The 71,431-nt window shown below is 46.3% G+C and overlaps 3 protein-coding genes and 1 pseudogene across 4 annotated transcripts; all 4 read right to left on the reverse strand.

Annotated features, from left to right (window-relative positions):
- Window positions 1-1,797: 1,797 nt before the first annotated feature.
- On the reverse strand, window positions 1,798-19,567 carry LOC308655590 (PRAME family member 12-like; the record flags this gene model as incomplete). Its single annotated transcript, XM_081305643.1, has 4 exons — window positions 1,798-2,347; window positions 3,194-3,763; window positions 4,021-4,329; window positions 19,512-19,567. The coding sequence occupies 4 exons, from the start codon at window positions 19,565-19,567 to the stop codon at window positions 1,798-1,800; spliced, it is 1,485 nt and encodes a 494-aa protein (XP_081161769.1).
- Window positions 19,568-19,664: 97 nt separating this feature from the next.
- Window positions 19,665-20,423, reverse strand: LOC308655591 (nanos homolog 1-like; annotated as a pseudogene). Its single transcript has one exon. The product of its transcript is annotated as a nanos homolog 1-like (transcript).
- A 418-nt stretch (window positions 20,424-20,841) lies between these two features.
- LOC308655592 (PRAME family member 12-like) lies at window positions 20,842-26,922 on the reverse strand (the record flags this gene model as incomplete). Its single annotated transcript, XM_081305644.1, has 4 exons — window positions 20,842-20,898; window positions 24,374-24,836; window positions 25,669-26,250; window positions 26,621-26,922. 4 exons carry the CDS (start codon window positions 26,920-26,922, stop codon window positions 20,842-20,844), a joined length of 1,404 nt encoding a protein of 467 aa, XP_081161770.1.
- Window positions 26,923-35,627: 8,705 nt separating this feature from the next.
- On the reverse strand, window positions 35,628-37,748 carry LOC308655593 (PRAME family member 12-like; the record flags this gene model as incomplete). Its single annotated transcript, XM_081305645.1, has 3 exons — window positions 35,628-35,796; window positions 36,503-37,084; window positions 37,462-37,748. 3 exons carry the CDS (start codon window positions 37,746-37,748, stop codon window positions 35,628-35,630), a joined length of 1,038 nt encoding a protein of 345 aa, XP_081161771.1.
- Between the last annotated feature and the right edge of the window lie 33,683 nt (window positions 37,749-71,431).

Raw genomic sequence — 71,431 nt, forward strand, 5'->3', positions numbered from 1 at the left:
GGCAGGAGGATCACAGGTTGCAGGCCAGCCTTAGCAACTTGAGACCCTGTGTCAAAATAAAAAATAAGGACTGGGATGTAGCTCAGTCATAAAACTATGTATTAAGCACCTGCGTGGCTAGACAGGGGGTCAGGTACGGTCCTCATGGATGAAGATGGCAGGTGAGTCCCTGTCTCTGGGGCTGGCCACCTATAAGAAGCAAGAATGTGCAATGTGGCCAACTGTGATCCATTCCCTCTATGGAACAACCATGGTGTGGACAACGGGATGTTCAGGGAGGGCCTCTGAGGTGATGCCAACTGAGACCTGGAGGAGGAGCCAGTCTGGTATTGGGGAATAGGGGACATATGGGGACAGCAGAGAGTCCCCTGCCTGCCCCTTCCACAGCCAGAGCCAGTCACCACAGCGGTTGAACCCCTGCTCCAGCTGCTGCTCCTGCCTGGCAAGTAGCAGATTCTCACCCCAAGAGGGAGAGAGAGCCAGTCTGCTTGAAGGAGAGTGACCTCGGCAACATGCTGTGGCTGCAGAAGGTGACAGCACTTTGATCTTTCTCCACACTCCTCCCAAATGGAGGCCTGGCCACAATTCTGCAGATCTGAGCCCCTTCGGAACACTGGTCCACTCGTTCTGGAAGCTGCTGCAGATGCTTGGAGCAAGGAGAGAGTTATTTGATGGCAAAAAGAACAGTCGAGAAATGGTTTGGTTAAATCCACAGGAAGGGGGTCCAGGAGTGTCCTGCTTTATTGATCACACTGGGCAGATTGTCAGCAAATGACCAAATAAAAAAATCCATTTTGAGCCCCACCAAACAGAAAACAATCCTAGTCTTGAATCCTGTTCCTCAGTTATGCCAGAAGGTAGCCTTGAACCTCCAGTGGTGTCTGAATTAGGCAACTGGAAGTCCTTTTAAATAGCCTGGTCACACAGTGCAGACTAAATAAAATTCTAAAGTACCTGCGGTTTCTGTCCTCTGACCTTGGCTACGGTTGTCTGATATTTACGAGTTAACCTTCCCGTTCACTTCCCTGAACAAATCTGCAGGCAGCACCAGGCTTACAGGACTGCTGGTCTGTCTTGGTAGCTCAGACTTGCTTCTTGGCCCTGAGCAGAGGCACAGAAAAAAAAGCAGGGCTTCAAATCCAGCAAGGCAGGTATGGCAGTTATGTCCCATGCTTCCAAAGGATTTCAAATTAGCAGCCGGGTGTGGTAGCACACACCTGTGGTCCCAGCAGCTTGGGAGACTGAGGCAGGGGGATCAAGTTCAAGGCCAGTCTCAGCAACTTAACTGTCCTATGCAACTTGGAACCTGTCTTAAAAAGGGTTGGGGATGTGGCCTAATTGTTGAGTACCCTTTGGTTCAATACCCCCCCCCCCCACACACACACACAAAAATCATATTAGGGAAAATTTAGTACATTTTTATTATGGAATAATAGAGCCAAAAACCAAGTAGCATAATAAAATGAAGGCCCTTATACCTATCTTCCTGAAGGCCAACCCTAACCCATTTTTCAGGGGTACTGGGGATTGAAGCCAGGGCATTTGACCAGAGCTACATCCTCAGCCCTTATTTTGAGACGGTCTTCCTGAGTTTTCAAGACTGGACTCAAACTTGAAGACATATGCACACATGAACCCCATCAGAAATTTATCAGAAGCATTTCTTGAGGTTCTGGAGATCAAACTCACGGCCTCATGCCTGTAGGGCGCACTCTACCTGAGCCTCACCCCCAGCCCAAGAAAGCTAATGTGTTGTGCATGTCAACAATCCCCTGCCTACCGAATTGCCACTGGGTTTTAGGCAATAAAATCTGTACGTTTGAAGTGAAGAATACAATTGCAAGAACAAATCTGGATGTCGTGGACAGGCCTAATGTCCTTCACCAGCTGCATCAGTTCCTCCCGAACCTGGTCAAATTTCATGGGGTTGATCTCAGTCCAAATATCCCCCAGGATTTCGTCAAAGATCTCCAGAGGAGCAGGGTACTTCGCTTGTTCCAGCAGCAGGCTAGCGGTGTGGCTCAGCAGGTTCTTAAGAGCAGTCAGGGGGATTTGGTTCCCATAGAAACTTAAGGTTTTGAGCTGGGAACAGTGACCCAGGGCTGGTGAGATGGCATTTAGCTGGGTCTCTGTTATCTCACAAAACTCTAAGACCAGGGTCTCAAGAGTGTGTGCCACCTTCTCCAGCAGGATCCGGAGGGGCTCAGGACTCATACGTTTCATGCAAAAAGAGCTGAGATCCAGATACTTCAGTTGATCAGTGCTCGGACACATGGAAAGATGCTGTAAATCCTTCTCCTTGAGCGGACAACCTCTCAGCGAGAGTGTTTTCAAGGGGGTCTGACTCCTGGAGAGAAAGCAAAGAGTTACTTCCGGAGAATGAAGGCACCAAGTGGATATAGTGGGAAATAGTAGGTGAGAACTGTCTAATCCCAAACCCAAGGTGGCCCTGACCTTCTGATGATGGTGGACCCCCCAGGACACTGCGGGTTGCAAAATCTGCTCGTACACATCACCCATTTCAGGGTGAGCCTTTCACCACCACTTGAGTGACCAGGTGGGTCCATCATCTCTAAGGCTCCTCCACTCACTGCCAAGCCCAAGGCCACAGCTCTGTCCACAGGAGGTCAGGGGGAGTCATGTACAAAGGACAAACCCAGGCAAGATGAAGGAAACCCACCGGGGTTGTCCACCTGTGGGGCTCACACCTTGTACCCTCCATCCCTGCTCCTTACCCTCAAGTCCAGAATCACCACCTGAGGCTCAGAACAGCCTTCTCCAGGGGGGCATTGGGGACGGCTTCTCTGCTCCCCGCAGGAGAGCACAGAGCTTCCCTGTTGCAAGGTCAGGTGTGGGGGCTTCCCTCCTGCAGCGCCCTCTCCTCTACCCGTCTCCCACCTCCTTGGCTGGACAGGCCTCCCAGGGAAGGAACCTCACCTACCTCACTAGCTCCTGTCCCTGCCAGCTGGCTTCCCAGCATGTGGCACTTCCCAGACCATGCACCCTGGTTCAGCCCTCTGCTTCTGTGTGGGTGGTGATGCGACCATCCTTCAGGACTGAGCAGGGACCAGAACCTGAGGTCACTCGGTCACTCCTCAGCATCTCCTTACCTGACATGGCCCGTGGCACAAGCCCTGTAACTGCTCGGTAAGCAAAAATGGCTTTTGCGGCAATGCGCACCCTTCATACTTACAGGAGGATTTTGGGCAGCATTCCGCAGAGGAAGAAGACGTTGTTCACGTAGAGCTCACGCACGCTCTTCACCTTCCGCAGTTGAAAGCTGTATCTATGGGAATACCACCTGTTTTTGGAGCGGTTGGTGAAGTCGTGCGGGCTCATGTTGGAGAAATGGAGGACGCGAAGGTTCCTCATCTTGCTCAGGAGAAAACAAAAACGGAACATCATTTCCAAACTCCAGAGGTTAGCATTCACCTCCAGTTCCCGCACGTAGTAAAAGGACACAGTCCTCCGGATTTCATACTCTGCGTAGTAAGAATCGAGCTGGAGCTTCTTGCAGTATATACGGAACACCCTCCTTGCTTCCCCCACCCACTCAGTGAGGATGAAAAGTAATCTTCGGAAGAGTGGGTCCGGATAGAATTCGATGAAGATCTTCAAGCGTGGCTTCGCTGCTCTTTGGCTGCATTTCTCTTTTTCCTTTGGAGATGTGGCCTCTTGTGAGCAGGCGCCCAGTGGGGCTCTGGACCACTGATTGGGGCAGTCCTGATTCATTCGAAAATCGATTGCTTTCAGTTTCCATGTCCTATGGAGAAAATGGGAAGGAGGCTCGAAAAACAGACAAAGACCCGCGGACTTCCAACTTGTGCTTTAGACCCCAGTGAACCCCTTGTTCTGGGCGGCTGCTCCTCTGCTCTCCTATTTTTCTCCTTGTCCTTTCTCCTTGAATCCAGCCAGGACCCTTCCTGTGGAGGGGGCAGGGCAGCCTCCTCCCTGGCACCACCTGGTCCACCCTTCACCCTGCCCTGCCCCCCCCCATGTCTCTTCCTGGGTCCCCCTCACCTGGGGTGAACCTTGTTGAAAATCAGCGAGAATAGCCCATACAGTAGAGTTCTTAAGGGGGTCAGATCTTCTGTCTTCACCAGGTAGTCCACATGCAGACAGGCCAAGGGGCAGGACAGCACCATCTTCTGTAGCAACTCCTTGTGACCCCCCATTATAGCCTCCTTGTACAACTTCAGGATGAGCACCCTGGGCAGGTACTCCAGATTGGGGATGGGCAAGTCAGGTTTGCAGAGTACGTTCTGTATCACCAGGTCCTGGAGTGTGGGTACGGTCTCGGTCTCAGTCTCGAAGTTCATCCTGTTGAATCTGCAGGGAACAGAGGCACCCTTTCAGGCCAAGCCTGAAAAACCCCTTCTCATCCAGCCGAGGTCCAAATCCTGGTAAGCCACAGCTCTGTGGTGGTGGGGATCAAATCCCCAGTATCCAGGTCCACCTCTGGTCCTCCCAACTCTCATCCCACTGGTTATCAAGGAGTCTGAAGGCTCACCAGTCCCCCTATGGACAGGTGACTCATCCTCACTTTTGAGATCCTGGGGAGTGAACCAAGGGCTGAATGCATGCCAGGCAAGTGCCTTACCACTGATCCACATCCCAAACCTAAACCTCACTTAGGACCCCCTTAAAGAGAACCGAAGCGTCACAGGGCCAATGCCCAGCCTGGTGGCACAAGCTTGTAATTCTAGCAACTTGGGACACTGAGGCAGTAGGACTACAAGTTCAAGTCTAGCCTCAGCAACTTAACAAGACCCAAGGCCCTTGTGAGAGATCCAATCCGAATAAAAAATTCAAAGGGCTGGAATGTGGCTAAGTGGTAAAGCACCCTGAGTTCAATCCCCATTACCAAAAAATGATTTAAAAAAAAATGAGAACCTCAAGTTCAAGGGCAGACTGGGAAACTGAGCAAGACCTTATCCAAGGCTCAAGATGTGGTTCAGTGGTAGCGAGCTTGCCGAGCATGTGAGGCCCTGGGTTCAATTCCCTATACCACACATGCACACACAAAACTATATACATATGTGCACTTGCACAGATGTAAATCTAGATATAGCTATAGCTTAGGAGCTGTGCTGAGGGTGGTAGCTCAGTGATATAGGAGGTTACTGAGCCCACATATAGCCTTGGGTGAGATCCCCATTGGACCCCAAAAATGAAAATCAGAACTTTTGATTGCTGAACTTAGAGGAAGTTTACTTGGGGTTCCTGGTTTCAGAGGTTCATTCCACAGACAGCCAGCTCCATTGCTCAAGAGGCAGAAGAACATGACCAAACAGAGCCTCAGAAAAGCTGATCAGTACAGGGCAGCCTGGAGGTGGTGGGCACGGTGCCAAGAAACTTTAACAGGGGTTCACGGGATGCTTTCACTATATCCCTTGTGGCTTTGAAACTTACATGTTTTCCCCACCCCCGCATCTGATCTCTCCTTCCTAATCCCATTTTCTTGAATCACCTCTATAAAAGCCCCCTGTTTCTGAGGATAGGCAGAAGCACAGGCTTTGGGACACTAGTCGCTGTGTTTCCTCTTTGCTAGCAAAACAATAAACCTTTTCCTTTTTCTCAATATCTTGTCATTGCTATTGGATCAGCATGGAGGATGGGGACCAAGCCTTTGGTTGCAAAAATATAAACCCGAAGACACACCCACAGGGACCTATTTCCTCCAGCCATACCTCACCTGCCTAGAGTTTATCACTCAGTATGTAGTCCTATCAAATCCGTTAAATACATGAATGTACTGACTATGGATCTTATAACCCAATCGTCTCACCCCTTTCATTAGCACTTGAACCTTTGGGAGAATACATCCTATCCAAACCGTGACACCAAAATCCAGTAATAAAACATTGATATAAAATATATACATCACATATATTCGCACATATTCCTTTGTTTTGCAGTGATGGGGTTTGAACCCAGGTCCTCATACTAGGCAACTCTTCTAACACTGAGCAACACCCTCACCCTGTTTTAAGCTCTAAATATAAAATAATTTGTAAAACCACAATACCACAAATTCCATGAACTGTCATATAAAGGAATATAGACTACATATGAAAATTGTCAAGACAATTCAAAATCAAATAGATAGCTCTCGCTTGAAAATTTTGCACTGGGTCAGGCGCAGTGGCACACACCTGTAATGCCAGCAGCTGGGGAGGCTAAGACAGGAAGATCTTGAAAGCCAGCCTCAGCAATGGTGAGGCGCTAAGGAACTCAGTGAGACCCTGTCCAAGCAATTCAGTGAGACCCTGTCTCTAAGTAAAATATAAAAATAGGGCTGGTGATGTGGCTCAAATGGTCAAGTGCCCTTGAGTTCAATCCTCGGTGCCCAAAAAAGAAAAAAAAAATCATTGGGTTCAGTGGTACATGCTGGTAATCCCAGCAATTTAGGAGGCTGAGGCAGGAACATCAAAAGTTTAAGGCCAGCCTTAGCAATTAGGAAGATTCTAGGCCTTGTGCCACCAAAAAAAAAAAAAAAAAAGTAAAAGGTGCTGGAGATGTGGCTCATTTGTTAAGCAGCCCAGAGTTCAATCCCGAGTCCAGAAAAAGTCAAGTTGCAGGTCAGCCATAGCACCTCAGCAAGACGTTGAACAACTTAGGTAGACCCTGATTCAAAATAAAACACAGGTCTGTGGAGATGAGGCTCAGTGGTAAAGCATCCTTGGGTTCAATCCCTAAGAATCATCATCAGCAGTGATGGCAAACTGGGTTGCAGTCACCAGGGCAGACTGGCTGTGGTAGACAGGGTGGCGCATCCTTGGGGGGGGGGTGTTGTCCCTTACCCTCTCTGCACGTCTGGATGGAACAGTCTGGCTCTCCAAGTGTCAACAGATCCAGGCAGTGACTCTTGGTCCAGGATTCTCTGGAACCTTCTCTGGCTGCTCTGAAGCTTTTATTCCTCCTCTCCAAACCCCTCCCTTCCAATCAGAAGCTCATATCTGACTAGATTATTGAATCTCATCCAATTAATCCTGGTTGGATTTTCAGCTTATTGATTGGTTTTAGCAGATCTCGAGGCAGGAAGGGGAAGGGATTCTGGGTGGGGTGGAGATCCTCTCAGGGATTTCTTTCACAGAGTTTCATTCACAGGGTCACCCTCAGTTCTGAGCATGAGACACCAAAGGACTTAATCTGATTTTGGACACAGAGAAACCCCTGAAAGCTCATTGTTCAGAGGTCCATGGCCACACTGATATTGTGAACATGTTCTAGAGTTAAAACCTCTTAGGTGTGATGGCTCACTTCTTTGATCCCATCTATGCCAGCAGCCCCAGAGGCTGAAGGAGGGCAATCCCTAAAGCAAGGAGCTCCAGGCTAGCCTGGTCAGCAGGGTGAGAACCCATCTCAAAAACAAAAAACAAAAATGCTTTATGAAGCCAGGCGTGGCAGCACACACCTCTAATCCCAGTAGCTCCAGAGGCTGAGGCAGGAGGATTGCAAGTTCAAGGATGGCCTCAGCAATTTAGTGAGGCCCTGAGCAACTCAATAAGACCCTGTCTTAAATATATATATATATATATATACACACACACACACACAAAGTGGCTCAGTAGAAAAGAAATTGGAAAAGAGTTGCTACAGACACTAAAACCCAGCCTCTACCTCAGAGCAAAGCCTGTCCAAGGAAGAGACATGACCTTTGTCCTTGGAAAGACCCACAGAGCACTCCTAGGCACATTCCCACCCTGCTAAGTTGTTTATCTACAAATAACAGGACAGATATGCTGTGCCAGGTGTCCCTGACTCTGTCAGGCTAGGTGGGGACCCATAGCAACCCCCTAGCAGCCACCAATCAGCATGAGACATGGAAATACCTGGGATGCCAGATGATCCTCCCAGTAGTTTATGGTGGTTGATAACTTGTTGAGAAACCATGTAGTTCAGCACATACACCCCTCTTGGCTTAAACCAATCAGTTCAAATGAATACCCCTTTTGTCCTGATCAATCACCCCTACCCAACTTGTTCCCACCAGTGAATGTGCTAATCATGTGTTAGAGTTGTTATTTGATTTTCCAGTGGTGTGTGATGATTTGCTAAGAGATGCTATGATGTATGTGGGGATCTCTGCCTTCTCGAAAGAATGCATAAAACTGCTGCAAACCCTGGGCTGGGGCCTCTCAGCATCACCAGTTGCTGTGTGCACGCGGAGGACCAAGCTATCTCGCAATAAACACCTCTTTGCTGCTTACATCAATCTTGGGTATCTGGTGGTCTTTGGGGGTCCCAGATTCGAGCATAACAGAAGCAGGGCAAACAGGAGGCATGCTCAGGTACATTGGATATGAAACATTTCAGCAAAAAGAAAGAAAGAAAGGAAAAAACCCTCCCAACCAGGGGTACTGGCTCTAAGTACTAAATCAGTGAGAAAGGTCTATGATAATTGCTCCCGACAGTCTCAAGCCTTCTCTCACATATTCACTTCTGTTTGAGCTTTTAAAAACAACTTCATAAAATACAATATAAGAACAAATTGGTTTCATCTTGGTTTGGTTCTGATTGGTTGTTTGCACTACTGGGGACTGAACCCCAGGGTGTTCTAACACGAGTCAATCCCCACCTCTTCTCAGTTTTTATTTTGAGACAAGATCTAACTCACTGAGTTGCCCAAACTGGCCTGTTTTTTTTGTTTTTTTTTTTGCAGGGGTGGGGCTACTGAGGATTAAACTCAGGGACACTCAGCCACTGAGCCCCCATCCCCAGCCCTATTTTGTATTTTATTTAGAGACAGGATCTCACTGAGTTACTTAGTGTCTAACTTTTGTTGAGACTGGCTTTGAACTCGAGATCCTCCTGCCCTAGCCTCTGTAGTTGGGATTATAGGCATTCACAGCCAAGATCCACACAAACCATTGTTTATTTATTTATTTATTTTTGGTACTGGAGTTTGAACCCAGGGCCGCTTTACCACTGTGCTACATCCCTAGCCCTTTTTATTTTTTGAGACAGGATCTCGCTAAGTTGCTGGGAGCCTTGATAAATTACGGAGGCTGGCATTGAACTTGTGATCCTCCTGCCTCAGCCTCCCAAATTGTTGGGATTATAGCATAAGACACAGCACCTGGCAAAAGCTGTTTTTAACATATATTATATGATAGTAACTACTTTTTAAAACCCTATGATAACTAGATTCATTTATTTACTTACTTATGGTACTGGCATTTGAAACCAGGGTGTTTTAGTTTGGCTCTGTCTCCCCAGACCCCACACTTTTATTTTATTTATTTTTTTGTCATTGTCTTATTAAAAATAAATGACAGCAGAATGCATTACAATTCTTATTACACATATAGAGCACACTTTTTCATATCTCTGGTTGTATATAAATTATGTTCATGCCAATTTACTTTGGATAATGATGTCCATCACATTCCACCATCCTTGCTAATCCCCTGCCCCCTCCCTTCCCCTCCCACCCCTCTGCCCTATCTACAGTTCATCTATTCCTCCCAAACTACCCATCCCTATCCCACTATGAGTCCCTCACCTTATATCTCAGAAAACATTAGAATGGCATTTGGTTTTGGGGGATTGGCTGACTTCACTCAGCATTATCTTCTCCAATGCCGTCCATTTACCTGCAAATGCCATGATTTTATTCTCTTTTATTGCTGAGTAAAATTTCATTGTGTATATAGGCCACTTTTTTTTGTATTCAGTCCTGCTCCAATGCTGAGGCCTGGAGCCCTGTGCGCGGTCACAGTGCTGGTGGTTTCTGTGGAAAGTAGCTGTTTAGAGTCCTCGAATGCTCTCTGTGATGCAGTATTCCAACTAGGTGAGATCTGGACCACAGACCAACAAAGAATGCTGCCTCCCTCTGGCCTGCCATCCTCGTTCTCCCCACCCTTTTTATTTTTTTTTTTTTAGAGAGAGAGAGAGAGAGAGAGAGAGAGAGAGAGAATATTTTTTAATATTTATTTTTTAGTTTTCCGTGGACAACATCTTTGTTTGTGGTGCTGAGGATCAAACCCCGGGCCACATGCATGCCAGGGAAGCGCACCACCACTTGAGCCACATCCCCAGCCCCTCCCCACCCTTTTTAAATGCTGGTGATGGAACCCTGTGATGCTTTACCACTTAACTACCTCCCCAGTCCTTTCATTTATTTTGGGACAAGTTCTGGCCAAATTGCTAAGGGCCATGATAAATTGGTGAGGTCAGCCTTGAATTTGCAGTCCTCCTTCCTCAGCCTCCCATGTGGCCAGTGTTATGGGTATCTGCCACCACACTTGGCTCTGGCACTGTTTTTTTCCCCTAAGCCGCAGAGAGAGGTTTATCTGGTAAAGTAGATACAAATTCTAGGGAGAATGGTGCAATCTCAAGGAAAATGTCTTTGGGGTAAAGCAAGGAATACTCACTCAAGGTGAAAAACCAGCCTCTACCTCAGAGCAAAGCCTGTCCAAGGAAGGGACATCACCTTTGTCCTTGGAAAGACCCACAGAGCACTCCTAGTTGTTTATCTACAAATAACAGGACAGATATGCTGAGCCAGGTGTCCCTGACTCAGTCAGGCTAGGTGGGGACCCATAGCAACCCTCTAGCAGCCACCAATCGGCATGAGAAAGGGAAATACCTGGGATGCCAGATGACCCTCCCAGTAGTTTATGGTGTTGGAAAACCATGTAATTCAGCATGAACACCCCTCTAGGCTTAAACCAATCAGTTCAAATGAATACCCCTTTTGTCCTGACCAGTCACCCCTACCCAACTTGTTCCCACCAGTGAATGTGCTAATCATGTTTTAGAGTTGTTGTTTGATTTTCCCAGGGTGTGTGATGATTTGCTAAGAGATGCTATGATGTATGTGAAGTCCCTGCCTTCTCCAAAGAATGCATAAAACTGCTGCAAACCCTGGGCTGGGGCCTCTCAGCATCACCAGTTGCTGTGTGCACGCGGAGGACCAAGCTATCTCGCAAAAAACACCTCTTTGCTGTTTACATCCATCTTGGTCTCTGGTGGTCTTTTGGGGGTCCCGAATTTGAGCATAACAAAGGCAGAGTGCAGGCTATCTCCAGAGGGAGAGAAAATCTCTGGCACTAGTTTTATTTATCACTGAAGAAGAAAGCTGAGGTTCAAGCATTAAATCTTTCAGTTGTGTTAGTTCTGGGGAAAGTGGTGAGTTAGGGGCTTTACAGATTCCAGAAGTATCTTCAGACTCACATTTGGATTTCTTGCTGGGAGGCTGCCAGCCCTGAGACAAGCCTGAGGGTCCCAGTGCAGGTTTCTGGTATTAACAGAACTTCTTTAGTGAAGTTCAATTTTTTGTTGTTGTTGTTGTTGTTTTTTTTTCTGACTTTGAGGTCCGGGTAAATTTGCCTTCGACAGTCAAGCAAGGTGGCTCACCCCTGTAACCCCAGAAACTCAGAGAAGCTGGCAGGAGATGGCAAGATCCAGGCTAGCCTCAGCAGCTTAGTGAGACCCTGTCTCAGAATAAAACAAGAAAAGATAAAAAGGGCAGAGATGGAGCTTGGTGACAGAGAACTCCAGAATTCAATCCTTCATACAGGGGAAAAGGAAAGAAGGGAGGAAAGGAGGGAGAGAGAGAGGGAGAGAGGGAAGGAAGGAAGAAAGAAAGGCAGGGGGATGCTGCAGTCTGGCTGGGCACAAGATCACGAGCCACTCACAGCTTTGTAGATTCAAACAGCAACTCTTTATTCCCGAACTCACACGTTCTGGGGAAATCCAAGTTCTGCCGCCAAATTCAAGTACTCCACCAGGCTTTTAATCCCAAATACTTTCTGAATTCCAGGAGAACTCAAGGGGAACTCAGGCAGCAGGATACGCCCTATTCCCAGCAGCAATAACCTTAAACCTGGAACTGCCCTAAACCCAGATTGTTCTAAACCAGGAACGCCGTAAACCCAAGGAGCGGGATACTCCCTAAAACCTGATCTGCCCTAATCCAGTAGGATCCTCCTTAAACCCCGATCCACCCTGGTCCTTGAGCAGGGTCACCTTTCTCAAACATACATGCAATGTCACTTCAAATGTCCATTTCCACGAGTCCTTCCTCTAAGCAACATGGGGTACGCTGGCAAGGAAATCTCGATGCGTCATTCCTACTTGGCAATGGCTCTCAGCAGGGGGAGGAAAAGAAAGGAGAAAAAAGGAGAAAAAAAGAAAGAAATGGAAGGTAGGGGAGGAGAAAGGAAGGAAGGAAGGAAGGGCGAGAAAGAAATTGCCTCTGGCAGTATACAGACCAACACCAGGCAAGATTGATTAGGGGTTGAGATGGCAGGAATGCAAGATTGCTTTTTTTAAATAAGTAAACATTTTTTTTTTGAGAGAGATAATTTTAATATTTATTTATTTTTATAATTTTCAATGGACACAACATCTTTGTTTTGTATGTTTGCTGAGGATCGAACCCAGGCCCCACACATGCCAGGCAAGCGCGCGCTACCACTTGAGCCACATCCCCAGCCCCTGCTGTAAAGGTAAAATTTCTAAGCCGATTCTAAGCTGCAAAAGTCTGAGTTAAAATGTAAAAGACCGGGCATTGTAAAGTCTCTAAATGGCGAGGCCTGGGCTAAAAAGTAAAAGACAAGGCATTGTTACAACTCCTCTGCTACCCCCGGAACCTGTAATCTCTGTAGCTGTTAGGACAATACCTGAACTTCCCAGTAAATATTTCTTCTGGTCCCCTGGTTGTTCAATAGCTAAGGGCTCCAAATAGCACGGCATCTAGGCTCCAAAACCAATCAGTTTAAATGTGTACCCCGCTTAGGAATGACCAATCACCCCTGCCCAGACTGTTCCCGCCAATGAATGGACTAATCATGTATCAGAGTTGTTGTTCAATTTTCCTGCGCCTCATGATGATTTGTTCTGATGCATGCAAAGTCCTCCGCCCTCTCCAAAAAGTGTACTTAAGCTCTGCTTGACCTCTGCTCTGGGCTCTGGGCTGCTCTATCTTCCTGAGTGAACCTGGAACCTTCCTGAATCAATAAATCCCCTTTTGCCAATTGCATGGAGCCAGTCTCTTGTGTGGTCTCTTTCTCCGACGCTCCGCCAGACCCTTACACTGCAAGATTGGCTTAACACTTGGAATAAACCTGGAATACAAATCTCGTTTCATATTTGAATAACAATTTCATTGATTAACCATATCAATGGAATAAAGAAAAAAAATAAGAATCATCTCAATTGACACCGGAGAAATATTTGTCTGCCAGGTAAGATGGTGCATTCCTGTTAACCCCAGCTACAGGAGACTGAGACAGGAGGGCCACAGGTTCAAAATTAGCCTCAGCCACTCAGTAAGACCTTGTTTCAAAAATAAAACATAGGGCTGGGGATGTGGCTCAAGTGGTAGCGTGCTTGCCTGGCATGCATGCGGCCTGGGTTCGATCCTCAGCACCACATACCAACAAAGATGTTGTGTCCGCCGAAAACTAAAAAATAAATATTAATATTAAAATTCTCTCTCTCTTTAAAAATAAAAAAACAATAAAGCTATCATTTTAAAAAAAGATACTATTTAAAAAAAATAAAAATAAAACATAAAAAGGGCTGGGGACATGGCTCAGTGGTTAAACGCCCCTGGATTAAATCCCAAGTACCCACCCACCCCACAAAAAATATATGGGAGATTCAGAGAGAGAGAAGGGAAGGCTAAGAAGGTCCCCTAGGCAGGAATGAATAGGTGGCTGGGTGGGGGGGGGGGGTGGAGATCGAGAAAGGTTTTTCTTTGTTTTCATTTTCTTCCTTGTTTTCAATGGAAAATTGTTTCTAAATTGGCAAAAATGATCTATGAGAGAAGATGAAACAAGATTCAAGAGAGATGGAGCTAAAAACAGGGAGAAGGCATTGAGAAGCCAAGAGGTACCCATGCTTGGTACAGGATGAAGGGCAAGGCCAGGGAAGGTGTCTGCATTACTGGACCTTTTACAGGGAGAGTGTGGTTTTGCATTACGTGGGGAAAGAACGTATGAAAACTGAGTTAAGGTTGCCCATGTGGGCCCTTAGAATTGCTGGACTTTCATACACACATGCATGCACACACACACATTCACACACACATACACACACACTCACACACACACTCACACACACACTCACACATGCACTCATGTAGTGACCATAGCCTCAGGTTCCATGCTCAGCTCTAAGGGAGATGGATACACAGCCCCTACCCTTCAAGGGGCAGCTCCATCTATCAGGTGAGATTGTCCAGTAAACAGCTGGAAAACATCCTTAGCCCATGATCTAGCCTGGAGCTCCAGGTATTCACCACATGAGTGAAGCTGCCCCAGGGGTCGGGTGGGGACCTCAGCTGCTCTGTTCAGTGGCACAAGATGTCCTGCAGTTGGGGAATGGAGACACACAAAATGGTCCACACAGCTGTGAAAAGGTGCAGGGGACCTGAAGTGCAGTCACCAGGGAGGGAAGCCAACCGAGGGTGGTGTACTGTAGACATTCCTGAAGACACAAAACCAGGGGCACAAGATAAAGCCCAGTGGTTGCCAGGTTTGGGTGGGAGAGAGGGCTGAACAGCTGGAGCACCCAGGGGCTGTAAGCTGTGAATTATTCTCTGTGACACTATAATGGTGGATACCATGTCGTTGGGCATTTCTAACCCCAGAAGTGTAGACTCTAGAACCGGAGTCAACTCAGGACTTTGCATAACACTGATGTGTCACAGTAGAGGTATAATGCCAGATTCATGGGACCCCAATAGACTTCCAGGAGCCGAATCTGATACAATCACACAAGAGTCTTTATTGCAAGCTCGAGCCTGGACTCACAACCGTTTCTGATGCAGTGGTCCTAGGGAGTGAGTCCTGGTCCGTTGTTCAGTGAGATTTTATAGGTTTTGGGGGATACTCTATGTGTCACAACGTCACACAGCAAATCATCACACACCGCAGGAAAATCAAACAATTCTTAACATTGATTAGCACAATCACTGGTGGGAACAAGTGGATCTTAGTTCAAGAGGGGGATTCCTTTGAACTGATTGGTTTAATCCGTGAGGGGTGTATGTACTAAACTACATGGTTTCCCAACATGTTATCAACCACCAAGACTACTGGGGGGTCATCTGGCATTCCAGGTATTTTCCCTGTTTCATGCTGATTGGTGGTTGCTAGGGGGTTGCTATGGGTCCTCACCTAGCCTAACTGAGTCAGGGACACCTGGTGCTGCAGATCTCTCCTGTTATTAGCAAACAAACAACTCAGCAGGGTGGGAATATGCCTAGGAGTGCTTTGTGGGTTTTTCCAAGGACAAGGGTCACACCCCCTCCCTCTGGACTGGCCTTGAGGTAGAAGCTGTTTTCAAAAATGGAGTCACATCAGTTTCTCAGAGGCATGAATCATAGCATATGTACCACTCTGGTGTGAGATGCTGGTCCTGGGGGAGGCTGGGGAGGCAGAGGGACTTGGGAAGCGTGGAGCTTCTGCTCAGTTTTGCTGTGGTTTTAAAACTACTCTAAACCAAAACAAAACAAAACAAAAAAAAAACAAAATCCAGTCTATGTTAAAAAAAAACCATAAGGGTAGGCTTCCAGGTCTAATGTTGGTTTCTCCTTCTGATAACTGAGGAGTCCTTGCTTCCCCGAATGCCGAAGTATAACTCCAGAGAGGCCCATCGAGGCAAGGGGAGAGGGAACAGGGGAAGGAGATGAGTCCAGTCTAATTCCATTTTAAGATTGGGAGTTGGGCTGGGGATGTGGCTCAAGGGGTAGCGCGCTCGCCTGGCATGTGTGCGGCCCGGGTTCGATCCTCAGCACCACATACAAACAACGATGTTGTGTCTGCCAAAAAATGAAAAATAAATATTAAAATTCTCTCTCTCCTCTCTCTCTAAAAAAAAAAAAATGTGTTCCTTTTCTCTCTTCTCTACTTTCTTCCTTTCTCATTTAAAAAAAAAAAAGATTGGGAGTCATCTTGTCACAAAGACATGAAAAGGTCATTTCTGTTTTACTATAAATTACTGCAATTTCTAAACTTGCTTGGAATGCCTGCCCATGCCTGGAACTCACCCATGTCTGGCTTTCCCTGACCAGATAACAACACTCTCTGAAACCTTAGCGGGACCTAATAAATTCTGGCGTTGGGATCTAAATTTACTCCCTAACTTGAAATGTTGAGCCATGTAGATCATTAACCTACTACCTGCCTTTGTATTATATTTGACAAAATCCTGTAATCTGTAAGTTTCAAGACCCCCCCACCCCTTTGCAACTTTTTGTGCTATAAAACCTTGTTCCTAGAGAGCTGGGGCAGTGTCCTCTAACTCACGGGTATCCAGAGAGAGTCCAGGCCGGCCAGAATTACAAGCTTGCTTTAAGTTGATTTAAAATTGGAGTCGGGGGTCTTCTCTGCATCGTGGTTTAACAGAAGGCTTTATTAAAGGACAGCAGAAATGACTTCCCCCCAGAGGAAGAAGGGGACCCAAAAGGCGGAATCTGTGGAAGGGGTTCTCCCCTTTTTTATAGCTAAGGTCTACTTTTAGTCCTCCCACATCCCTGTCCTTTGTTTCCCTCCATCCTGCAGTGGTGGGGGATGCAGGAGGGAAGGCCAAAACGTGGGAAATAGGTGGAGGGATGGGCCAGGGAGGAGCAAGGGGAAGAGTGATCTGGGCAGGAAGGGCCTGGGGTGGTTGGATTAGCATCTCCCTGTTTGCTGGGAGCTACTTCCTGAACAGGTCTCTGGGATGAGCCCCAGGCCTTAGGGACATTAACATTCAATTTCCCTAGGTGTTGTTCTGGTTTCCGAGGCTCAGATTGGACACCCTCTTCTTCCATTCCCACTATGGTCTCCATTTTCTTTATGGAACTTGATATTTGACCCAATTTACCTAACTACATTAACTACCTGTCCTTAAAATCTGGCTTCGCTTCTCCTTCTCCTCCTTCCTCTACTTCCCCTTCCTCCTGTTCTTTCTTTTCTTCTGGTAATGGGAATTGAACCCTGGGGCACTTTACACTGAGTCACATCCCCAGTCCCCACCTTTTGAGAATTGAATTGGGGCCATTTTACCTTTGAACCACATTCCCAGTCCACCCTCTCTGCCCTGTTTTTGTTGTTGTTTGTTTTAATTTTAACACAGGTTCTCACTAAGTTGTTCAGGGCTTTGCCATATTGGGGAGGTTGACTTTGAACTTGGGATCCCCTGCCTCAGCCTCCGGAGTTGCTGGGATGACAGGCATGAGCCACCATGCCCAGCTAACATTTTACTATACTGAATGATTATTTAAAGAAATAAATCTCACTCATTTAAGTCTAAAATTATTTTTTTAAGTCTTGTTTGCTTTGAGAGAGCAAATCAAGTTAGACATTTATTTTAAATATCCTACTGTAGTATTTGAAAGGACTTCTTATGGTTTGGATCTAGAAATGTTCCCCTGAAAGTTCATGTTTTGAAAAAACAAAAAACCATGATCCCCAGTGCAGCAAGGTCAGAGGTGGGGCTTAGGCAGTGAGGCTGTAACCCCTCAGTGTTTAATCTACTGGAGGAGCTAACAATTTGAGTGGGTTACTGAGCTCTAACTGTAAGGGGGGGGGGCGTGCCTGGAGCAGGTAGATCACTGGGCGGCTGGCCCCTGGGGGGTTGTGTTTTGTTGCAGACCTCTTTCTTGCTTCCTCTGCTTTCTGGTTTCCAGGAGCTGAGCAGCTCTGCTCCACCAGGCCCTTGGGCCATGTTGTTCTGCCTCACTCAGGGGCCAGAACAGTGGAGCTGGCTAACCCTGGCTGAGGCTCTCCAGCTGGGAGCCAAGAGAAATCTTCTGCCTTGTTTTTTTTTTTTCCTGGGACTGAAGATTGAACCCAGGGGTTCCTCTGCCATTGAGCTACTCCACAGTCCATTTTTATTTTATTTTTCAAATTTTGAGACAGGATTTCACTAAGGTTCCAAGCTGGCCTGGAACTTGTGATCCTCCTGCCTCAACCTCCTGGGTTCACAGTGGGCACTTTCATGCCCATTTAATTTTTCTGTTTTTTTTTTTTTTTTTTTTTTTTTTTGGTGTTGGGCTTCCAGGGATTCAACTCAGGGGCACTGAGCCACTGAGTCACATCCACAGCCCTATTTTGTATTTTAGAGACAGGGTCTCACTGAGTTGCTTAGTGCCTCACTTTTACTGAGGCTGGCTTTGAAGTAGTGATCCTCCTATCTTAGCCTCCTGAACTGCTGGGATTACAGGCGTGTGCCACCCTGCCCAGCTCTCTGTTTTAAGTTCTTTATGTCAGGCATTTTGGTTACAATAACAAAAAGCTAACCCAGTACTAAACTTCTTTTACAGTTTTGAAATCAATTAATATGCACATTATTTAAAAAATCACAGCACAAATATTTATACTCAAACATCATTTTACAGTACTGGGTTTTGAAAAATACCACTCAAAAATAGTCAATGGTAGTAATGCTTATAAAAACTCATGCCACGACTTCTGAGCTACCAGCAGGTGGCATGTGAAATCTACTACTTGGAAAAGTTTATCCGGAGATCTCTGCAGGTAAACAGCCTTGTGCTCCCCAAATCTACACTCTTCTGGATGCTGAACGCTAATTTTCCTTAAAACTTTATTTTTTTATTCCTTTTTGGTACTGGGGACTGAACCCAAGGATGGTTAATCACTGAGCCACATCCCTAGCCCTATGTATTTTTATTTTGAGACAAGGTCTTGCTAAATTGCTTAGGGCCTCACTGAGTTGCTGAGGCTGGACCTGAACTTTGACTCCTCCTGCCTCAACTTCCTGAGCTGCCGGATTACAGTCATGTGTCACCATGCCAGTCCATTTATTCATCTTTCATTCATTTTTGTGGTCCAGGGGAATGAACCCAGAGGCTCTCTACTACTGATCTATATCCCCAGCCCTTTAATTTTTACTTTTAAACAATTTAAATTTTTTTTCCTTTAGATTTAACAGCACCATCTCCAAGTGTATACACAATATGATTATGACTTGGCACAGTTTTTAAAGGTGAAAAGGCTAGTTGCTAGTTCAGTAATAAAAGATCTGGTGCATAAAAGGAGCTACCTGCTACAGACTGCATTTTACACCTCCAGTTAGGACCGAAACAAGCCACAAGGAGGGAATACCCACCCAAATTAATACTGAAAATAACTAAATTTTACCTCTCATAATGCTTATAATTGCTTCACCTGGAATTAGAATATAGCTAAGGACAACTAAAATAGTGCATCAAACAATAAAATAGTCATTTTGCTGACATTCCATAAAATCGTCAGTTTTAAGGTCAGTTCAGAGGCTATTCAAAAAAATACTAGACCTAGTAAAGTGCTTCCATTCATAAAACGACACACCCAAGATTAGAGATAATTTCATACCGACTCTAGGTCGACGTATACAGTAAATAAACAGCGTCTCTCGGCTGCCATATTCAATTAGTGAAATACACATCCAGCCTTCTTCGCAGTCCTGGATGTGTGCAAACTAGAAACGCAGTCCCCCTCATCCATCCCCCTCCAAAAAAAAAAAAAAAAAAAATCAGCGTCTAGTCTCAATCTGCTTGACAGAAGTACTCGGCACAGCCGACTTCACGACGTTCCAGGTTGAGCCAGTGCTGACAGCTCCGCATCTCCCCAACAAACAGGGAAAGACCTTTCGCAGAACAAAACGGAGGGCAGGCAGCGAATGCAGCAGCGTCAGGTGCCCGCAGACTGGACGCCGGGCCCTCAGCGCAGCTTCCTGCCTGGCAGGTTGTCCCTAGCGCCGCGCCGACAGTACTTGATGGTGTGCGCATTGTCGCCACTGGCGCCGCACAGGGGGCACGTGTAGCGACGCAGCACCGGGCACCACACTCTGGGGTCGGAGCCCTTCAGGATGTGGGTGGTGTAGAGAGCCACCGCCTCCTTGTTGTTCCAGCCGAACACGCACACCTGCAGCTCGGGTTTGAGCAGCCGGGCGGCGGCCGTCCCCGAGGTAGCTTGCAGCCGGGGCCTGCTCCTCTCCAGGCGTCACCTCGCGGGTGGTGGCGGCGGCGGGCACGCAGCCCAGCAGCACGTGGCTGCGCGACCTGCGAACCGGCTCAGCGCTGTGAAGCGCTCCTCCAGCAGACCATTTTCGGCGGGGCATGCGCATAGCTCCAGCGCGGGTAGCTCCAGCGCGCCCCCCAGGAAGAGGCCCCGGACCCCGGCTCGTCGCTGTCGTCCTGGTCGTAGTCGGCCGGCCCCCCGTGTGGGGGGAGCAACAGGACGAGGACGACGAAGAGGGCGGAGAGCCGCCACCGCTGTCCTCGCCACGGGCGCAGCCAGAAGCGCGGCTCGCCGTCCACCGCCTTGGTGATGAGCGTAGCGAGCCCCAGGTAGTCCTGCCACGAGCTGAATTGCTGCCGGTGCGCCTGACCCTGGGCACTCACATAGCGGGCACTGGGCACGACCGCTACGGGCGCGGCCACGAAGGGGCGAGCAGGGCGCCCAGGGAAAAGCCTCCATGGGCGGGCTGCTGGCTGCAGGTGTCACACCGCCTCCCCGCCGCAGGCGAGGGCTGCACAGAAGGGACATGCCAAGCCTGCCCGCCGGCCAGCCGCTTAAACAAATTTTTGATACTAGGGATGAAACTCAGGGGTGCTCTACCACTGAGCCACATCCCTAGCCCTCAAATTTTTTCATTTTCACACAGGTTCTCACTAAGTTGCTGAGGGCCTGGCTAACTTGCTGAGGCTGTGAATGCAGCTCAGGGGTAGTGTGTTTACCTAGCAGGCAGGAAGGCCGAGTTCTATTCCCACCCCAGGAAGCAGGGCATGCTTCACCTCAGTCTTTTCCCAGCTACTCTGAAGCCAGGGTTCTGTGTCCTCTGAATTTGCAGCCACATGCTAAGTTTCATCTCTAAGTGCCCAAAGGAAAGCTTTTCCTATGCACCTGACTGGGAAGGCACACAGTAGCGGCACAGCTGCTTCCTGACACGGACCTGGGCCATGAAACATCCAGTTGCACCAGGTTAAAGGGTGCCTATCTGCCCAGTAAGCTCAGGAGGGGGCACAGATCCAGAAGTTCAGGGGAGGCCTAATGTCACTCAGTATCCCCATCAGCTTAGCATGAAGCAGGACAAACCACCAACGTGGAGAGTAGGACACTGATTGGTCTCCAGAGGGGCGGGGCACACGCTCTAGGCTTAACTGGCTCAGCCTGGCACAGTGCAGCAGGTGGTTCTCCAGGACTGACCTGGGGAGGCACCATAGAAGCCGAACATGGTGAGCTGGGAGCAGTGGCTCAGGGAAGGTGGGTGGCATGGAGCTGCGAGTCCATGACCTCACAGAACTGCAATTCCAGGGTCTGCAGAGTAGCTACGACTTTCTGTAGCAGAACTTGAAGGGGCATGTGACTTCAACTGGACGTTTTTTGGAGGAAGGGGGACTGGGAATTGAACCCAGGGGTGCTCTAACACAGACCTACATCCCTAGTCTACTTCCATTTTTATTTGAGACAGGGTCTTGCCAAGTTGCTGAGGATCAAAGTCACTGGGGCTGGTTTGGAACTTCTCATCCTCCTGCCTCAGCTTCCTGAGCCACTAGGAGTAGAGGTGTTCGCCACCACACCTGGCTTTAAATTTTGATGCCATCAAGATCCATGTGATTCAGCTGACTGATACCCAGGCACAGGGACAGATGCTTCAACGCTGATTCTAAGTACAGGGAGTTAGTAATTGAGAGGGTCTGGTGGGAAGGGTTGCCTAAGGAGACACCAGGCAGTTAGTTCTGAGGAGCAATGTCAAGGTGGGAGAAGACAAATTGGCCCAAGCCCAAGGTCACCCTGACCCCTGATGATGGTCAACACCCAAGATTCTGCCTGTTGCAGAATCTGCTCATTCACATCACCCATTTCAGGGTAAGCCTTACACCAGGTAGGTCCACCATCTGCAAGGCCTCCATCCCTGCTCCTCACCCTCAACTTTGAATCACCACCTGAGGCTCAGAGCAGCCTTCCCCAGGGGGGCATTGGAGGTGGCTCTCTGCTCCCTGCTGGAGAGCACAGAGCTTCCCTGTTACAAGGTGCAGGTGGGGGCTTCCCTCCTTCAGCACCCTCCCCTCTACCCTGCTTCTCCCCACCTTCGCTGGACAGGCCTCCCAGGGAAGGAACCCCACACCCACTCACTAGCTCCTCTCCCCACCACCTGGCTTCCCAGCAGAGTTCTACAGACCACAGACCCCTGTTTAGCCCTCTGCTTCTGTGTGGGTGGTGATGAGTCCATCCTTCAGGACTAAACAGGGGACCAGACCCTGAGGTCCCTCGGTCACTCTCCAGCATCTCCTTCTCTGATATCACCAGTGCCCAGGTGTAGCGAGTGCAATTTATTTGTTCACTGATGGTGCTGGGGATGGAACCCAGGGGTGCACTTCCACTGAGTCACTTCCCAGCCCTTTTTATTTTTTGAGGCAGGGTCTCCCTAAATTGTTGCAACTGGCCTTGAACTTATGATCCTCTTGCCTCAGCCTCCTGAGCTGCTGGGCTTTTAGTTCTGTGCCATTGTGTCCAGCAGCTCAGGCAACTGACCCTACCTCAAAATAAAATTGTTAAAAGGACTGAGGTTGTATTTCAGTTTTAGAGAGCCTCAGGGTTCCATCCCAAGTACTGAAAAAAAACTTTTAGAGAGAAATTATAAAAGCTGGGTTACAATATCATAGAGGATTTGAATCTTAGAGATGGAAGGGAAACCTCTTAATTATCTAGGTTCTGGGTTTAGGGAGACCTGGGATGTCTTTTCTTCTTCAGGTAAGAGGGAAATTTCCTGCATAATCAGAGCATAACCTAAGTAATAGACTTTTTCTTTATTTCTTTGTGTTTTTGGGGGGTGGTGTACTTGGATTTCACTCAGGGGTACTGGACCACTGAGCCACATCCCCAGCCTTATTTTGTATTTTATTTAGAGACAGGGTCTCACTGAGTTGCTTAGTGCCTCACTTTTTGCTGAGACTGGCTTTGAACCTGCAATCCCTCTGCCTCAGCCTCAGGAGCTGCTGGGATTACAGGCATGTGCCACTGCTCCAGGCATGATGGATTTCTTCTGCAGAGAACTCAAGTTTATCCAAGGAGGTCTTATGGCTCTCATTTGCCACCTACTGTTAAAGGTGAAGAAAAACTATTTTAGAATCCTGTGCGGTAGGAGACCATAAAACAAATCATTTGAAAATTGAGTGAGAGGCATTTCTAGGAGATTGTATGGATGAGAGTTCTTGGCGTGATGCCTGAGAGGGGTGATGTGGGGTTTCAGGACACACTTGTAGATTCCCAGTCTGGGTTTATTGCTGATTTTTCAGAAGGCAACAGTGTTGGCTCTGCTTATCACCTGGGTACCAGAGACAGCAGAGTGAAGGTGTCTGCTGCAAACGATTTGGAGTCTGCAGGCCCATTAGATGACAGGTGCTAGGGTTTGGAATTGCAGGAAATCTTGCATTTATAATTTTATCTATTGCACCTAACTCTTGGGTACATGTCCAACCTCCCTTTAGGTTTCTTGACTGATGGGTTGTTAAATTGTACAAGGATTTATAAGTTGTATTCTAGGAAGCTATCTACAGTAGTAGGGCACCCTTGGGTTCAATCCCCAACACATACACAGACACACACACACACACACACACACACACACACAAAGATTCAGACTATTTTTCCCTGAACCTCAGCCCTTGTGTATAAAGCTGTGGTCTGTGGTCCACTGTGTCCTGAATAACTCAGATGGAAGTCTCCTACTATCCTCAGATAAACTCCTTTGGAGAGCAGGTTAGTGTTCTCAGTTCCATGGGCAACCACAGGCGCATTACCCCATCGAACAGCCACATGCATTGGAAGGAATGGCACCCAGAGAGAAGTAAAGAATGGAGGGTATACTCAGAATGGCCCTGCACTATTGTGATGCCATGAGGTCCTCGGCTCCAGTGTCACTGGTCAGCCACTGGGTTAGCTTCCTGACCTTTAAGCTGAAAACCATGGAGGACAGCAGAGGCTGTGCTGCAAGTTCCCCAAGTGGCTCATTTGCAAGTCGCTCATTTGCAACCATCCATGCAGGGGTCATGCCCTGTGTACCTCTCAGCACAAATGTACTTCCAGAAATTCAGATTCCTGTTTCTGACTCCTAAGACACATGTCCCCATCGGTTCCAAGTCTCCCGACGGGAACCAAGCCTCTGTGACCCAGGCCTCCTGCATCAGCTTTTCTGTACCCACTCATGTTAAGCAGTGCCCTGGCATCCTGTTTCTAGTTCCCCTTGGAGAGTCACTCGTGTCTTACCTTTATTTTCAAGTGCACAGGAGAACATTTCTCATATATGCATCCCACTAGGCAGGTAGCCAACAGCGACACGGACTGGAGGGCAGGTTATAGATAAACCAGTTGCCACATCTATGGCAGGGTTTAGTATAGAAAAGGACGTTCTTTGGCTCTCTCACATCCCTCAGTATCTCCATCAGCTCATCGATGAGTTGGAAAAGTCTCCCTGGGTGGATGGCACCCTGGGCATCATAGCTCTCCAGAGGGGCAGGGTACTTCTCTAGGCTCAACCGGGTCAGCCTAGAAGTGTGAAGCAGCAGGTTGCTGAGGATGGACATGGAGATGTCATTCCCGTTGAAGCTCAAGACCCTGAGCTGGGAGCAGCAGCTCAGGACAGGTAGGATGGCCTGGAGCTGGGAGTTGGTGATCCCACAGTCCTGCAAGTTTAGGGTCTCAAGGGTGGCTGCAGCATTCTCTAGCAGAATTACGAGGGGCTCAGGACTGAAACTCGTCAATTTGCTGCCCCACAGCGTCAGGTGTATTAGCTGGTCGAGGTTTGGAGACTCCGACAGATCATTCCAGTCTGGATCTGAGAGCTGGCAGTTGGTTATTGAGAGGGTCTCCAGGGGGGTCTTCAGGAGCCTAAGCAAAGATCAAGCAGTTAGTTCTGAGGAGTGAGGTCAAGGTGGGAGAAGACAAATTGGCCCAAGCCCAAGGTCACCCTGACCTTCTGATGATGGTCTCTACCCAGGACTCTGCCTGTTGCAGAATCTTCTTGTTAGCATCACCCTGTCTCATGCTGAGCCTTTCACCCCCACTTGAATGACCAGGTGGGTCCTTCATCTATAAGGCACCCCTCCTTGCTGCCAAGCAGAAAGCCATAGCTGTAGCAGAGGGGGTCAGTGTGCCACATGCACAAATAACAAACCAGTTTGGAGCCGCACAAACTGGGGTTGCCCTCCTGCGGGGCTCACACCTGTACCCTCCACCCCTGCTCCTCACCCTCCAGTCCAGAATCACCACCCAGAGCTCAGAGCAGCCTTCCCCAGGGGGGCATTGGCGGCAGCTCCTCTGCTCCCCGCTGGAGAGCACAGAGCTTCTCTGTTGAAAGGTGCAGGTGTGGGGGCTTCCCTCCTCCAGCATCCTCCCCTCTACCATGCTTCTCCCCACCTTTGCTGGACAGGCCTCCCAGGGAAGGAACCTCACACCCACTCACTAGTTCCTCTCCCCCCACCGGGCTCCCCAGCAGAGTTCTGCTCCCCAGACCACGGACCCCTGTTTAGGACTCTGCTTCTGTGTGGGGGTTTAGGTGAGACCTGGCTTCAGGACAGAGTGAAACAAACACTTCATTGACTTTCTAACATCTCCATCAATGTTAAGTCACCATGGCTGGCAGACAGCAGGTGCCAGCTGAAGTTTCATGTGACAACGAGTTTGCTCTGATGTCCTAGGACAGATCCCTCTGCTTCCTCACCTGAGCACCTGGCACAGACGGCCTTCTAGGAGGAAGACACCATCCAGGTACAGCCTCCGGAGGCTGTCCATCTTGGCAAACTGTGAGGTAATGTCATCCATCAACTGATCTCTCTCCTCCTGGGAAGCATAGGCAGACACATAGACGTGGGAGAAGAAGAGCTTCCTCAGGTTGCTCATCTGGCCCCAATAGGTGGCAAAAGTAGCCAAGGTGGACAGTCTCCAGAAACACTGCACGTCCAACTGCTGGATAAAGTCCAGATCCAACCTCTCCAAGATCTTCTCGATGGTACGGATGGGCAAAGCGCACATCTGCAGCTTCTTGCAGCACAGCTGTATCAGACCCTTCCTCTCATCCACCCAGGGAAAGAGGAAGGAGAGGAATGCATTCAGGGGTCTTTGCTGGAAGCACAGGTTTACTAACACCTTCAAAGGCAGAGTGGGCCCTGGGTCTGGAGAGGCCTTCACTGTTTGCCTCTCCTTCATGACTCCTGGTGAGCAGGCATCGACCACGGCTCCAGACCACGTCCTCCAGAAGTTCCCATGAACCTTCCGCAAATCCAGCACCTGCAGTTTCCACCTCCTGCGGGGACCACAGCAGAGTCTCAGCCCCGAGGCTCCTTCCTTCCCCTCTCAGCTGCTGCTCCCTGCTCCACCTCTTCCTTGTGTCTGGCTTTTCTCCACCCACTTCCCTCCAATCCAGCCTGGTGCCCCCACCTGTACCAGCTGAAGGAGGGGCAGGCACAACCTCCTTCAGGGGTCAGCACAGCTGCCACAAGCACCTCCACATCTGGAAGCCCCTCCCAGGCGGGGCTCAGCATGGCCAAGGCCTCTCCAACCCTCCTTGCTGGCAGCACAGGAAGCCTGCTGGGCACACTTCAGCACCCACTCTCCCTGCCCACAGCCATCACTTCCCTGGACCCCCAGGTGCTGCCTTCCAGGGTCCCTCTCACCTGGGGCGATCCTGCTGGGCAGCCAGCATGTCCAGCCCCTCCAGTGCCACTCGGATTATCCCCAGCTGTGGCTTCTTCATCAGGGCCCCCAGGGGCAGGCGGGTGAAGGGCCAGGCCTGCACCATTTTCTTCAGGACCTCAGTGTGTCCCCCGCTGAAGGCCTCCATGAAGAGTGGTGGGAAGAGCTGTATGGGCAGGTCCTCCAGAGCTAGGATGGCCCTGGACTTGTCCTTCAGGAGGCTGCGCCCTGCCAGCTCCTGGAGTGTGGGTGGGGTCCGCTGCTCATCCTCTGGAGTCTGCATGGAAGGATCCTGGGGGATGCCCCACCCAAACACGTCATTCACAGCCAAGCTCCATAGCTCTACCTTATACCCACCCCAGGAAACCACTCAGCCAAGTGGATGCTTTGGCAATCAGTTGATCCAATTTCACTCTTTGGGTGGCAAACCAGGCCTGGTGGTTCAGGCCTATAACCCCATGGCTTGGGAGACTCAGGCAGGAGGATCACAAATTCCAGGCCAGCCTAGAACTTAGTGAGACCACGTATCAAAATGAAAAATAAAATAGGTTTGGGGATGTAGCTCAGTACTATATTGCCCCTGAGTTCAATCCCTAGCTTCAGTAAATAAATAAATGAAGTGGGTGTTGTTGGTTTTCATTTTTAAAAAGAGCAATTTTTAAAATAATTTACTTACTTATAGTTTTTTTTTTTTTTTTTGGTGATACTAGGGATTGAAGCAAGGGGTAGCTTACCACTGAGCTACACACTTACCCCTTTTGGTTTGTATTTATTAACTTTATGGCACAGGATTAAACTTAGGGTGCTTTGCCTCTGAGCTACATCCCCAACCCTGTTTTTTTTTTTTTTTTTTTTTTTTTTTTTTTTTTTTTTTTTTTAAAGACAGAGAGAGAGAGAGAGAGAGAGAGAGAGAGAGAGAGAATTTTTTAATATTTATTTTTTAGTTCTCGGCGGACACAACATCTTTGTTTGTATGTGGTGCTGAGGATCGAACCCGGGCCGCACGCATGCCAGGTAAGCCCGCTGCCGCTTGAGCCACATCCCCAGCCCCCCGTTTGTTTTTGATACCAAAGATTGAATGCGGGGTACTTAACCACTGAACCGCATCCTCAGCTCTTTTTATTTTTTATATTGAGGCTGCTTAGGGCCTTGCTAATTTGCTGTGGCTCAGCCTCCCAAGCTACTGGGATGACAGACACCCGTCACCACACCCGGCTCCCAACCCTGTTTTATTTTGAGACAGGATCTCACAAAGTTGTCCAGATAAGTCTCAAACTCCTGATCTTCCTGCCTCAGCCTCTTGAAGAGCTGGATTACAGACAGGTGCCACCAGGAACAGTTTAAATGTAAGCAACGCTAAAAGCCACATATAGTATTTGAGAGCATTTGGAAGTAAGAGATGGAAAATGCTAACTCTGAGATGAGGCTCGATTGTCACATATATCTTGTACACGTGACAGCGTGCCACTTTGGAGTGGAGTCCTGGGAAAGAAACAGATCAGAATAGAGTGCAGCCTATGAAAAATATTGTGTGGTTCCAGAAAAAAAAAAAAAAACATTCTAAGTGAAGGCAACTAAGCCCAAGCATGAGAGTGTTAAGAAACTTTGAGGTACTGAGTGGCGGAATGAAATGCCTGCTCCAGTCCAGCCACCGTTGAAGATGCTGTGTTGAATTATTTAAGAAGAGACTTGTCTTAAGACTATCAGACCCAGAGAGAAGGAAGGACAATTATGTTTGGAAAACTGCAGTAGCCATTCCTTTGAGTCCCATCTACTTTTTGAGTCTGTTTCTCTAACTGGAATCAACATTACCATGAAGATGCAAAGTAAGAAGTATTTTGAAATTAAAGTTGATAAATAGGTGGAAATTCATCTAAAAAAAAAGAAAAACAGAAGGAAAGAAATTTAATATGACCTAAACCAAAGCAGAAATCAAAATTATTGGGATGAAGGCAAAACTGCATTTAGAGACATGAAATGCAGACATCTGATCCTTTGGAGAGACAGAATATGATATTCTTTTTGCCATCACAAACTACGTGTCACCATTTTTTGTTTCTATTTTGATATTGGGGACTGAACCCAGTGGTACTCTAACACCAAGCTACATCTCCAGCTCCTTTTATTTTTTATTTGGAGACAGGATCTTGCTTAATTGCTGAGGCTGGCCTCCAACTTGTGCTTCTCTTGCCTCAGCCTCCAGAGTTGCTGGGTTTACAGACATGTGCTACCTCTCCTAGGCTCTAGGTCACTGGGTAAGACTGGCTGAGAGTAGACCCCATAGAGGTTCTGTTTTGAATTCAGTTGCCCAAGCTGGTCTTGAACTCGTGGACTCAAGCAATCTTCCTGCCTCAGCCTCCCGAGTAGCTGGGACTAAAGGTGTATGCCACCAGGGAGCCTGAATGGGGTCTCCATGGGGTTTGGTGACTTACCAGAGCTGGACTATTGGCAGGGAGTTCTGAGTCCTAGCAGTGCCAGACAGTGACACAGGTTCCAGGCTTCTGTGCTTCTATGGCTCCTTGAAGCTTTTATGGGGTCTTTCTAATTCCTCCTCCTCTTTTCAACTCCTAGCTCCAATCAGAGTTATCTGGTTAAATAGTTGAATCTCCACCCACTTAATCCCACTGAACTTCTTCTTTTTTTCCCTCAAACTAACTGATTTAATCAAAAGTCCGTACCTGAAAGGGAATACCTGAAGAGTAGGGTCTCAATGAAGGACACATTAATTGTTCACTCTATATTATTGATTGATTTTTATTATATTTGACTTTTATAGTCCTGAGTGTGAGACAGGAAAGGGTTAAATCTGTTTTTGGTCTTAGGGAAAATCAACTGAATGCATCATTCTTGGGATTTCTTTGGCCATGCCCTCCTATCTGTCTCTCTATATACACAGAAATGATTTTTTTCGGTACTGGGGATTGAACCTTGGGGCACTTTACCACTGATCTTCATCTCCAGCTCCTCGTATTTTTTTCCTGGAGACAGGGTCTCACTCAGTTGCCAAGGCTGTCCTTGAACCTGCCATCCTCTTGCCTCAGTCTCCTGAGTTACCAGGATTATAGGCATGCCCCACCATACCCAACAGCCACATTGAATTTACACACATATGTCAGAGTTACTCAGTGTACTAACTGTCACTTGGGTTTTATGTTTCCTAACATACCAGTTCATGTGCCCACTCAGGCAGGGAGAGAGGAACCCCTGAAGATATGACTGATCTTCCAAAACTTGGTTCCAGAGGATTAGGCCACAGCTATAATGAGAGCAGAGCTGGGGCCTGGGCTGCTGAGGCTGCTGTGTGTGGACACTGGAACTCTGGATCACCAAGGCAGTGGGAAGTACATGCAGCTATTTTTGGTGCCTGCCTGGGGCTTTGTTTTGGTGTGGTGCAGTTCTCTTGGGTGGTGGGTGTGGAAAGATTAAAATATCTGTTTTAGAAGGAGTTTAGAGGTCAGAAGGGAAGTAGCTACAAGAGGGACAACAGAGACCCTTCAATCTCAGTGCTGTCCTTGAGGTAAGGGACGGAGATGCCTTCTTTGATTCCCCAGGGGGAGTCTCCATCTGGGATAAGCACAGTCAACCTGCTGGACAAGATTACCTCCAAAAAGTGAATTGACACAGAAAGCCAGAGAGCAGGTTCAGGGTCAGAAGCAGGGCAAGAGAGTCTAGATAAAAAAAAACAACAAAACAAAACACTGAGAGCCAGGCATAGTGACCCACACCTGTAATTCCAGCAACTCAGGAGGCCGAGACAGGAGAATTGTGTTTGAGGCCAGCCTGGGTAGCTTAGCAAGGCTGTGCCTCAAGATAAAAAATGAAAAGGACTGGGCATGGAGCTCAGTGGTAGAGCACTCTCCTAGAGATCCGGGGTTCCATCCCCTGTACTGAGACAGGAAGGAAGGAAGGAAGGAAGGAAGGAAGGAAGGAAGGAAGGAAGGAAGGAAGGAAAGAAGGATAGACCTGAGTGAACACCAGGAGTGAATGGTGGGCTCTTAGGGACACGAGAGATAGAAACAGGGCCAAAGACATCTGTCCCTGTCTCCATGGTGGCTGTCACCTGGAGCCTTTTGGTTCCTCCCATAGTGGGGTATTTCCCAGGCTGCATCAACCCTAATCAGTTTCTATGTCTCTTGAGCCCATAAGGGAATTCTCTGTAGCATAATGAAAGGAGAGAGTTTGAGTAAAAGCCAATCAGCAGTTGGGGAGCATCAGAGTTAAAAAGTTGTGCACGTTCATGCAACCTGTCAGACGCAAGTGCCTATGGGAAAATGCAGAAGGGAACTTTGTTGGTGTGTGTTGGTGTTGCAGCTCCAGGGATTGAATCCAGGGTGCAGTCCACCGAGCTCCACCCCAGCCCTTTTTATCTATCTATCTATCTATCTATCTATCTATCTATCTATCTATCTATCTATCTATTTTACTTTCAGTGATATTTTATTCTAATTCTTTGAAAATTGACAAACCATCTCATATTGTAAAACTCAAATCACCAAAACATTCTTTCCTGTTCCCCATATCTCCACTCTCTGTTGTCTCAGTTAAATGACAGTCTCTATAATGAACCTCAACTAACTAGAACTTTCTTTCTTTAAGTATCTACCCATTTATTTACTTATTCTCATTAGGCCTATATGGCAGCAGAATTCATTTTGATTCATTGTACACAATTGCAGCACAACTTTTTATTTCTCTGGTTGTACACTATGTATGTTGCAGTCATATGTATCCCCAGCCCTTTTTAAAATTTGAGCTAGCCCTCGATAAATTGCCTTGGGTGGCCTGGAACTTGTCATCCTCCTGCCTCAGCCTCCTGAGTTGCTGGGATTACAAGTGTGCACCACCACACCCAGATAGTTGCTCTTTTTGTTTTTGTTGGTTTGGGCTGTGCCTTTTTCTTAAGTGTTTAGCAGAAATTATCCGTGTTCACTTCACTTATGTTTGCAGTTGAAGCCTGCTTAGGATTATTTTTAAGATATAATGGGGGTTTTTGATGAGAAATATTTGAAGCCCAGCCTTCAAATTTGCTGTGTCTTTACCTCTTTCTTGTTTTGGGGCATCTCTTGAGGCAGCTGAGCAAGAGGGTTGAAATGGCAAGGTGTCACTCTCGGCTGCCACCCTTGACTTGGTGCTTGGGACTAGAGACAGGTACGTGTTTCTGCCACCCAGGCAACAAGAGAGTGGCTCTCCAAAAACTGACTTTAGAAGAGACAGAAAATGCAGGACCCCAAGTAAAGTCAGGCCCATCCAGGAGGCAAAGGAAGACAGGGTTTCAAAGGCCACATAAGGTGCTTTGAAACCATTATCATTGGCTGCAAGGATTCACTAACAAGGGTGGCCTTGGTCCAAGATGTAGGGTCTGCATCCTTGGACTCAATCAGCCTTGCATTGAACATGGTTGAAAATAAGTGCATCTGGGCTGAATGTGTAGAGACTTTTTCTTGTCATTATTCTCTAAGCAGCACATTGTAAACCGCTATGTAATGTGCCCATTGTATGCAGTGACATAAGGAAGGCTGAGGTGACTTAAAGCACACAGGAGCATGTGCATAGGTTAGGTCCACAGCAGGAGGAACCCCCGGGCAGTTACAAAGCATGGGGATTCTTCAGCGTGCTCCCCAACAAACAATGGGTCATTGAGGAAATCAAAATGAAAGTGTAAAATGCCTGCAGACCAATGAACAGGGCCACACAAGATATTCAAACCTGTGGACACAACAAAAGTAATTCTAAGTGGGAAGTTCCCAGCAAGAAATACCTACATTAGGAAAAAATCTCAAATAAATGGCCCAGTACTGCATGACAAGGGACTGGAAAATATAAGCATGGACTATGCCCCCAATTAGTAAAATTGGGAGAAGATACGAGTTAATTAACTTTACAAGTAGCTGGATTCCAGACATGTGCCACTCGAACCAGCTTTTCCTACTTGTTATTGTCTTGTGGACCAGGCATTGCACCCAAGGGTGCTTTGCCACTGAGCCACACCGTTGGGGGGATTTTGAGACAGGGTCTTGTAACCTTGCTTACAGCCTCCCTAAATTGATGAGGCTGGCTTTGAACTCACCACCCTCCTGCCTCAGCCCCTTGGGCTGCTGGGACTAAAGCTGAGGACCACCAAGCCGGCTTTTGCAGTTGTTTTTGGAAAAGAATCTTTGAGGACATCAATTTTACATACCTGTGCAGACCAATTAAAGAATGCATTCCATTGTTTACGTGTGGGTTCTGGTTCTTTTCGAATATTCCTCCCAGGTAGACAGCTCTATTCCAATTCAACCTTCCCAATGTGGTCACATCATTTTTTGGACTTATTTATTTGTTTACTTATTTCTGTGATGCCTTGGATGGAACCCAGGCCCTTCCACATGCTAGCAAGTGCTCTACCACTGAGTGACTCCCCAGCTCCCTGAGTTAGTTGTGATGAAGTTCACTCATTTCTCAGAAAAGCATGGGTTCTGGGTTCCTAGACTGTACAGGTGAAATTGGCCAGTGTTCTAGAAGGGGTTCTACACTGTTTTGATGCAGATTCACAAAGGACTCTGCATCTTTCAGTAGCCGCTCCAAGTGTTATAGTTAAAGCATCCTCCTGGGGTTTCACAGATTGACTTCTAGACCAATCACATGTAATTGAATCAAGCCTTTATTGAAGCACACAGATGGCAACTGATCACAACATAAAGCTGTTCCCCTAATCAGCCCAAAACAATTACAAGGTTGCTCCTTATAAGGCTGAAAACCACAAAAGGGGTGTTTGGGGGTCCAGCCAATGCAAGCAAGCCAAGTTACAGAAGCGGGAAAGTGCAGTCAGGTGGAGGGATGCTCAGCCAATCACAATTAACCCAGTCACCCCATTACAGAAACAGAGTCCCGTTTTCCTAGTTACAGAAACAATGCCCCATTGGGTAGTTCTGTGTTCTTAAAGGTTTCTATAGCGAAAGGAAAAGAACATCTTGCCTTGGTCATGAGCCTTCTACTTGGCATGGTTGTTTTACAAGATGGAGTCACAAAACAATATGGAGTCACTTTGGCTGGACTATCACACAAGGAGTGGAACCCAGTCCCATCTGCCTGACCCGACCAAGCTTAAACACCCGGTCCTGTTTGTCATGACGTCCTACATTTTTGTGCTGTCTCACAGCACAAATGAACCTAGAGTCAAAAATGAGCAGCTCAAAGAGAGGTGAGTGATATTATCCCCAGGGCTCTGGGAAGACTAAGAGCCCTCACAGCCCTTCCAGTGTTCAAGGGGTCTGGAAGCACCAGGATATCTTCAAGTCCCTTTTTAGTCATGATAATTCTTAAAAGAACAAATGATGACAGATCTCATTTTGCAGATCTTTGGCTTTATTTGAACCTAGAGTCCAGCAGCAGTGCAGAACAAATGCCGCTCAGAACCTTCCTCCCGCCACGTGTGCAAGTTAGACTTAGAGCCACAGAAAAGGAACTTCCATGAAGAGGGGGTTTGGGGGACAGATGATCTAGTGTGCATGGCCCAGACTCTGCTACCAGTTCCAACAGTGAGCTGCAGTCTGCTTACACATCCAAGTGGGTTCCAGTTCACTATGTGTGGAGAGTTATTCAAGCCATAATTAAAACGTGTTCACAGGCAGCTTTAGAACACCTCAAATGAAGACTGGGGGACCTCGTTCTCATCCTTGGATGGGAAGCTAAGGCTAAGGTCACTGCACAGCCCAGTCCTCAGTGGAGGGAAGTGTTAGGGGAAGGTCTGTCAGTTATGTGCAACCCCCGCCCCACCAGAGCTTGTAATTTATTCAGTTTCTTTTTGAAATATTTGCAAGTGTTATCTACCTATATGATTCTACTATTTTGCTGAAAGAGAATTTGGATACCTTCAATGGGCACCAATAGTTTGAGGACAGACTACCTAGGTGGATGACAGGCAACGTTTGGTGAGGCCCAGAGGCTCTGATCAAAGTACAGCATGGACACCTCCTGCAGACACTGGGAGCCGGACACTGGGGCCTGTCATATGCACAGATGCCCTTGCCCAGCGCATCCAGAGACAGGGACCTGAGGTTTCTGGGTCTACATGGAGATCCACGAGGAAGGGGCAGTGTTGAATGTCTGGGTGGCACTGAGGTCCCCTGAGAAGAGGTTTCCTTGCCTTGGCTCATGTTCAGTGCCTACGTAGAATGTTCCAGGCCACCTGTGTGCACCCGCATGTGTTAAGCCACAGAGAAGCCACACATCATGACCAGATTTCAGTTTGGTCCCTTGACTTCCTGGGGCTGAACCTCATTGTTCACCAAGTACCCAGGGCCGTCTTTCTCCATCAGCACCTGGAGAATCCCAAGGTTTCATCAGAAAGCCAGGTAAATCCATCACAGAGGATGTCAGAAGACTAACCCTGAGATTCCCTTCATTTCTCACTATTTATGGACCAGCCATGAAACACAATAGCTTCTTCCTGTGCCCATCAAGCCTGAATCCCATTCTAGAGATCCAGGTCCCTATGTATGTCTCTATGAAGACACATGTCCTGAAGGTCCTATCCCCGGGGGGCTTCCCTCCAATGCAGCCCCCTGCTGCACTTTCCTTTCCCATCCACACCTCAGGGAGTGTCTGAAATGGTGGGCTCTGTGTTCCCTCTAAGGTGACCCTACATCCTGGTTATACCTCCAATTGCCTAGAAGTACGCTTTCAAAACACACCCAACTAGGCAGCTGTTGGACACGAGCAGTGAAGGAGGCCCTGGTTGTAGAGGAACATGCTACCACATTGGGGACATGGGACAGTACAGAACACAAGGACGTTTGGCTGCCTAAAGTCCCTCACTATTGCTGTGAGCTCAGTGCAGAGTTGGGAACATCTCCCTGGGTGGATGGCACCCTGGGCATCATAGCTCTCCAGAGGGGCAGGGTACAGCTCTATGCTCAACTGGCTCAGCCTGGCAGTGTGACAGAGCAGGTCCCTCCGGGCTGACATGGAGATGCAGTTTCCATGGAAGCTCAAAACCCTGAGCTGGGATCAGTGGCTCTGGGCAGGCAGCAGGGCCTGGAGCTGGGAGTCAGTGATCCTGCAAGTTTCCAAGTCCAGGCTCTTCAGCGAGGCTGCAACAGTCTCCAGCAGAATTTGGAGGGGCTCTGGACTAAAATTGGTCAGTTTGATGCCCCTCAGTTCCAGGTGTCTGAGCTTTCTGGTGTTTGAAAATCAGGAAAGATAATTCCAGTCGGAATCTGACAGCCGGCAGTTGGTTATTCAGAGAGTCTTCAGGGGGGTCTTCAGGTGCCTAAGGAGAAACCAGACAGTTAGTTCTGAGGAGCAATGTCAAAAGGCAATTCTGCCTTTTGCAGAATCTGGTCATTCACATCACCCCCATGTCAGGGCGAGGTTCACCATCACTCCTGTGACCAGATGGGTGCACATCTCTATGGCTCCCCTCCTCACTACAAAGCAGAAGGGCACAGCTCTCTCCACAGAATGTCAGGGGGAGTCATCTACAAAGAATAAACTCAGGCAAGATGAAGGAAACCCACCGGGGTTGTCCACCTGCGAGGCTCACACCCTGTACCCTCCATCCCTGCTCCTTACCCTCAACACCAGAATCACCATCTGAGGCTCAGAGCAGCCTTCCCCAGAGAGGCATGAGAAGCAGCTCCTCTGCTCCCCTCTGGAGAGCACAGAGCTTCTCTGTTGGAAGGTGCAGGTGTGGGGGCTTCCCTCCTGCAGCGCCCTCTCCTCTACCCGTCTCCCACCTCCTTGGCTGGACAGGCCTCCCAGAAAAGGAACCTCACCTACCTCACTAGCTCCTGTCCCCTGTCCACCTGTGGCTGGCACACAGTAGGTGCCCTTTCATATTTACTGATACTGGCCTTCAGAGGATGCTCTCCCCCCTTACTCACCTCAGCACCTGCTCCAGGTGGCCCTCGAGGAGGAGGACAGCATCCACACAGAACTTCCGCAGGAAGTCCATGCTGAGGAACTGCGAGGTGAGCTGGGCCAGCAGCCACTCCTGCTCCTCTGGGGAGGTGTGGGCAGGCACGCAGACCTGGGAGACAAGCAGCTTCCTCAGGTTCCTCATCTGGCCCAAGAAAGGAGCACAAGCAGCCAAGGTGGAGGGTGCCCAGGTGCAGTGCACTTCCACCTTCTGGACAGAGTCCAGCTGCAGCAGTCCCAGGCCCTTCCTGGTGTGGCCAGTGGGTTTTCCAAAGATATTCAGCCTATTGCAACACAGGTGCAGCCTGTCCCTTCTCTGTGTGACCCACAGGAACAAGTGGGTCAGGAATTCATCCAGGGGCCCCTCTGTGAGGCACAAGTCTATGAATATCTTCAAGGGCTGCTTAGCTGCCATTGCTGAACCAAGTTTCAATGTTCGATTCCTCTTCATGTCCCCTGGTGAGCAGGCATCGATCATGGCTCCAGACCACGTCCTCCAGAAGTTAAGTGGAAGCATCCGCAAATCCAGCACCTGCAGTTTCCACCTCCTGCGGGACCACAGCAGAGTCTCAGCCCTGAGGCCCCTTCCTTCCCCTCTCAGCTGCTGCTCCCTGCTCCACCTCTTCATTCTGTCTCACTTTTCTGCACCCACTTTCCTCCAATCCAGCCTGGTTCCCCCACATTTATAGTCTGAGTCAGGGACTGGTACAGCCTCATTCAGGGGTCACCACAGCTGCCAGAAGCACCTCCACATCTGGAAGCCTTTCCCAGATGGGGCTCAGCATGGCCAAGGCCTCTCCACCCCTCCTTGCTGGCAGCACAGGAAGCCTGTGGAGCACACTTCAGCACCCACTCTCCCTGCCTATACCCATCCCTTCCCTGGCACCGAGGGTGCTCCCTTCCAGGCCACCTGGGTCCCCCTAACCTGGGGCGATCCTGCTGGGCAAGCAGCATGTCCAGCCCATCCAGTGCCACTCGGAGCATCTCCAGCTGTGGCTGCTTCATCAGGGACCCCAGGGGCAGGCAGATGAAGGGCCAGGCCTGCACCATTTTCTTCAGGACCTCAGTGTGTCCCCTGCTGAAGGCCTCCACAAAGAGTGGTGGGAAGAGCTCTGTGGGCAGGTCCTCCAGATCCAGGATGGCCCTGGACTTGTCGCTCAGCAGGCTGCGCCCTGCCAGCTCCAGCAGCGTGGGTGGGGACTGGATGTTCATCCTGGGGAGTCTGAAAGAAGAAGGATCCTGAAAAATGGTCCAGGCAAAAGGCCACTATGCCATCCATTGCCAGCCACTGCGACGGGGTATTGGGGAGTCTAAAAGCTCACATCACCCTCATGGCCTTTTATTATTATTTTGTCCTAATACATAGGGAGTTGGAGTGTCATGTGACCTAATGCAGTGGTAGGCTCCTCAGATTCAGCAACTACCATGGCTGGAAAAGGACATGTCCTCACATGGATGACATTAGTTTGTTTGTTTGATTGTTTGTTTGTTTTGTCCATAGATGAACACAACACAATGCCTTTTTTTTTAAATTTTTGTGTGGTGCTAAGAATTGAACCCAGGTCCCACATGTGCTAGGCAAGTACCGTACTGATGAGCCACAATCTTAGCCTGGGTGACATTAGTTTTAATTTTAAAATCATTAAATGAGCAATTGTAATAGCACGTGCCCATATTATAAAATATTTGGAAATTACAACAGAGGGGCTGGGGATGTGGCTCAAGCGGTAGCGCGCTCGTCTGGCATGCGTGCGGCCCGGGTTCGATCCTCAGCACCACAAACAAACAACGATGTTGTGTCCGCCGAGAACTAAATAATAAATATTGAAAAATTCAAAAAAAAATTACAACAGAGTCCCATGGATATCTGTTACCTATGAGAGATTCTGCCACCTTAGGGGGGAGTTGAAGAGAACAAATAGATGAGAACAGAGTCTGTGAAGTGTTGCATGAAATAGTTTTAACCTTTTGTGTAATTTGTTTAAACACTAAAATGTCAAAACCACGTAGGCCATAAGGTATAATTTTGGGGACTGGGACTGGGTATTGAACTCAGAGCACTCAACCACTGAGCCACATCTCCAGCCATATTTTGTATTTTAGTTAGATACAGGGCCTCACTGAGTTGCTTAGGGCCTCACTGTTGCTGAGGCTGGCTTTGAACACCAATCCTCCTGCCTCCTCAGCCTCCTGACCAGATTGGATTATAGGCACATGCCATCTCACCTGGCAATAAAGTTTCATTTTAAGGGCACACAAAGTAAATATCTTAAATGTCAAATAACAGAATTCCAATCAATTAGAATGATATAGAATTCCAATCATTCTCCTTGGGTAAGAAATATTAAAGCGGCTTTGGCTGGAACTCAGTGGTGAATCGGTCACCTAGCATGTGTGAGGCCCTGGGTTTGATTCTCAGCAGCAATAAAAATAAATAAATAATGGACTGGGGATATAACTCAGTGCGTAGAGTGCTTGCCTCCCATGCACAAGGCCCTGGATTTATTCCCCAGCACCACCAAATACATAGATAGATTCATAAATGTGTTGTGTCCCTCTCAACTAAAAACAAAAACAAAACAGAAGAAGATTTGGGCCTTTTGCAAATGCCTGTGATTCTAGCAGCTGGGAAAGCTGAGACAGGAGGGTCACAGTGGGTTCAAGGCCAGCCTCAGAAGAGTAGGTGCTAAGCAACTCAGTGTGACCCTGTCTCTAAATGAAATACAGAATAGGCCTGGCAATGTGGCTGAGTGGTTGAGTGCCCTCAGTTCGATCTCTGGAGCAAAAGGAGAGAAAGAAAGAAAATTGAAAGCAACATAAACTAAAGTGCAAATCCTAATGTTCAGCATAAAGGTAAAATCGCACTGAGAGGCAAAATCTAAGTCTTAAATTGGTGCATAAGAAAAAATCAAATACAAAATTGTTCCTGCATCTGCACAGATGAGGCTGGAACCAGATAGTTCTCAGCGCGGTGATTGCCTTACAGGATCTGGGCAGATATATTGGGATCCTCAGCATGCTAGGGTTGGAATCCTGGGCTCCAGGACTCTTGTCTCTTGTGTTTCTCCTCTGGCTCTGAAAAAGCTTTTATTGACCTCCCTTACCATGCCCCCAACTCCCCCTTTTGACTAGCATGCAATCAGAAAGCAGTATCTGATCACATTCCCAATCTCCACTCATGTAACCCTGATTGGATTTTCTTTCTCCAGATTAACTGATTGAGTCAGATTTTCATGCATGGGCACAAAATCAGGGAGAGTGAGAGTCAGGGATGCCTCTGTCCATGCCATGGACTGAATTTTACCCATATGTGACCCTCCTGTTCCTGCCTGTGAGACAGAAAAGCCCTTAATCCCTAAACTAAGAAAAACTAAAACTCCAAAATATATTGTAAGGGAAACCTTAGCCCTATCAAAATTATTTAAAAACTAATTTTAAAAAATTCCAGAGAGAAAACAGGTTTTTGAAGACAGTATCATCACCAGTGAAGAAAACAGAATGGCCACCAGATATCCAACTGCCAACAGTCACATAGGTATCCAGTTACCATACAGCACATCTAGGCCCACTCAGAGAGGAGGCATGGACAAGGAGGGTGGAGTCAGTCTTCAAGGCTTAGGAAAAGACTTCTTTAGTTTGTCTCTTTGTACTGGGGATTAAACCCATTGGTGCTCTTCCACTGAGCCACATCACCAGTCCTTTCTATTTTTTTTTTTTTTAATTTAAAGACAGGTTCTCACTGAATTGCTTAGTTCCTCACTAAGTTGCTGAGGCTGGCCTCAAACTTGCCATCCTCCTGCCTCAGTCTCCTTTTAATATTTTAAAATAATGTAGGTACTGACTTTATTTTTCTTTGTATTTGGCACTAGGGATGGAACCTAGGGGAGCTGTACCACTGGGCTACATCCCCAGTCCTTTGCATTTCATTTCAATTAATTAAATTATTCATTTATGTAGTTTTGGTACTGAGGATTGAACCCACGGGCACTGTACCACTGAGCTACACTGCCAGCCTATTTTTATTATTTATTTATTTATTTATTTATTTGATTTTGAGACAGGTTCTTGCTAAATTGCTGGCACTGGCCTTGAATTTGAGGTCTTCTGGCCTTAGCCTCCTAAGTAGATGGGATAACAAGTGTACACCATCACACCCCATTTCAAATTAAAAGTTTCAAAAGGTATAGCATTTGTCTAGCATGTACAAGGCCCTGAGTTTGATCCATAGCACCAAAAATAAATAAACCTATAAATCCAAAACCTGTGTTCAAGTATAGTTGTTAGAGGTTGTTTGATTGTTTGTTTGTTTGTTTTTTCCATGAATCTGATTGTAGTTACTTTTAGGAAAAAATCCAAATGGTGACTCATATGATAAATACTTAGAAGAGCCATGATTAAAAATCTGTTGGTAATATGATGTAACCATCTATTAACAAGGTGATTTGGTTTTTTTAATATAGTGTCCAGAACTATATGTGAAAACATATTAGTTTTTTAAATTAATTTATTGCAATTTTGAAGCAAATATTAATAAACAGCCAAATAAATATAACTTGAAAAAGTTATGTCTTATTTGACAGGGTTTCTAATCATATCAAATTAGGCAAATTGGGTTAATGTCTCTCTTCTAGAAATCCCTTGAGAATTTATGGAGCCCTGCATAATATCTCAATGTTAGCTCAAGGGCAAGTGACAATGTAGAATTTGATCCTAGAGAAGTTAGTCAACAATCTCAAAAGGTTTAAAGCACTTAGTGAAAGTAGGGTCTTAGATCATTCTAAAAGATAAGTCATTTAGGCAGAGTGATGAAAGATTTTGAAAGCTAATACAGAAAGTTATGTCATAGGAAATAGTACTTCAACTTTTTTCCTTTTTTTCAAGTAAACAGAGACCTTGTTAAAACCAATATAAAACTCCAGAGGCTGAAGGTTCAAAGCCAGCCTCAGCAAAAGCAAGGCACTAAGCAACTCAGTGAGACCTTGTCTCTGAAGAAAATACAAAATAGGACTGGGGATAGGACTCAGTGGTCGAGTATGCCCCTGAGTTTAATCTCCAGTTTGTGCCCCACCCTCCACCCAAAAAATCTAATCTAAAGCATAAAATGTTACCTCCCCGGAGTACTGAGCATTGAACCAGGGGCACACAACCACTAAGCCATGTGCCGAGTCATTTTGGTTTTATTTTGAAACAGGCTTGACAAATTGCCGAGTCTCATCTGAATCTTGCCATCCTCCTGCCTCAGCCTCCTGGGAAACTGGAATTACAGGCATGGCCCACTTCCCTGTCTTGAAAGGCACTTCTTAGAGTGCAGCTCTTTGACAGCTGTTCATCTGGAACATTCACATGAAAGCCATCACAATTTTTAATTATGTTTGGTATCATTTGCCCACCAATTTCAAAATGTGCTTGAGAATGAACCATAATAGTCTCAGCTGGAGTGCAGAAGAAAGTCTTTTCTGGAGTTCCTTGGAATTTGTGGGTCCCATTCTGTGTTTTATTAACCTCTTGAGAACCAAAGATAAAATCTTATGATCTTGTTTGGAAAGTCAGGGGTTTTGAAGCATTTCTTTTGTATAAGGTGGTGGTTTTGGCAGAGTCCTCCTGAAAGTTCCTTTGATCAAACTATCAAGCTTAAGGACCTTCTACTGCATGGTCCCCTGAGAATGTCCAGGTATCATCCCAGTGGAAGTCCAGCATCTTGCTGGTGCCTGAGACATGCTTCTGTCCTTTTGTATCCAATAAATAGCATTGGATGCAATCCTGGGTCTATCTGTCCCTAGCATTGGTCTCATGGACCCACCTTCCTTGAGAAGGTTACATAAGTTGCTTTGAGACAATTATCAAGGGGCACAAGCGTCCTGGAGTGTAGTACAGGGCCACATTTCTCTGAAGCACAAAGCAGTTGGGCTTGGGAACACATGACAGACTAATCAGAGGTCAATTTATGTAGGACTTAGTTAGAGATGTCACCAGCTTTTTAAGAGGCATCCCTGGCCTTTTCAGGTAGGAGACAGGCTGAGCTACTGGGCTCGACCCACTTAGGTGGAAATTTTTATTTTAATTTTTTTGTTGTTGTTGTCACACAAGGAGAATCATCTAGCATTCAGGAGAGAAAGGGTCAAAGTGAATCCCCTTATCCAACCCTTGGTGGTGGTAGGATGTCACAGTCCTTTACCACATCTGCCTCTGCACATTGACAGGAGGAGTGTGTAGTTTAAGTTAGATACAAACAAAAATTTTTTATGAATTTGATAAAGTAAACCCCATACATATATCATCTCCAATTAAGCATAATTGAGTTCCTCTTAAAATATACCCTGAGCATTTATTTTGAACCCTGATGCAAAGAAAAGACCACCAACTCCAATTTTAAATTAAATTAAAGCAAGTTTGTGTTTGTGTACATGATGAGACTGATCAGCGGCTGTCTCTCCCAACACAGGCTGAAGACCAGCCCCCCCAGTACTCCAGGAACAAGGTTTTATAGCTCAAAAAGTTGTAAAGGGGATATCTTGAGAACTTATGGGTAACAATATTTTGACAAGTATAATACAAAGGCGGATATTAGGTTAATGTTCTACAGGGTGTGATATTTCAAAGTAGGGAGTAAATTTAAACCCCAATATTAGAATTTATGAGGTGCCACTGAGGTTTCAGAGAAGGTTGTTATCTGGTCAGGGAAGGCCAGGCATGGGTGGGTTCAAGGCACAGGCAGAAATTGCAAACAAGTTTAGAAATTACAGTAATTTATAGTAAAACAGAAATGAACTTTTCATGGCTTTATGACGAGATGGTTCTCAATCTTAAAATGGAATCAGGCTGGTTCATCACTATCCATCCCATACAGAAAAGTATAATTTATCTTATAGAGAGAAATTCTATTTGCCTCTAGAATTTCCTTTGAACCAATGTCTAGTTGTTAGTTTTCTTATGTGTGGTTGACAATATCATGGTTCTGTTCTGATTTTATTTGTATTGTTAAATATGAGGGAGAAATGCTAATTATCAGAATATACTTGGAAAATACTTGAGTGTGCTTGGAAAATGACTAATTAATCCATTGGATGGTTTAATCCACCGATTAGATTACAGCTCTCATGATTTGATCATTTCTCCTCTTGTATTAATACAGCAGCTGTTTTTTTAAGTTTAAAAAAACTTTTATTACAGTGTATTTTTACATACTTATATACTGTAATAAATTGTTCTATTTTTGGTTATTGTTGTTTTCTTATGGTGACTAATGTATGAATCATACTTCCTCATGGGTACTTATGTGCAGGAAAGAACTCGGGGTTGTTACTATCTGTGGTTTCAAGCATCCACTGGGGTCTTAAAGTGTCCCCTGAGGATACAGGACAGGGGCTGCTTTACTGGGATATGCCACCTTGGAAATTGTTGACAATAGGAAACCAAAGAGTTCATCCCTTGAATTCTCAAGTTTCTATGCATTTACTTAAAGAATTCACGTGGATGTGTCAATATTGTACCAGAGACATTGTGCAGGAAGACGGTGGAGGAAGGCCAGGTTTGGCTCCATAGAAACAAGCAGAGGGGGCTGGGGATGTGGCTCAAGCGGTAGCGCGCTCGCCTGGCATGCGTGCGGCCCGGGTTCGATCCTCAGCACCACATACCAACAAAGATGTTGTGTCCGCCGAGAACTAAAATAAATAAATAAATAAATATTGAAAAATAAAAAAAAAAAAAGAAACAAGCAGAAAGGAAGAGAATTCCACCGTGGGCGGGGGTGGGGGGGGAGCCTAGATTATTTGAAGCATTTTCTTTTGGCTGGAGGCTACTTAACAGCGGCCTGGTGTGCTGGGGCTACCATGCGCACGTATTCTATCACTGATCCACATCAACAGCCCTGTGCGGCACTGACCCATCAACCATGAAGAAACAGACTAGGAGAAGGCCCCCAGCCTTTCCACCATTTCCTACGGGGTTACTCCCAACCTCGCGGAGGCAAGGGGAGGGCAACCAGGACTTCTGACTCCAAAACGTTTGCTTTTTGCTAACGGCCCCTAAAATTGTAAGTAAATTTCATGTAAATTTTTTCCAATGGAGCAAAGTGAGCAAGGACTTGAGGGGAACACCCAAAGCACAGTGGGAGCAGATGCCAGTCCTTGCAGGTAGCTTTTCTCCCAGGGGCGCTCTCTGTGGTGTGCCCTTGGGTTCCCCACCAGCTCTCCCTGCAGACCTGGGCATTCGGAAGTCAGAGGTGGCTTTCTGGGGCAGCTGAGGAAGTCTGTGCCTCCTGCAAGGACAGACAGCTTCCCCATCTGGACAGAAGGGCACTTCCTGGCTCTCCACCTGGTTTGCTCCGACCCCTCCCCCTCCCCGCCAACTTCTCCAACTTTTTCCATGCTTCCGTAGTCCGAGGGATCCAGGGCCCTTCTAAGGTCTTGTTCCAGAAATCACAACGCACAAAAAGAGCTTGTGATGAGGCGGCTCCTGCATTGTCCACCTCGAAGGAAGTGGGGCCCCAGGAGCAGACAGGGCAGTGCCATAGGGGGAGCCATCAATGCTGACAGATCCCAGCGCCTAGGAGCTGCTGGAGACACGACTTCTCGTCTCCGACCCGGAGTCTGTGAGAATGGAACCCAGGAATCTTTGTTGAACAATTTCCTTGGTGGCTTTTCAGGCATGCTAAAGTTTAGGGGACCAAGGCATCTCGCCAAGGGATGAGCCTTAGAAAGCACCTACAAGCTCCTAAATCCTCCGCCCAGGCAGGGAGAGGAATCCTCCCCTACTAAACACTGAAGTTGCCACAGGGGTTGGTGACTTAACAGGGCCTCTGGGCTTTCTCAGTGACCTCGTCCTTCCCACGTAAAAGGGTGAGTAACCCTTCTTAATACAGCAGCTTTTGAAGGACACCTCCCTCATATCCAAACCATGGCTGGGACACGTGCCTTTGACCCATGTCCACGTCTCCCCAACTTCTCTAAGAGTTTACAGCTTCCACCCTCAGTGGATTATAGAGACTGGACTCTGCCTGCTAAGGTCCTCTGACAAGACTGGTTTTAGCTGGGGTAATGGCAACTCATCACCTTGAACTAGGGAGAGCAGGGAGGTGGGGCTGGAGAGGTGCCCCCAGGGCAGGGCTTGCCAAGAGCCAGTTGGCAGGCTTGCATAATGTTGCAAATGGCCTGAGGTCATTTTCATTTCCAGAAGGCTGTTGAGAGGACCAAGTTCCCCAGAGTGAATTAACAAGAAATAGGGACACTATCAGAGGACTCAGTGGCACCAGGTGGGAAAGACTGGCTTGCCCTTGAGTGACCTTGGGAAGCTTGGCACCCTGGGCAACTTGACTGGAGGCTGATGATTTGCACTCCATAGAGGAGTAAAGCTTCTCTTGGGTCAGGGATATTTCTGTAGTGACAAGGGTAGCAAGACTGGCCATGCAGGCAGATGGGGAGTTGAGGCCCTTGATTCTCAGAGATGACATGAGGCCAGGCTCTGACTACAGCAGGAGTCACAGGATCTCTTGTCCAGGAAAAGCAAAACCCAGCAGGAAAGCTAGATTCACCAGCAACTAGGATCCAGTTTTCTAGCTTCATCTACCCAGCGACCTCCAAGATGCCCCATATCTCAGGTGCAGAAACCAAGGCCTTGGGGCCAGCACCTTCATATCTAGCTCACAGAGACCTCAAGTGAGCCCTAAAAGACTCGAAGGCCAACATTAAATTGCATTCAAGTTCAATCTCTCCAAGCATCAGGACACTACCCAGGTGCGCCAACAGTGCTTCTTCCCCCACCACTGTGTCTAATAACAAAAAGAAACAAACAGAAAATCACTTTCTGGGGTGGGGGAGATCTAGTTTTGAATTACTTTTCTTTCTTTTTTTATTAGTTGTTCAAAACATTACATAGCTCTTGATCTCCAAGGATCTGGTTACACTTGCAGCCCCACTGCGTGACCTATTTCCTGAACGACTGAGCACTCTCTGTCATTCATCCAAACCCCAGGGCCGTGGAGCGGTGATCTGGGAACTGACAGTTTAATTTGTCCGGACCCCTTTGGTGGGCACGCCCCCAGGAACTGGTGGCTAAGACCTTGGGTGTCGCTGCTGGTGTTAGGGGGAGTTGGGGATCCGGAATCCCCTCTGCTTCCCTTGGCCCCTACAGTCAGCCCACACCGCTGGCGGTAGAGGGAGTTGGGGTCCGGTGTCCCCTCTGCTTCCTTTGGCCCCTACAGTCAGCCCATGCCGCTGGCGGTAGAGGGAGTTGGGGTCGGGTGTCCCCTCTGCTTCCTTTGGCCCCTACAGTCACGCCCACGGAGCTCTGGGGTGAGATTTTTGGGGTTTCCCAGCTGTATGTATCTGGTGGGGGGTGGGAGTCACACTCCTGCTAAAGCCGATTCTGCTGGGAAGGGATCCCGTCCGCCGAAATCTGGTGATGTCAGCTCTCTGCTATGGCGGGCCCCAGGCTCCTTGCCAGAGTGTCCAATGGGAGGGGTGGGTCTGGCCTGTCTCTGGTCTGACCCAGTCTCAGTTGATTTCAGTTCTGGTTCGCTGTTTCATGAAGGGTTGGTTAGCAACCTCTTCATAGGGTCTCTATGCCCGCCTTGCCGAACTGCCTCCTACTGTCACCAGGCAGCGGCGGGCAGGCCCGGACCTCTGTGCCATGTGGCAGAGATTCACCCATCTGGGGCAAACTGTCACCTCCAATAATCCCCAAATTCCCCAGCAGGTCTCACTTCAGTGGAATTTTGCTAGGAGTTTCTCAGCAGGTAGAATCTGAACGTTGTAATGCGTCTCTCTGTCCCCATGGTTGAGGAGGTACTGAAAGCACTGCCTCCCCGCCCGCTGCCATGTTAAGTCTCCTCCTTCTTTGAATTAATTTTCAAGTCTGCTCTCCAGAGTGAGCACCAAACACAGAAAAATGAGATCTGAAGCCAGAGCCACCTGTAAATCAGCCACTAGGGGGCAGGCTTGTTCCAGTGTGTCCCATCTCCCCCAAGCAATTTTCTACTGCTGGGTTCTAGAGCCAGATTTCATTGTGCCCAGTAGAGGGAATGGTCAGCTGGAGGGTGACTCTGTCTCGGGTCTGGGTTGTCCATTTGCCCTTAACTTTATTGTTCTTTCCCTTCTTCTCTTCCTCCTCCTCCTTATTATCTTTTTGCCACCCTTTCTCCTCCCCCTTCTTCATCTCCTTCTTTCTTCATACTGGGCATTGAACTCAGGGGTGCTTAAGCACTGAGCCACATCCCCAGCTCTTTTTATTTTTTATTGAGGCAGGTTCTCACTAAGCTGCTTAGGGCCATGGTAAGTCGCTGAGCCTGGCTTTGAACTCACTATCCTTCTGCCAGAGCCTCTCAAGCCACTGGGATTACAGACACATGCCACCACTTTTGGCTCCCAGCCATATTTTATTTTGAGCCAGGATCTTGCTAAGTTTTCCAGACTAGTCTCAACCTCATGATCCTCCTGCTCAGCCTCTTGAATAGCTGGATTATAGACAGGTACCACCATGCTCAGTTTAAATGTAAGCAATGCTAAAAGCCACAGATAGTATTTGAGAGCATTTGGAAATAAGAGATGGAAAATGCTAATTCTGACATGAGGCTCGATTGTCATGTGTGTCTTGTACACATGGCAGTGTGCCACTGTGGAGTGAAATCCAGGGAAAGAAATAAATCAGAAGAGTCCAGCCTATTAAAAATATTGTGTAGTACCAGGTTTGGTGACCTGCCCCTGTAATCCCAGCTACTTGGGTAGTTCAAGATGCCCTCTTCCTAGCACCTCCCTCCAGCCCTGTTTTGTCAGAGTTGGACATAGAGTGATGTCATTTTGATGGAAAACTTTCACCATTAGCTCCACCTGTAAGTGCACAGGAGTTCACGGCTGATAGACATCCTCAGCAAGGACACAACCAGTTTCCTTGAGTTGTCTGAAACTGATGGCAACAGTTTGGAGTGCTTGTGGTTGTAGGAAAGTGTTTAAAACCCTTTAAAGCCAGGAAGGCAAGCATGGGGACTATAAAAGGAATAATCGCCAATGACGGAGAGATAGGTATGCTCATCCTGCTTGCTTGCTTGCCTGATTATTTATTTATTTTTTGTATTGAAGATTGAACCCAGGGGCGCTATACAAGGGTAAGTAAAAGGTCAGTCTCCCTGATGTCAATCCAATAACCAGGACACAGTTTTCAGAAAAAGGAAAAAGAATGTTTTTTACTTTGCTAGCAAAGGAGGAACCCAGGGGACTCCTGTCCCAAAGGCTGTGATTCTGCCCATCAGCAGGAACAGGTTGTTTTTAAAGAGGTGCTTCAGAGAAAATGAGATTAGAGAAGGAGAAGATCAGGGAAAGGAAGTTGAGGGAGGAGAAGGTTAGGGAGAAATTTGTTTGGGGAAAATTGTAAGATTCAAAGCCACAGGATATAGTGAGAAACTGATGTGACTCCAATTTTGAGAAACCAGCCTCTACCTCAGAGCAAAGCCTGTCCAAGGAAGGGGGCATGACCCATGTCATTTGAAACACCCACAGAGCACTCCTAGGCACATACCCACCTGCTGTGTTGCTTATCTACAAATAACAGGAGAGATCTGAGGCACCAGGTGTCCCTGACTCAATAGGCTAGGTGAGGACCCCTAGCAACCCCCTAGCAACCACCAATCAGCATGAGACAGAAAAAATACTTGGGATGCCAGATGACCCCCCCAGTAGTTTATGACGGTTGGTAACATGTTGGGAAACCATGTAGTTCAGCACTTACTCTCCTGGTGGCTTAAACCAATTGTTTCAAAGGAATCCCCCTCTTGTACTCACCAATCACGCCTACTCAACTTGTGCCCACCAGTGAATGTGCTAATCATATTTTAGAGTTGTTTTATGATTTTCTTTGGTGTGTGATGATTTGCTAAGAGATGCTATGATATATGTGAAGTTCCTGCCTTCCCCAAAGAGTATATAAAACTGCTGTAAACCCTTGGATTGGGGCCTCTCAGAGTCACCGATTGCTGTGTGCATGGAGGACCGAGCTAGCTCAAAATAAATGCTTTTTTGCTGCTTACATCGATCTCAGTCTCTGGTGGTCTTTTGGGGGTCCCAAACTTGAGCATATCAATAGTAAAAGAGCATCAAGGGAACCTCTGTTACACATTCCCAACCCCTTCTTTTTTGGAGGAACTGGGGATTGAATGCAGGGTTGTTTGAGCTCTGAGCACATCCCAAGTTCGTTGTGTTTTTTATTATGAGACAAAGTCTCACTAACTTGCCCAAGCTGTCCTTAAATCACAATCCTCCTGCCCCAACTCCTGAGTTGGTGGAATTACAGGTGTGTGCCACTGTGTCCACTACAACCACTTGTTTTTAAACACCCACCCCCAAATTTTATTCAGTAAAAGAATATGACACAAGTCACTGTTTTTTAAAGAGAGAGAGAGAGAGAGAGAGAGAAAGAGAGAGAGAGAGAATTTTTGAATATTTATTTTTTAGTTTTTGGTGACAACAACATCTTTACTTTATTTTTATGTGGTGCTGAGGATCGAACCCAGTGCCCTATGCATGCCAGGTAAGCGTGCTACCACTTGAGCCACATCCCTAGCCCACAAGTCACTATTTTCTTTCTTTTTTTTTTTCTTTTTTTTTTTTGGTACCAGGGGTGACCCCAGGGACAGTTATCCACTGAACCATATTTCTAGTCTTTTTCAATTCAGGAAATACAACCTAATGGAAGAGATTGAAGTGAAACACGGAGACCAGGCAGAGATACATAAGGGAGTTTACTTTTCAGACTTGACAAGGAAAGGCCATCTCTCTATGGAGAGAGGGCAAAACAGCCTTGAGTTCTGGGTCCTTTATGGGGGAGGCTCAGGAATCAGAGCTGAGCGGGTCCCAATGCTGATGGTTAAGGGTGGGGTTGGTGTGAGGGGGTGGTGAGCCTTTCTCAGAAACACCCTTGGATGGGAAAGGGAAGCTTTTTCCTGAAATGGCAGCTGGCAGTTAAGATGGCCATGGAGGTGCTAAGGAAGGATCTTATATTCCCTCTTTTTTGTTTTTTGTTGGGCCCCATAGGGAACAGGGATGTAGGTCAATCTTCTCTAACTGCTTCCTGCTGGGAAGGGACAGGGTTTGAATCATTGGGACAATGAGGGAGGTTGAGTGGTGGTGGAATGCTGTCCAGGTGGCCCAGGTTTGGTGAGGGATTGGTATTCCTTCAGCAGAGGAGGGCTGTGTTTTCCTATGTTCAAGGTCTTGTTGGAGTTGTTTTATCTTGTCCTTTACTTACCAGATTGATTGCCATGTTAGTAGCATTCCTCCTGGAGGTTCAGACAAATCCACTTTTCTTGGCCATAAAAAGGTCAAGGCCCCTTGGATTCTGCAGAGCCACAGCAGCTAAAGAATCAAGCTGCCATTGTATGGCTAGTATGGTTTGAGCAAGTTGCTGTAAGTCTCCTGGACACTGGAATGGTAATCCCTGGTGGTGGCACCCCTGGGAGGTGAGTGCAGAGTGAGGGAGGAGAACAAAAAAGAAAAAGGGAAGGATGGCACTCATGGTTCTGCAGTGCCCCCATGGTCCTCAGAGACCAAAGGAAGATTGGGGTTTCAACCTTGGAGAGATGCAGTTTGAGAGGGCCTGTGGGTCTCACTGTTTTAAATCGGGGTTAGAAATTCGATATGGGATGCCCTCAAGGTGGGCCACCAAACAAGTGGTAAGAATGACCTGATAGAGTCCAGTCCATTTTTCAGAGAATTGAGAGGAGGAGGGGAGCTTATTGGGGGTGGTAAAAGTACCAGGTCACCAGGAGACAGAGTGGGAGAAAGAGAAGAGGCAGAATTGGCATTGCCAGAACAACATCCCTGTGTTGCCAAAGAAGGTTCCTAGTGTATGCAAGAAGGGGCCAGAAAAGATGAGGAGCAAGGACAATTAGAGGGTGGTGGGCTGAGAAGGGAGGTGAGCTCTCCCTATACAAGCTCAAAGGGGAGGTGTCTAGTGGCTTCTTTGGGAGGGCCTGTGACAGAGGAAGAGCCAAGGAAGGAGTTTAGTTCAGTCTAAATGTAATTCAAGGGGCAGTAGACATTGAGGGAAACTCCCTTTGCCAAAGTGAAGGCTCTGATGAGGGCCACAAGTTCAGCCTGCTGATATTGGGAGTGGAGGCTCTTCCTCAACTGAGGCTAGAGAGACTGTTGCCTACCCTGCCCCCTGAATTCCCACCTGAAGGAAGAAGCTTCATTCACAGGGTCACTCTCAGTTCTGAGCATGAGACACCAAAGGACTTAATCTGATATTGGACACAGAGAAACCCCTGAAAGCTCATTGTTCAGGGGTCCGTGGCCACACTGATATTGAGAACATGTTCTAGAGTTAAAACCTCTTAGGTGTGATGGCTCACTTCTTTAATCCCATCTATGCCAGCAGCCCCAGAGGCTGAAGGAGGGCAATCCCTAAAGCAAGGAGCTCCAGGCTAGCCTGGTCAGCAGGGTGAGAACCCATCTCAAAAACAAAAACAAAAATGCTTTACGAAGCCAGGCGTGGCAGCACACACCTCTAATCCCAGTAGCTCTGGAGGCTGAGGCAGGAGGATTGCAAGTTCAAGGCTGGCCTCAGCAATTTAGTGAGGCCCCGAGCAACTCAACAAGACCCTGTCTCAAAATAAAATACAAAAAGTGGCTCAGAAAAGAAATTGGAAAGGAGTTGCTAGAGACACAACAGAGACTCCTAAAACCTCTTGCTACCCTCAAGGACAGGGAGGGAGAAGCAGTCTTTTGTTCCCTTACAAGGTAAAGGGTGTTTCAGGGGGATCAGCTCAGCAAACTGGCTTGAGAATATTGTCACCAAATATAAGCTGGGACCTGAGACCAGAGAGAAGCTTTGACTACCAGCCCTGGGAAGCCACTTTTCCATGTCTGAAGCCACTGAGGGTGGAAGCTGTGGGTACCTCTCAGGATGTTGGGGAGCAAGAAAAGGAGGTCAAAGTGTGGGTCCCTCTCATCATGGCAGCCTCCACCTGGAGCCTTTCAGTGTCAGGGTTCTTCCTACAGGGGCATTTCCCAGGCAATGCTGAGCCCCACACAGTGTCAGGGTCCTTTATCCTATAAAAGCAAAGTCTAAGGAACAATGACATTTTAAAGAGTGTTCGATAATAGAGAGGCATGGTGGTACAGGCCTGTAGTCTGAGAAACTGGGGAAGCTGAGGCAGGAGGATTGCAAGTTTGAGCCTGCCTCAGCACTTGAATTTAGTAAGACCATCGGCAGCATATCAAGTTCGTGTTTAAAAATGAAAAGGACTGGGGAAGCCAGGCACAGTGGTGCACGCCTATGATCTCAGTGGACCAGGAGGCTGAGACAGGAGGATCTTGAGTTCAAAGCCAGCCTCAGCAATAGTGAGGCACTCTTAGCAATCAGTGGGACCATATCTCTAAATAATATACCAAAATAGTGCTGGGGATGTGGCTCAGTGGTCAAGTGCCCCTGAGTTCAATCCCCAGTACCAAAAAATAAATTTAAAAAATCAGTAACAGGGATAGGGAAGAAGTTCAGTGGAACAGTGCTAGCCCAGCGTGTGTAAAACTCTGGGTTCAATCCTGGTACCAAAAAAAAAAAAAAAAAAACCTGCTACCAAAATTACTATCTTTTTTTTTTTTTTAATGTATCCTGGGGATTGAATCCAGGGGTGCTTTACCAATGAGCCATGTTCCCAATTATTTTTATTTTTTATTTTGAGACAGGGTCTCAGAACGTTGCTTAGGGTCTTGCTAAATTGCTGGGGCTGGCCTTGAACCTATGATCCTCCTGCCTCAGTCTTCTAAGAAGCTGGGATTATAGGTGTGTGATATCATGCCTGGCTTTGTCTCATAAGTTTTGACCAACATCATGAGTATTTTGAGCTGTGGATATAGCTCAGTGGTAGAGCACGTGCTTAGCTTGTGTGCTGTCCTGGTTTTGATCTCCCGTACCTCCCCCAAAGCCACATAACTTTATGATATATTCTGTGATAGAATTCTGTGGATTGTGAGGGCTACTCTTAAAAACTGATGACCACTCTTGTGTTGCCCAGACTCAGAGAGCAGCAGCCCTCTGGTCCTCCACACTCATTTTGGAACACAGTTTCCTGGGAACATTTAGTCTCCTACCCCATTTATGTACAGATTACCTATTGCAGGGGAATAACTGAAGAACATGGATAAAGAAATCATTCTGTGTGTGTGTGTGTGTGTGTGTGTGTGTGTGTGTGTGTTATTAGAGTTTAATCTAGGGGTGCTCTACCACTAAGCTACATTCATAGCCTTTTTTATTTTTCATTTTGAGACAGTCTAACATGTCCAGGCTGGCCTCAAACCTGTCATCCTCCTGCCTCAGCCTCCCAAGTCACTAGGATTATAGGTATGTGCCACTGTGCCCGACCAGCAAACTACTCTTTTTACCATATGTTCCTCACTCAGAAATATTTAATGTTTATTTTATCTAGATTAACTTGTTTCATGAAGCCCTATCAGATGGAATAAAACTAAGTCCGGTATTTAAGTTATGTTTCACTTGATTCTAGATGTAAAGATAATTTAAAATTAAAAAGAATTTCTGAAAAATCATCTGTCTAGAATCATTAAAAATGGTGCACATGTGTACGGACACATTTAATTAATTCAATTATTATTAAGTTTAATTTGTTTCGAGATAGGGGCCTCACAATGTTGCTCAGGCTGGCAGTGTTCTTGGAATCCTTCTGCTGAGCCTCGGGGGAGCGAATTATAGGACTGGGCTACCATGCCTGACTTCAGCTTAATGTTATACCCCTTCCTCCCTTTCTCCCTCCCTCCCTCCTTTTCTCCCTTCTTCCCTCCCTCTCTCCCTGCCTCCCTCCCTCCCTTCCTTCCTTCCTCCCTTCCTCCCTTCCTCCTTCCCTCCCTTCCTTCCTTCCTTCCTCTCTTCCTTTCTCCCCCCTTCCTTCCTTCCTTTCATTCTTTTTTGTTTTTTGTTGTTTGTTTTTATTTTTCATACTGAGCATTGAATCCACAGGTGCTGTACCACTGAGATACATCCCCAGCCCTTTTCTTGTTTGTTTTTTGTTTTCTTTTGAACAGAGTTTTCCTAAATTGCTGACTTTGAATTTGCAATTCTCCTGCCTTGGTCTCCCAGTTTGCTGGGATTAGAGATGTGCACCACTGCATCAGTCTCTATTTGAAAATATGGGAAGGACACCAAGTAGCCACATTAAATTATATAGGAGCGTAACAGGGGTTCACTTGATGCTTTGACTATATAGCCCTTGGGGCTTTGAAACCTACATGTTTGGTTTTTTTTCCCCTAAACTTCTCCCTGACCTTCTTCTTCCTTATCTCTCCTCCTTAATCTCCTTTTCTCTGAATCACCTCTATCCCCTACCCCTTTCCTGTGAATAGGTAAACTCACAGCCATAAACCTTCTTTTTCATTTTTCTCAAGACCTTATCTTTGTTATTAGATTGGTGTCCAGGGAGAGGACTGTGACTGGGGGATATCAAGTTTGAGGACAGCCTGGGCAATTTAGGGAAACCCTGTCCCACAACAGTTTTGTTTTTAAAGCCTGGGCATAGAGAGCTCAATGGTGGAGCATGCCTGGATTGGATCCCCAGCACTGTAAACCAAATAAACAGAAAAAAACCTAGAAAACCTCCATTGCTTTAAGAAAAGCAGAAGTGTGAAAACCCTTACACCTTTAATTCCTTTTAACTACAGGAAAAAGAGGTGTCTATGGAATGGAGTATGAGACTTCATCTTTTAATCCCTAAAAAAGTGTCTTGAAGGAGTCTGGGGTTAACCAATCAGTGATTTTTCTCTTGCTCCACCTCTTGCCCCTCCTTACAGGGAAAATAAGTTTGAAACTGTCAATCTACTTCAAGCTCTGCTCTTGCTGCCTTTGGGGGTTTTTGTGGTACTGTTTTTTTTGTGGAACCTAGGGGTGCTCTACCTCTGAGCTATATCCCCAATCCTTTTTAATTTTATTTGAGAAAAGCTGTCACTAAGTTGCCCAGGCTGGCTTTGAGTGTGTGATCCTCCTGCCTCAGCCTCCAAAAGAGGCTGGGACTACAGGGAGGTGTGCGCCATCAGGCCCAGTTTTCTGTTTTATTTTGCAGTGAGCAACTCCTCTACAATGTAGCTACATCCCCACCCAATATGGGTATTTTCTTTTAATCTAATGAACACTCTTTTCTTGTTTCAGGAAAGAACATTCCTAAAGCCATAATGTTAAATATTAAAATCTAATGCATTTACAAGATAAAAAAGTTTATTCGAGTAAAAAGCAATCCATGAACTGGGGAACTCCACATTGAAAGACATTCCCTGGCCAGGTGCGATGGCACACACTCGTAATCCCAGCAACTGGGGAAGTTGAGCAGGAGGATCACAGCCTGGGCAATTTAGCAAGGCCCTAAGCAACTTAGTGAGAGCCTGTCTCAAAATAAAACAAAAAGGGCTGGGAAGGTAGCAGAGTGGATAAGCCCCTGGGTTCAATCCATAATATCAAAAAATAAAAAAAAATATCCAAAATAAATACAACTTTATAATTTTTTTTTAAAAAAATGACATGATTTAACCAACTAATAAATCATTGGTGGAGGTCTGCTTATCTGATCAAAACCTCGAGTTTGTTCTTCAAGGTGTTTAAATTTGGACTGATGCCAGGCATGGTGGCACATGCCTGTTTTCACAGAGACAGGAGAGGCTGAGGCAAGAGGATCACAAGTTCATGGGTAGCCTCAGTAACTTAAGGAGGCCCTCAGCAACTTAGCAAGACCCTGTCTTAAAATAAAAAATAAAAGCTGAGCATGGTGGCACACATCTGTAATCCCAGCGGCTCAGGGAGCTGAGGCAGGAGGATCATGGGTTCAACGCCATCTTTAGCAACAGCAAGGATGCTGTTGTGCTAAGGAACTCAGAGAGACCCTGTCTCTAAATAAAATACAAAATAGGGCTGGGGATGTGGCTCAGTTGTTGAATGCCCCCGAGTTCAATTCCTGGTACCAAAAAAAAAAAGAAAAGAAATAAAATATAAAATAAAATTGAGCGTAGTAGTGCTTGCTCTGTTAACAGGAAAACATCACTTTTCATCAATTAGGGCACAAGTTTCTTTCTGTTGAATAGAATAAAATAAAATAAAGCAAGAACTACTATGAGTCCAAATTATTCACCTCAGATCACAGTGCTGGAAGAGCATCCAAAGTATTATTAAAATGCTCAGGGGACCTGGGCGGAACTCAGGAACTATGGGTCCTTATCACAATTTATGTCCTGAATAAACTACAGAAAATACCTGGGTGCTCTGGTCACCTCTGGGGCTGGCATCCACTTTACTGCCAGTTCTGGGAATCTCTGGTGCACCCCAGTCCTCAGGCAACCCATGTGGGACCTTCCCAGTGCCAGCCCACATTGTCCACCAGAGGCATAGCCACATCAGTGTCCTGCCAGGTGACACAGAGCTCCTGGTGCACGTTCCTTGGAAGCATTTATTTTCTCTGCAGAGCCGCAGCCTCTGCTGCTCCTGCTGTTTCCCCCTGGATCTGCCTTTTTTAAATTGATTTTGTACCATTTCAGTCAGTTGTGCATATTTCACCTGAGTTATAAAGAAATATCAGTCAATTGTACCTTGAGGTACAGACTCTCGGAATCCCAGCAGACTCTCTAAATAAGCTAATATTATGAACAATTTTTGAAAATATTGAGGGAATGTCTAGTTCATTTATTTTATTATTTTTAATTCTATTTTGTTATACACAATGGCAGAATGCAGTCATTCCATATTTATAGAGCGCAATTTTTCAAGACACTGATTGTACACAGAGTATTTTCTCACCATTCGTGTCTTATACATGTACTTGGGCTAATGGTGTTTGACTCATTCCACCATCATTCCTACCCCTGGCCCCCTCCCCCACCCTCCCCTTCCCGCCTTCTTTTGAAGACCAATGTCTTTCCACAGTGGACTCCTCTTCACACACAGGGTGCCATGTCCCCGGATGCTGAGATCACGGTGGCTTCCCCTTTGCAGCTCATCTAGATCTCCCTCGCAGGTTTTGCCCTCGTTAGGGGAGATGGAAGACTTCAGTTGAGAACATTCTGGAAGCAGGGCAAGCAGGAGGCATGCTCAGGTACATTGAATATCAAACATTTTAGCAAAAAGAAAGAAAGAAAGGGAAAAACCCTCCCCAACCAGGGGTACTGGCTCTAAGTACTAAAGCAGTGAGAAAGGTCTATGATAATTGCTCCCGACAGTCTCCAGCCTTCTCTCACATATTCACTTCTGTTTGAGCTTTTAAAAAACAACTTCATAAAATACAGTATAAGAACAAATTGGTTTCATCTTCGTTTGGTTCTGATTGGTTGTTTGCACTACTGAGGACTGAACCCCAGGGTGTTCTAACACCGAGTCACATCCCCAGCTCTTCTCAGTTTTTATTTTGAGACAAGATCTAACTCACTGAGTTGCCCAAACTGGCCTGGTTTTTTTTTTTTTTTTGCAGGGGGGCGGGACTACTGATGATTAAACTCAAGGGCACTCAGCCACTGAGCCCCATAACCAGCCCTATTTTGTATTTTAGTTAGAGACAGGGTCTCACTGAGTTGCTTAGTGTCTCACTTTTATTGAGGCTGGCTTTGAACTCTGGATTCTCCTGCCCTAGCCTCTGTAGCTGGGATTATAGGCATTCACCACCAAGACCCACACAAACCATTGTTTATTTATTTATTTATTTTTGGTACTGGAGTTTGAACCCAGGGCCGCTTTACCACTGAGCTACATCCCTAGCCCTTTTTATTTTTTATTTTGAGACAGGGTCTCACTAAGTGCTGAGAGCCTTGATAAATTACTGAGGTAATGATGATCTTTTTTGTGATCCTCCTGCCTCAGCCTCCCAAACTGTTGGAATTATAGGCATAAGACACAACACCTGGCAGAAACTGTTTTTAACATATATTATATAATAGTAACTACTTTTTAAACTCTATGATAACCAGATTCATTTATTTACTTACTTATGGTACTGGCATTTGAAACCAAGATTTTTTAGTTTGGCTCTGCCTCCCCAGGCCCCACCCTCTTTTCTCTTCTTTTATTTTAATTGGCTTTTTAAAAATAAATGACAGTAGAATGCATTACTGCCGCGTCCGGCAAAATGGACCGAGTCTGGCGGGAGACGTCGGGGTTAAAAGAGTTCACAGGACACCAAGGTTCTTCATCCAGGGGGAGACTGACTTTATTATCTCAGCTCATACTTATATATTTCTTGCAGATAGAATGGAAAGTTACTGGTAGGCGGGAGCAAGGACGGAGGGGAACAGGTGGTTCTTGTCGACTCATACTAAGCCTTCAACCAGGAACCTTATCAGACCCAAGCAGGTCAGGATGTTCCCACATGACCGTTATAGGCTGAATAATATGGAGACAGACACCACAAATCTTTCAAGGCCTTGGGAGCTGGCCTCTTTGGCGTGCACACAAGAAACCAGGGCCGGTACCAAGCCCCGGGGGCCAGGGGGAATCCGAGCCAGCAGTTCCCCCTCTTTTGTTTATTGCACGTCAAAGGGAATCAAGTAGCCCCTGTCTTAGGTCGTCCACTGCCCTTACAGTGCTTACCCGTCTCTGGGGAGGCCCCATTCCCCTGTCTTAGGTTGCAGTGCAAGCGTGAAAGTTGCCCATCTCTGGGTACTACAAGATCAGCTCGTTATAACCAAGGCATTAAGTGGTAGCGATCCAGCCAATCATTATTAGGTTTTTAATTGGTTCCGGTTCGACAAGGCATAGAGTCAGAGGAGAGGAATAATAAGAACAAGGAAGAAAAAGGGGGCAAAAGGAGAAAGGCATGAAGCAAGGATCATTGTAGAAAAATCATCTTAGAATTGGTCGGAGACAAACTTCAGCAAGATCATCCTTGGTTTGTAGGTGTTGATAATGGACCTGTATTGGCTTAGAAATCAGAATGTTAATTTGGTCTTTAATAAATTGTGTCATTCTCTTGACAAGGCAGGGGCCTATAGCAACTATAAGAAGGAGACCGAAAAGCGGTCCCATTACAGTGGATATCAAAGGGGTTAGCCATGGGGTATTTTTAAACCACTGTTCAAACCATCCTTGTTGTGCTTCAAACTCCTTTTGTCTTTTAGCCAATCTTTCCGTGACTTTTTCCATAGTTTCACGGACTACCCCAGTGTGATCTGCATAAAAACAACACTGTCCCTTTAAAGCTATACATAGTCCTCCTTCCCTTAGGAACAATAAATTTAGTCCCCTCCTATTTTGTAACACAACTTCTGAGAGGGAGGTGAGGGACTTTTCCAAAGCGGTAATTGACTTGGCCATAATTGTACCAGCACACAGAAATCAGTAGTTGTAGTGAGCAAAAATTCAAAGTGAACAAGGTTATGGATAATAGCATTTGTGGTCCCTGGCAGCATCTATATATTTCTCCCTCCTTTATTTTTTGTAGATAAATTTTTAAATGTTGATGGGCTCGTTCCACAATTGCTTGTCCCTGGGGGTTATAAGGAATTCCTGTTTTGTGTTCAATCTCCCATTGGGTACAGAACCGTTGAACTGTTTGGCTTATATATGAGGGTCCATTGTCTGTTTTGAGACAACGTGGACTGCCCATGCAAGAGAAAGCTTTTAAGAGATGTCCAATAACATCTTTGGCCTTTTCCCCAGTGTGTAATGTAGCAAAGATATAGCCAGAATATGTATCAATAGAAACATGTACAAAAGACAGCTTACCAAAACTAGGGAAGTGGGTAACATCAGTTTGCCAGATATCATTGGGGTGTAGGCCTCTAGAGTTAACACCCAAACTGGGAAAATGAAGAAATGGAGCACATACTGGGCATAGGGAAACAATCTGTAAAGCCTGGTCACGCGAGCATCCTGTGCGGAAGCGTAAAGATTGTGCATTTAGATGGAATTTAGCATGGAGTTGTGAGGCCTCATCATACTTGGTTATAGTGTATACTAGGCCCATATTATGAGTGGCGGCATCTGCTTTAGCATTACCCTCCGCCAGAGGCCCAGGGAGCTCCGAGTGTCCTCGGACATGTCCAATGAATAAAGGATCTCGCCTAGCCCAAACAAGGAGCTGAACCGTTTGTAATTGTTCCATGATAGTAGATTGCCTGCCAATATAAGGGGCTGTTTCAATAAATGAGGCTAAATTAGCAACATAGAGACTATCAGTATACACACTAAGTGGGATGGAATTGTATAGTTTAAGGGCCATAATTAGAGCCTCAACTTGTGATCTTTGGGCAGACAGTTTAGGAACAGGGTGTCGAATTACTTGAGATCCATCAAAAACAACAGCAAACCCCCCTTTTGCTCCGTCTGTATAAACAGTCTGAGCTCCCGGGATAGGTTCCCCTTTAATAATTTTAGGAAAAATAATAGGACATTTTTTAAGGCCTTCTAGAAGTTTATGTCGGGGGAAGTGATTATCAATTTGACCTTTGAAATTACAAAGAAAAAGACACCAAAGATCATGTTCTTGTTGTAATTTTAAAATCATATCCTGGGTATAAGGCTGAATGAGAATGTCAAAAGTTTTTTCAAACAGTGCATCACCCAAATATTTGGCTTTCCAGATCAGATTTATCACTGGTTCATAAAAGGGAGTTATCACCTGAGAGTTAGAAATGGGTAAATGGACCCAATAGATGGGACCTGTTTGCCAAAACACTCCAGTAGGAGTTAATTTTGATGGCAGGATTATAAATGATAGGGGTATAGAATAATCTATCTGAGTAACCTGCATCTTTTGTGGGGCTGTTTTTATTAACCTGAGTGCCTTCAAGGCTTTTGGAGTAGGTTTTCACAGGGAGGTGGGTCAGGGGTCTCCTCTCAAAAGGTCATACAGGGGTTTAAGTTAGTAGTTCAATATACTTAATGTTTAATCAACAATGTGAATTTATTTACCAAAATTAATCTTTATCTTAAACAGTAAGAATTATTAGGCAATAAGGATCTTTCTTTAAAAAAAATAAACTTACATTTTAATAGGTGTTTATCATATCAAAATATGGACAAAATTTTTGCTTACATTAGTATAGTTAAATTAGGAAAATAACCTGAAATACCCTTAAATTAATTATAGTCAATTTAGTATATATAAATCTCCTTTTTTTGTTGTTCTAACTTTTTACATTATCTGTTTAGATAATAATATAAAAATCTTTTTTTTTTTTTTTTGGAAAATGAATATAAAGACCTTGTTTTACCCAAAGATGATTTCTTTCTTCTTTTTAGGATCCATGTGTGCTTTTTCTTTGTTGAAGCATCCTTTTCTTTTTTAAAAAATATATACTTTGGAACAATTTCTGAAAACCTTAGAATCTATCAACAAATTATTATACTTTGATAAGAAATATCAATGAAAATATAGTTAAAACCCTTAGATATTTTGTAGAAATAATTATAATAATTTATCATCTTATGAGTTTAAACAGTAACTTTGAGAATTAGAAACTACTTGGTTGTATTTTCACTTAAAAGTAAATTTATAGTAAACACATTTATCTCAAATATCTGTAACTGAAAAGGCAGAGTATCTTGATAAATGTAAATATAAAACATAAATTATGGGTTTCCTGTTGAAGAAAAACAATTAGGCAAATATATATTAACTAATCAATTAGGCATGTGCTAATTAATTTATAGATTAACAAATATAGGTTATTTAAATATCTAAAAAATATATATTAAGAATAAGAACTTAACTTATAATTGTATTAACTTTATGTAACCACGTGGTCTTAAAATATTTGGATCCATTTTAATTTATTTTTAACTAGGAGTGCACTCTTCTATGTGACATCACTTGATGTAACTGAAATAAGATCCTTGAGTATACATTTTTATTTTTATAATTAGCAATGAGAATAAGGATTTTTTGGTCATCACAGGAACTTTGCCGGCTTGTTCCTGTGGCGAGCAAATGCATCCTCATAACCTCCAAAATTAAAAGTAAAATATAAAGAAGCATATTTGATATCTCTCATCAATAGAACATTATTTAGTAACACAACTATAAAGAAAAAGTCAGGTTATTTAACTTAGAACTAGCTTAAATTTAGGACTGTAACATAGAAACCTGTAGAATTAAATTTTGTCTGAAAAAGATATCTTTCGTTAGCATTTACAGGTAGGCATCTTTTAAAAATACAGGCTTTGAGCAGCTCCGGTAGAAATCTGAAACACAGCAGTACAGGTTAGTGGCTGGAAGGCGGGACTAGAAGTCCTGTCTGAGTGACTGTGGAGGAACCAATCAGTAGCCCCCAAAAGTGTGGAAGGTGGGACCAGGAAGCCGCTCTTCCGGCCAGGCACCCCATGGTTACCATGGTGATGCAAACAACATGGAGTCTGCTGCCCATTTTGGGGGCAAAAGTTCCCCAAGTTTTCCTAACCGATTGCATTTTGTTTGATTTTGTCTGTATTTTTCCCCCGCCTGGCCAAGATCTTACTGTGGTAGCAGCTTGTTCTGTCTCTGGATTGCCCCGTACTCTCTGGCTTCCGGGGCCCGGGGTGGGCCCCTGTTCCCGTTTCCCGGCTGCAGTGGGCGTCCCTGAGCAACAAACTTGGAACTACACTCGCTGCTCCAATGATTCCCCTTGCCACATCGGGGACAGGGGACAGGTGTGCCTTCCCGACCCCGTCTATCCCCCTCGGGACAATTTCATTTAATATGTCCCTCTTTCCCACATCGGGAGCAGCTTTTAGGTTGGGCCCCTTTACCATTAAACCCTGACAATCCCGTTTTGAGGGCAGCAGCTAAAACCTGTCCGGTAATATGAGCTCCATTAATATCCTTACAAGCTCGAATCATGTCATTAACACTCTTTGCTCTGGTAGATTTAATAGCATTTTGGCAATAGGAATTTGCATTTTCAAGAGCCAATTGCTTAATGACTGGCATGACTTTTTCCAAATTAGGGAATATTTTTCCTGCTATCTGCATCAATCGGGCTATGAAGTCAGAATAAGGCTCAGAGGGTCCTTGAGCAATTTTTGAAATTTTTGTTTCAGCATTTGAAATAGGTAGAGCCTTCCAAGCCTGAACGGCTGCTGTAGCTATCTGAGCATAGACCCCAGAATCATAATTAATTTGTTGATTTATGATAGCATATTGTCCCGAGCCTGTTAACATTTCAAGGTTACGCCGTGGGAGGCTGGCGTCCTGATTGACTCGGGCTAACTCGCGACACCTCTCTTGATTTTCACCTTTTCACAACAAAAAATCCCCTCCGGACAATACAGCCCTATAAAGCTGTTGCCAGTCACTAGGTGTCAGCTGATTGGCAGAGAAAGACTCGAAGAGAGTCAATGTAAAGGGGGCATGGAGTCTGTAATTAGTAATTGCCTCCTTTAGTTGTTTAATGTCCTTAAAGGCTAAAGAAACATGCACTCTGGCCGGCTGTCCATCGGTATCCAGGTTTTCAATTACTGGAAAAGTTTGGGCTGTCTTAGGCTGCCACTGAATCTCCCCCCCCACCTTCTGGGGTTGTCCTCGTCCCAATCGGGGTTATAAGGAGGGAGCACAACAGGGATCGGGGCCATAGGTGCTTTAAATCTTGACTTCCTCAATCGACCCTCCAGTTCCTCTATCTCCCTTTCCAGTTCCTCCTCCTGCCAGCTGTTACCATGGAGCCCAGTTAGTAACTCCCTTATCTTAGAAATGTACTCAGCACTGTGAAGCCCAGCTCAAGGCCAGAGGCCTTGTTTACATATTTTTGTGAAAAACTAGTAAGGGAGTATCTAGCGCCTGGAGTGCTGATCTTTTCAGACAGTGGCCAAATAAAACAGGGCAACATGAAAATAGGAAATTTATCCACTTTGAACTTTTTTTGTAGAGATTCTTTTGTTGAAAGTCCTAAAATAAGCCATGGTGAATATTCTGGAGAAGGTCAGTTAAGACTTTTCTGTGGGCCTATTAGGGAGGGGGAAGATGAGAAGGCGGGGTTGAGAGCAGCTAGGGTGGATCTAAGAATGAAGAAGGAGATGTGAAAGAATAATGGGAAAGGGATAAGGACTCTGCCATTTGCTCTTCCTGGACCTGATTAAGGGCCTGTTCGCATTCAGCAAGCTGTTCTTTAATCTTCACTTTATCAGTTAAAAGAGCATCCTTTACCAATCTCCATAAAGAGAAAGTGGCGATTGGAATACTTTCCGGACCTTGATTCCTCAACAATCTTTGTAAATCACATCTGACCTGATCCCAATCATTGTTATTAAGAAATCCCCCTGTCAGAAACCAAGGACATGCCTGGGCAATAACTTCAACGAATTCTGTTGCAGTTTTTGTTTTTATTCCTGTTCCTTGTGTGTTCAACAGCTCTCTGAGTTTGTTGGCCAGACGAACTTTAGCTGCTGAGTTACCCATGGTGCGCACCCCTTTTCCCCTTCTCTTATGGAAGGTCTCTTTTCCCCTTCTCTTATGGAAGGTCTCCAATTCTCCCCCTTCTCTTATGGAAGGTGAGTCCCGTCCGCTTACCTCCGCTTTCCGGTCTCGGTGGGAACCTCCAATCTGCCGCGTCCGGCAAAATGGACCGAGTCCGGCGGGAGACGTCGGGATTAAAAAAGACACAGGAGTCCGAGGTCCTTCATCCAGGGGGAGTCTGACTTTATTATCTCAGCTCATACTTATATATTTCTTTCAGACAGAATGGAAAGTTACTGGTAGGCGGAAGCAAGGACGGAGGGGAGCAGGTGGTTCTTGTCGACTCATACTAAGCCTTCAACCAGGAACCTTATCAGACCCAAGCAGGTCAGGACGTTCCCACATAACCGTTATAGGCTGAATAATATGGAGACAGACACCACAAACCTTTCAAGGCCTTGGGAGCTGGCCTCTTTGGCGTGCACACAAGAAACCAGGGCCGGTACCAAGCCCCGGGGGCCAGGGGGAATCCGAGCCAGCACATTACCACTCTTATTACACATATAGAGCACAATTTTTCATATCTTTGGTTGTATATAAATTATGTTCATGCCAATTCGTGTCTTCATACATGTACTTTGGATAATGATATCCATCACATTCCACCATCCTTGCTAATCCCCTGCCCTCTCCCTTCCCCTCCCACCTCTCTGCCCTATGTAGAGTTCATCTATTTCTCCCAAGCTCCCCCTCCCTACCCCTCTATGAGTCCCTCACCTTATATCACAGAAAACACTAGAATGCCATTTGTTTTTTGGGGATTTTCAAACTTCACTTAGTATTATCTTCTCCAATGCCATCCATTTACCTGAAAATACCATGATTTTATTCTCTTTTATTGCTGAGTAAAATTTCATTGTGTTATAGGCCACTTTTTTTTTTAAACTCATTCCTTCTCGAATGCTGAGGCCTGAAGCCCTGTGCGGGGTCACAACACTGGTGATTTCTGTGGAAAGCAGCTGTTTAGGAGTCCTCAAATGTTATGCTCAAATTCGGGACCCCCCAAAGACCACCAGAGACCCAAGATTGATGTAAACAGCAAAGAGGTGTTTATTGTGAGCTAGCTGAATCCTCTGTGCATGCACACAGCAACTGGTGACGCTGAGAGGCCCTGAGCCCAGGGTTTGCAGCAGTTTTATACATTCTTTGGAGAAGGCAGGGACTTCACATACATCATAGCATCTCTTAGCAAATCATCACACACCACGGGAAAATCAAATAACAACTCTAAAACATGATTAGCACATTCACTGGTGGGAACAAGTTGGGTAAAGGTGATTGGTCAGTACAAAAGGGGTATCCATTTGAACTGATTGGTTTAAGCCAAAAGGAGTGCACCTGCTGAACTAAATGGTTTCCCAACATGTTATCAACCACCATAAACTACTGGGAGGGTCATCTGGCATCCCAGGTATTTTCCTGTCTCATGCTGATTGGTGGCTGCTAGGGGGTTACTATGGGTCTCCACCTAGCCTGACTGAGTCAGGGACACCTGGCCAGCAGATCTCTCCTGTTATTTGTAGATAAACAACTTAGCAGGGTGGGAATGTGCCTAGGAGTGCTCTGTGGGTTTTTCCAAGGACGAAGGTGATGTCCCTTCCTTGGACAGGCTTTGCTCTGAGGTAGAGGCTGGTTTTTCACAAACACTCTCTGAGATGCAGTATTCCAACTAGGTGAAATCTGGATCACGGACCAACACAGAACGCTGCCTCCCTCTGGCCTGCCATCTTCATTCTCCCCACCCTTTTTAAATGCTGGTGATGGAACCCAGTGATGCTTTACCACTTAATTTCCTCCCCAGTCCTTTCATTTATTTTGAGACAAGTTCTGGCTGAATTGCTAGGGCCATGATAAATTGGTGAGGTCAGCCTTGAATTTGCAGTCCTCCTTCCTCAGCCTCCGATGTGGCCAGTGTTATACGTATCTGCCACCACACTTGGCTCTGGCACTGTTTTTTTTTTTTTCCCTTAGCCACAGAGAGAGGGAGAATGGTGCAAATTCAAGGAAGATGCCTTTGGGGTAAAGCAAGGTACACTCACTCAAGCCAGAGTGCAGGCTATCTCTCTTTTTTTTCTTCTTTTATTTTAATTGGCTTTTAAAAAATAAATGACAGTAGAATGCATTACCACTCTTATTACACATAGAGAGCACAATTTTTCATATCTCTGGTTGTATATAAATTATGTTCATGCCAATTCGTGTCTTCATACATGTACTTTGGATACACAGAATGCTGCCTAGTTTTATTTATCACTAAAGAAGAAAACTGAGGTTCAAGCACTAAATCTTTAACTCATGTTAGTTCTGTGGAAAGTGGTGAGTTAGGGGGCTTACAGATTCCAGAAGAATCTTCAGATTCACATTTGGATTTATTGTTGGGAGCCTGCCAGCCCCGAAACAAGCCTGAGGGTCACAGTGCAGGTTTCTGGTATTAGCAGAACTTCTTAAGACCAGTTCATGTTTTGTTTTTGTTTTTTTTTCTGACTTTGAGGTCTGGGTAAATTTGCCTCTGACAGTAGGCAAGGTGTCTCCCCCCTGTAACCCCAGCCACTCAGAGAAGCTGGCAGGAGATGGCAAGATCCAGGCTAGCCTCAGCAGCTTATTGATACCCTGTCTCAGAATAAAAAAGAAAAGATAAAAAGGGCAGAGATGTAGCTTGGTGACAGAGAACTCCTGAGTTCAATCCTTTGTACAGGGGGAAAGGAAGGAAGAGAGGGAAGGAGGGAGAGAGGGAGGGAAGGAAGAAAGAAAGGGAGGGGGGGACAAAAAGGAAGGAGAAAAAAGGAAGTAAAAAGAAAGGAATAGAGGGTAGGGGAGGGGAAAGGAAGGAAGGAAGGGGAAGAAAGAAATTGCCTCTGGCAGGATACGGACCAAGACCAGGCAAGATTGGTTAGGGGTGAAAATTCATCAGGATGCAAGATTGGTTTAACCTTTGGAATCAACCTGGAATGCAAATCTCCTTTCATATTTGAATAACAATTTCATTGATTAACCATAATAATGGAATAAAGCAAAAAAAAAAAAAAGAAAGAAAGAAAGAAATAAGAATCATCTCAATTGACACAGGGAGAAATATTTGTCTGCCAGGTAAGAAGGTGCATTCCTGTTAACCCCAGCTATGGGAGACTGAGGCAGGAGGACCACAGGTTCAAAATCAGCCTCAGCCACTTAGTGAGACCCTGTCTCAAAATAAAACATAAAAAGGGCTGATCATGGCTCAGTGGTTAAGTGCCCCTGGATTAAATCCCAAGTACCCACCCACCACGCAAAACATATATGGGAGATTCAGAGAGAAGGGAAGGCTAAGAAGGTCCCCTAGGCAGGGATGAATCGGTGGCTGGGGTTGGGGTGGAGAGTGAGAAAGGTTTTTCTTTCTTTTCATTTTCTTCCTTGTTTTCAATGGAAAATTGTTTATAAATTGACAAAAATGATCTATGAGAGAAGATGAAACAAGATTCAAGAGAGATGGAGCTAAAAAACAGGGAGAAGACATTGAGAAGCCAAGAGGTACCCATGCTTGGTACAGGATGAAGGGCAAGGCCAGGGAAGGTGTCTGCATTACTGGACCTTTTACAGGGAGAGTGTGGTTGTGCATTACGTGGGGAAAGAACATACAAAAACCGAGTGAAGTTTGCCCACATGGACCCATTAGGATTGCTGGACATTCACACACACACACACACACACACACACACATGCACACACTCACACATGCACTCATGTAGTGACCATAGCCTCAGGTTCCATGCTCAGCTCCAAGGGAGATGGAGACACAGCCCCTGCCCTTCAAGGGGCAGCTCCATCTATCAGGTGAGATTGTCCAGTAAACAGCTGGAAAACATCCTTAGCCCATGATCTAGCCCTGGAGCTCCAGGTATTCACCACATGAGTGAAGCTGCCCCAGGGGTCAGGTGGGGACCCCAGCTGCTCTGTTCAGTGGCACAAGATGTCCTGCAGTTGGGGAATGGAGACCACACACAGTGGTCCACACAGCTGTGAAAAGGTGCAGGGAACCTGAAGTGCAGTCACCAGGGAGGGAAGCCAACTGAGGGCGGTGTACTGTAGACATTCCTGAAGACACAAAACCAGGGGCACAGGATAAAGCCCAGTGGTTGCCAGGTTTGAGTGGGAGAGAGGGCTGAGCAGCTGGAGCACCCAGGGGCTGTAAGCTGTGAATTATTCTGCGTGACACTATAATGGTGGATACCATGTCGTTGGGCATTTCTAACCCCAGAAGTCTAGACTCTAGAACCGGAGTCAACTCAGGACTTTGCATAACACTGATGTGTCACAGTAGAGGTATAATGCCAGATTTGTAGACCCCAATAGACCTCCAGGATCTGAATCTGATGCAATCACACAAGAGTCTTTATTGCAAGCTCGAGCCTGGACTCACAACCGTTTCTGATGCAGTGGTCCTAGGGAGTGAGTCCTGGTCCATTGTTCAGTGAGATTTTATAGGTTTTGGGGGATACTCTATGTGTCACATTATCACACAGCAAATCATCACACACCACAGGAGAATCAAACAATTCTTAACATTGATTAGCACAATCACTGGTGGTAACAAGTTGGGTAGGGGTGATTGTTAATTCAAGAGGGGGATTCTTTTGAACTGATTGGTTTAATCCATGAGGGGTGTATGTGCTAAACAACATGTTATCAACCACCAAGACTACTGGGGGGTCATCTGGCATTCCAGGTATTTTCCCTGTCTCATGCTGATTGGTGGTTGCTAGGGGGTTCCTATGGATCCCCACCTAGCCTGACTGAGTCAGGGACACCTGGTGTAGCATATCTCTCCTGTTATTTGTAGATAAACAACTTAGCAGGGTGGGATGTGCCTAGGAGTGCTCAGTGGGTTTTTCCAAGGACAAGGGTCATGCCCCCTCCCTCTGGACAGGACTTGAGGTAGAAGCTGTTTTCAAAAATGGAGTCACATCAGTTTCTCAGAGGCATGAATTGTAGTATTTGTACCACTCTGGTGTGAGATGCTGGTCCTGGGGGAGGCTGGGTAGGCAGAGGGCCTTGGGAAGTGTGGAGCTTCTGCTCAGTTTTGCTGTGGTTTTAAAAACTACTCTAAAACAAAACAAAACAAACAAACAAAATCCAGTCTATGTTAAAAAAAAACATAAGGGTAGGCTTCCAGGTCTAATGTTGGTTTTCTCCTTCTGTTTACCAGGGAGTCCTTGCTTCCCTGAATGCTGAAGTATAACTCCAGAGAGGCACTTTGAGCCAAGGGGAGGGGTGCAGAAGAAGGTGATGAGCCCAGCCTAATTCCATTTTAAGATTGGGAGCCATCTTGTCACAAAGACAAAAGGTCATTTCTGTTTTAGTATAAATTACTGAGATTTCTAAACTTACTTGGAATGCCTGCCCATGCCTGGAACTCACCCATGCCTGGCTTTTCCTGACCAGATAACAACCCTCTCTGAAAACTTAGCGGGGCCTCATAAATTCTGGCATTGGGATCTGAATTTACTCCCTAACTTGAAATGTTGAGCCATGTAGATCATTAACCTACTACCTACCTTTGTATTATGCTTGTCAAAATCTTTAAATGTGTAAGTTTGAAGACCCCCCCATTTTGCAACTTTTTGTGCTATAAAACCTTGCTCCTAGAGAGTTGGGGGACTGTCCTCTAACCTATGGGTTTCAGGAGAGAGTCCAGGCGGGCCAGAATACAAGCTTGCTTTAATTTGATTTAAAATTGGAGTAGGGGTCTTCTTTGCATCGTGGTTTAACAGAAGGCTTTATTGAAGGACAGCAGAAATAACTTCCCCCCAGAGAAAGAAGGGTTGCCACAGTCTGGCTGGGCACAATTCAGGAGCCACTTGTCAAAAGAAACAAACTTTATTTTTAGAACCACACACGGCAAACAAAACAGCTCCTCAGGAAAAACCCTCAGAGCCCAACTGCCACCACCGGCTTCCCACAAGCCTCTCACCCACACAAGCCTCACCACCTCCCACAATCCTCCTGCTCTTGAGGCTGATTGGCTGGGTCATGTGAGTGGAGCCAAAAAAGTCCTTCAATGAGCAGCTCCATAGTCTGAAAGGGCAAGGAAACAGCCCAATGAGCATCACCACAGAGGAGCCAATCAGCTAGATGTTGCTGGGGCCGCTGTGAGCCAATCATCAGCCGGCAGCTGGAAGTTTGCTGGCAGCTGGAAGTTTGCTGGGGCCCCTTGGGCTGTGGTTCTCAACATCTCCCCCCTCTGGGACCCAAAAGGTGGAATCCGTGGAAGGGGGGTCTCCCCTTTTTTATAGCTAAGATCTTCTTTTAGTCCTCCCACACCACTGTCCTTTGTTTCCCTCCATCCTGCAGTGGTGGGGGATGCAGGAGGGAAGGCCAAAAGGTGGGAAATAGGTGGAAGAATGGGCCAGGGAGGAGCAAGGGGAGGAGTGATCTGGGCAGGAAGGGCCTGGGGTGGTTTGATTAGTGCCTCCCTGTTTGCTGGGAGCTACTTCCTGAACAGTTCTCTGGGATGCATCCCAGGCCT

Source organism: Spermophilus citellus, assembly GCF_964194105.1.
Source record: "Spermophilus citellus genome assembly, chromosome: 9".
In the NCBI taxonomy this organism is placed as follows: domain Eukaryota; kingdom Metazoa; phylum Chordata; class Mammalia; order Rodentia; family Sciuridae; genus Spermophilus; species Spermophilus citellus.